We start from the raw sequence: 68,812 nt of genomic DNA on the forward strand, positions 1-68,812 counted from the left end.
CGTCACTCGGTCTGTGACTGGGGCAATCCAGTGGGTCCACTACCATGGCATGACAGCCTCAACTTCTTCTTCGCCCTCTCCGATCCTGATGAACTATCGCGTGCTGCCATGGTCGACGAGTTTTAGGCCCTAATCGACAATGACACTTGGCGCCTCGCCCCGCAACTGCCCGGTGCCAATGTTGTGTCCGGCAACTGGATCTTCCGGCATAAGTTCCATGCTAATGGGTCCCTCACCCGGCACAAGGCGCGCTGGGTGGTTCGTGGCTTCTCCAAGCGTCACGGCATCGACTATGACGAGACCTTCAGTCCGGTCGTCAAACCGGCGAGGATACGAACCGTCGTCAGCATCGCCACCTCTCGTGCCTGGCCGATCCACTAGTTGGACGTGAAGAATGTGTTTCTTCACGGACACCTCGCAGAGACTGTCTACTGCTAGCCGCCTCCCAGCTTCGTCGACCCTGCCGCCCCTGATCACGTCTGTCTCCTAGGGCGTAGTACCAGTAGTTCGCCTCTTTCCTTCGACAGCTCAGCTTCGTCACCTCCACCTTCGACACCTCCCTCTTTGTATACAAAGAGGGGTTGAGTATCGCCTACCTGCTACTCTACGTCGATGACATCGTCCTTACCGCCTCGTCCTCGACTCTTCTTCAGCACATCATGAGGCGTCTTCACTCTGAGTTTGCCATGACGGATCTTGGTGACCTACACCACTTCATCAGCATCTCCATCACACGTTGCTCCCAGGGTCTGTTCCTATCTCAGTGACAATACGCCCTGGATCTTCTTCAGCGTGCTGGCATGGCTGTGTATCACTCTACAGTGACTCCTGTTGACACTCATGCCAAGCTTTTGGCACACGATGGCGCCAACCTCCAGGATGGCTCTGAGTATCGGAGTCTTGGGCCCTTCAGTACCTCACTCTGACTTGACCTAACCTGGCGTATGTAGTTCAATAGGTGTGCCTCTTCATGCATGACCCACGCGAGCCCCACATGGCCCTGATCAAGCCCATCCTACGCTATGTGAAGGGCACGCTCTCCTCTGGGCTTTACATCAGCACTGGCCCTGTTTAGTATCTGACTGCCTACTCCGACGCCGACTGGGCTGGCTGTCCAGACTCTAGATGCTCCACCTCCAGCTTCTGCATCTACCTCAGTGACAATCTGGTGTCTTGGTCCTCCAAGCGCCAGACCACGGTGTCTCGTTCCAGTGCTGAGGCGGAGTACCGGGCTGTGGCTCAAGCTGTGGCACAGTGTTGCTAGTTGCACCAACTTCTTCAGGAGCTTCATGTCCCACTTGCTTCGGGCATTGTTGTCTTACTGCAACAACGTGAGTGCTTTCTACATGACAGCCAACCCGGTACATCATCGGCGCACGAAGCACATCGAGATTGATATTTACTTCATCCGTGAGAAGGTGGCCTTGAGTGAGGTCCGGATCCTCCATGTGCCGTCCTCTCATCAGTTCGCGGACATCATGACGAAAGGTCTGCCAACTCTTTTGTTTACTAAGTTTAGGTCCAATCTGTGCGTCCGTGATCCTCCCACTTCGACTGCAAACAGGTATTAGGAAGTATATGTGTATTTTAGGATGTATTTATCCTTTCCTTGTCACTTGATATATTTCTTGTACTCCAACCCTTATTGGTCATATATATAAAGGTCACCCCCTCATTAGGGTGCGTGGTGTTTTCCCATCTACTTCTCTACAACATGTCACCTTTTCTAATAAATATTTTCTGAAATTGATAAATAATTAAATAAATCCTTTAATATTTAAAAATTCATAACTAATTCATTTTAACTTCGAAAAATATGAAAACAGTTGCATTAAAATCATAAAATCGAGCCCGTGCTATTTGTAACTAGTTTGGTGTTATTTGGATCTTCTAAATTTGGCTTTATTGAAGTTTTTACCTAGATGTATTACCCGTTATTTATTCTCGCATCGCATCTCATATATATTTGTATACCTGAGCTGCAATGATCAAGAAGACCCTTCGACCTCGACTTCAACAGCAAGTACTTTGACAAATAAATATAAGGTGTCATGTCACTCCCAATCATATATAGATCCTATGCATGCTTAGTTGCTAGCGCTTTATTTATGATGCTTGATGATGTTGGATTGTATAGCCAATGTTTTTAGCCATGCCTCGATAATTGTTTATCCTGTTATCCTTGTTTACCTATTTTTGTGGACTAGCTGCAGACCCCTAGCTAGTCCACCGCACTTACATCCATATATACATGCTTTTGAGTTATGGATGGGCATAGGTCATGATTTTGATGATGGGATTCCTTGAACACTCTCGCGTGTGTTTTGGGTGAGTGTGATTCCTTGATGTGTTCTGGCGGGAGCGAGCCATAGTTGGTACTGAGGAGTACCTTGCTAGGAGAGAGCATTCTGGACTCTCTCTGTACCCTGTACCTATGGCGGTACCTATGGCGGGTACCTTGTTTGTTACTGAGGAGCAGGTGGCGTACTCGTACGTTGTCGGCACATACTTATGGAGTAGAGTGCTCGCTCTCAGCCGCTTAAGGACCGAGTCAGTTTACCACCAGTCACATCATCTATTTTCATACATACCGCTCGCTCACATTATGGGCGGGGTTCAGTTCGAGACTAGTGGTGGATAGTGCTCAGCTTGTAGGTGGATTGGAGGATCGTGTAGTCACGTGATCGAGCGAGGAACACACGTTTACGTGTTGCAAGATTTCCCCATAAATAAAACATTTAAAAATACAAGTACCTATTCGACCGACAGCCGCGGTTTGCCTTTAACCAAATTCTTGCAGTGTTTCATGAACGCAGCTTTTATATATTCTGCGGGTTGGTGGAGTTGGTCAGCACGAAAAAAAAAAACATCCAAGAGAGAGACTGCTCGAAACAATGAAGGGTAGGGATTCTGGTAGACTCTGACTTGGATAAGTCTCGTTGCGTACAGGTCTCAAACTGCGAACGTGAGTGAGGCGGCTACCAACACACGTGTCAGGTCGACTGTTAAACGTGTGTAGCATGCATGCGCTGATTGCCGATTGGGCTCAGACGTCGGGGCGCCTCGAAGTTGTACCCCTCATGCGAACACAACAAATTGAGCACGCCTGCATGCATCATAGTACGTCTTTCGCCATATTTTATCATGCCAAACCTTGACACTTAAGCCTTAGCAAAAGTAGCAACCGTGTTATGTTGTCACTGCTGACCCTCCAGGCTCTTTTTAAAAAATTTCGAGAGAGTCTGCAGCTAATTGCATTTAAAGTTAACATTGTTTTGCCAATGTCATCGTCTGTCAGACTGTCACGCACTTGGCAAGTGAATTGCAGAGCTACTGGCGCTTTTCGAAGAGGGGAAACACATGGCACAAGCATGCATGTCACCTGGGATTACGTCTTGTAAGCTTAGATTTCGCCGACGACGCAACTTCCATCTACCAAAACATCAAGCATGTACCATTAGTAAACATTATTCTACAGTCTCGTAGAGGTGCTCATAGAATGTGCTTGCGTCCCTATGTTTACAGGATTGAACATTAGGGAGTGTGCCTGTTTTTTTAAAAAAATATTATATGTTTGAAAAATACAAGAGGATAGTGGTACAGCGAAAAATATCATGGTTAGCAAAAATGACTAGCAACTTTTTACATCTAGCTGTTTCTGTTGATACAATGCAAATGGCGCTACATCAGGAGTTTTGCGTGTTTGTTAGTCGGTACTGAAAAATAAGTTTGCTGAAAAACAAAGAAGAGCCTTGTTCTCGCGCACACCGATAAGTCGATAACCCAGGTAGTCACCATCCTACCTTGTTCGATTCCTGACAGAATCAAAGATTTTCACCTTGAATGTAACTTTACTCGGCCGGCTATAAGTGTGTGCCTACGAGCCAAATTATCTAGTAATACAGGAGACATGAATTTATTAAATATCTCGGACATAAAGTTACCCACGTATTATATGTCAACTGTACCGCGAGTTTATGGCTGATCTAGCATGTATTTCCCTCTGCTGTGTGTTTTACGTCTGAGTGAACGCAGAAAGATTATTAATAAATAATAAGTTATATAAATACTTGGTTAAAAACATGTGGATTTCACAAATGTTTCACTTGAAATTTAGGACCGTTTGGCTAGAATGGTAGCTACAAATTGCTTCTGGTTTTTTAAAGAAAAAGTTTTGAGTCAATTTCATCGCGATCTGCAGACCTTTTTTGAAACGGACGTGTTTTTTTTTTTTGAATGGCCAATCACGATCAGACTTTTGTGCTCATGATGCAATTCTTTGAATAGATGTCAATTTATGTGAGTTTGGGTCGGAATGGTCCAAACTGCTGCATGTAGAATGCCAAATGGCTGTATTGGTGGATGAATGGTGCGTAGCACCTTCGTATTCATAAATTATGTTCTTTATTTGGAGGACTAGGCAAATTATATGTTGCGATGACGATGAGTCAGTGAGAGAGGCCTTCACGGCTATATAATAACTACCAGATCTTGCCAGCTGCTGCCACAAGCCCACAAGAGCCAAAGCCACGACAACTAGCTAGCCTTGCCGGCCATGGGAGCACAAGACGACCACTACTACTCGACGGTGCCGTTGGCCGCCGCCGCGGCCGGCCTCGCGCTGCTGGCGTTCTGCTCCTACTACCTGCTCGTCGCCGGCCGCCGCGGGCAGCAGCGCGGCGGCGGCAGCAAACCGACGAAGCGGTACCCGCCGGTTGTGGGCACGGTGTTCCACCAGCTCTACCACGTCCGGCGGCTGCATGACTACCACACGGACCTGTTCCGGAAGCGCAAGACCTTCCAGCTGCTGGCGCCGGCCGGCCGGCGGCAGATCTACACGTGCGACCCGGCCGTGGTGGAGCACATCCTCCGGACCAACTTCGCCAACTACGGCAAGGTGAGAACGGCAAAGCTCGTGTGATTAAGCTTTTGTGATGCTTCCTTGTTGCATGTTTAGTTCGCTGCAAGGCTGCAGCATCCCGTGCCGGTTTCGTTCAGAAAAGATGCTTCGCCTGACCACGTAGTAGAGTGGTTAGGTCTCGATTATTTGGCTCGGTAACTTTTGCATGAGAAAGGGAAAAACTGCACATCACATAGTATTGCATATTTGTATATGGTTCCATAGACTAGAGAGCATCAGCGTATTTGGACCATAAGTTTAGATTGTGTATACCCTCCCCTCCACATCATCCCTGCTTTGTAATCCCCACCGATATGGAACTCTCCCAAGCCAGGCCGTACGAGGAGCTGACCTGCTTCACAGTTCACACGATGAGGACTTGGGGAGCAGGGTGCCACAGCCACTGGGCAACCTGCACGCTCTTGATTTTTTGGATACTAGTACTTGTTGGCTCACGGCCCAAGCGGTGCGCTAGTCGTGACGAGCTTGGAGCTGGCTGACTTCTGAATTTTGTGCATTGAATATTGATACTTGGCCGAACCGGCACGGCCGTAGGACGGTAGGTCCATATATCGTACTTGGACCCGGCTCTGAGACACCGCCTTTGCTGGGATACCCTGCCTTGTCTGACTTCTCGCCTGATATCTGGACATCTGGTGATCAGGACGCGTATGTTTCAAAAGCCGCCACACGGGGTTAGTGGCCTTGAGACGTCTTTTTTAAGAAAAGTGGCTTCGTGGAGGCCGAAGCGTGTCAACTTGCTCAATGAAACCTACAGAACTTTTTTCCGCGAGGAAGCATCCTACCAATCTTGTATGGTTGTTGCTTACAGGTTAGATGGTCTGCAGAAAGCAGAATCGTGCTTACTCTTAAGACAAACGCACATGGTGACAAAACCAAACGAGCACGAGGACGACAGCAACAATATCACTCTTCTTATTAGAGGGGTTGCAGGAGAAATCAACGACGGTGCTTTACGTCCTCTCGGTGAAAACATGCCTATAACGTCAGCCCAATATTGCTGAAGGGCCGACTTGTGTGCTGTTGTGCAAGCAACAAACATCTGCACCGAGCCCACCTCTTGAAGGCCCCCACTGTGTTGTTTGAAGCGTGGACACAACGATGATGATGATGACTGCTTGGAGTGACCTGAGGATGGGCCTCGACGAGGCCGCCATGAAACTGCTGCAATGCTTACGGAACGGCTTCCTGCCCATTTTGTGTGAACCATTAACAGGCCCCGCTTTCCCAGTCCACCCAACAAAGAGGCCGAAAACATCTCTTCTACTTATAGACTCCAGCAAACGGCCCACCCAAACAAAAGACTAAGAGACTCCTTTTGTGCGGATCTGTAATGGGCCTCCAATCGTAGAGAAAGCTAGTTTCCGAATTTCCTTTGCGTGTTTGCGCCTGACGTGTATCTCATCTCTGAACCATGATGCTGCAGGGCGCGTTCAACTACGAGAATATGACCGACCTGCTCGGCGACGGCATCTTCGCCGTGGACGGCGACAAGTGGAAGCAGCAGCGCAAGATCGCCAGCTACGACTTCTCCACGCGGGCGCTCCGCGACTTCAGCGGCTCCGTCTTCAAGAGGAACGCCGCCAAGCTCGCCGGCATCGTCGCCGGCAGCGCGGCGTCCGGGCAGTCCATGGACTTCCAGGGCCTAGCGCTCAGGGCGACCATGGACTCCATCTTCACCATCGCCTTCGGCCTGGACCTCGACACCCTGGGCGGCTCGGGGGACGGCACCCGCTTCGCGGCGGCGTTCGACGACGCCAGCGAGTTCACGTTGCTCCGCTACGTCAACGCGTTCTGGAAAGCGCTGAGGTTCCTCAACGTCGGCTCCGAGGCGGCGCTCAAGGACAGGGTCAAGGTCGTCGACGAGTTCGTGTACAAGCGCATCCGCGACAGGGCTCGGGAGCTCGCGGACAGCAAAGGACAGGACCCTGTAACTGTAAGCAACCACCTGCTCTGCGATCCCCTGTTTCTTTCTAACACACTGAACTCTGCGCTGAGCTGCTGACTCATCATCCCTCGATTGCGCAACAGGATTCGAGGCAAGAAGACATGCTGTCCAGATTCATCCAAACGGCCACGAGCGAGTCCGGGACGGTGGACTACAAGTACCTGAGAGACATCATACTGAACATAGTCATCGCCGGCAAGGACACGACGGCGGGGGCGCTCGCGTGGTTCCTCTACATGGCGTGCAAGCACCCGGAAGTCCAGGAGAAGGTCTGCGAAGAAGCCAGAAAGGCTACCAACGCCAGCGAGACGGCAACGGTCGACGAGTTCGCGCAGAGCCTGACCGACGAGGCCCTGAACAACATGCACTACCTGCACGCCGCCCTGACGGAGACGCTCAGGCTGTACCCATCGGTTCCTCTGGTGAGTTAGTTCTACATTATGGCCATGAAAAGGCTAAATGCCACTCTTTTTGTGGACGTGTGCCAAACTGCCACTAAAACTGAACATGCGCGTTCTTTTCAGGATAACAAGCAGTGCTTCGGAGACGATGTCCTTCCCGACGGCTCTAGCGTGAGCAAGGGCGACATCGTGTTCTACGTCCCGTACGCCATGGGCCGGATGGAGTACCTGTGGGGCGAGGACGCCGGGGTCTTCCGGCCGGAGCGGTGGCTCGACGACAGCGGCGAGTTCCAGCAGCAGAGCCCGTTCAAGTTCACGGCGTTCCAGGCCGGCCCGAGGATATGCCTGGGGAAGGAGTTCGCGTACAGGCAGATGAAGATCTTCGCGGCCGTGCTCCTCCGCTCCTTCGCGTTCCGCCTGCGCGACGGCGACAGGGCCACCGTCAACTACCGGACCATGATCACGCTTCACATCGACCAGGGTCTCCATCTGACGGCGACGGCGAGGTAGATGAAGCTAGCAGCGCGCCGGCCGGCCTGGGGCACGTAGCGGCAGCTGGCGCCCTACAGCTCCGCGAGCGACGGGACCTTGAATTCACATGCATGGGAATATGGGATGGAACGAGCAGTGGTGGTATGCAACCACTCGTGTACCGCGTGTCCGCGTCTGGTTGAGAGGAATAACATGGCCTGGAATAAGTTGCGCCGCGGCTGATTGAAATCTCAGGGTAGCTCGCAGTCAGTGTCGCCGCCGTGGTGTAGCTGTAGGCCGGCGTTCCGCGCCATGCGCCCATGTCTGAAAATATCAGACACTTGTCACCGTGGATCCCGGTTGTTCGCCGTCCTTCATCAGATCAGAGCACGTTTATTTTGGGCGTTGGTGTTCACGGGTAAACGCGACGACGCGCGCACATTGGCGGAACCTATCACGCATCAGCATGAAGCTCATCGCATCGTGTCAAAGTGAAACAAACTACAGACGGGGGTGACTGACGTGAATCGTGATCGGTCATAGACGACATAGAGTCGCCTAGGACAGCTACTCGCGTCAAAGCGGTCCTCGTCGGCTGACAAATGGCACCGATCGAGACGTGTACGCGCACCGAAACTGTTCAACGTTCTTGCGTCACAGGAGCGGCGCGTGATTGTAACCTAAACTCGTTATGTGAGATAATACGCCGCTATCATCATTGGAGCGTGGTAGTAGTTTATAAGCAGGGAGATACAGTAGAGAACCCACCGATACGCGTAGACGTAGCAAGTGGAACGACCTGACGACGGCGGCAGGATCGATATGGGTAGACCTAGAATTAGTGCCCACTGGCCTAGCGCTCAGGTAGGCCATTAGTTAAACCTGTCCTCATCAATCCATTTTATTGCTGGGTCCCGACGTCGACGTGCCCGCACCTGACATCTCCACCTCAATCTGCATGCCCCGGCTGTGACCGTCGTCGTCGTGCCAGTCACCACTGAGGCAGGGCTCACCCGAGCCGTCGCCATCCCCCACCACCACCATAGATGTGGCGGGAATAAGAAATTAAGAGCCGCGGATCTCATCATAAACCCGATGGGATAAGCTGATTCGGTGCCGCCTTGACTTGCCACCGAAATTCTCTCCATGATTATTGTACAATACTACTAGTAATACTGTTAGTGGCACACTATACTAGCGGCCTGGTAGCTAATCTAGACGTAGGACGTCGGGCTCGTGCTTAGCTTTTGTGCAGGACACGCTTTGCCAATTTGATGGATGCGGCCAAACCGCGAGCATCTACGTTCCGGCCTACCAACCGGACACGACGGCAGTAGCGGTGCAGGCAGGGTCACGTTCGCGCCTTGGATACTTGTGCCACGGGCTAAACAAGCCACCACCACCTTTTTTGTCGCGGGAAAACAAACTCCGGACGTGGTAAGTTAAAACTGACGAATCTGTCCTGCTGGGTGCTTTGGCTCTGGCCAAGCTAGCATACAAACTCCTCACGAACAGCGCTTTTGGAGGTAGTTTGATCCTCGGTGGTCGTGCTAAAAAAAAGGGAAAGATTAGTCTTCTCGAGGGGGAGAGAGCGAACAAACCTACCGGTGGTGCAGCTCGTGGGCGCGCCAGTGTCCGCATCCTAGAAGGCGGTGCGGGGCTGTGCGCCTGTGGTGCTTGCCGGTGTGCGTGCCAAACGAGCGGTTTAGTCTCTGGTGACGGGTGGTGGCCACCGGCGTAGAGAAGAGAAAAAAAAAATACTAGTCCAGGCAACGCGAGCACCGGCACACCGGCGCACCGCATTCGGTTTTGGCGGCTCGTATGGGTGTGCACTAGTGATTGGCTCGCGCCCATGCGCGCGGATCATTGAGTGGTTGTATTCTGTTTCGTTTACGGAATAGTGAAAACAGATAGAAACTGATGAGAACATAGATAAGCATAGGGTGACACATATAGTAGATATGGCGGGCACATATAGTAGATACAACATTATACTATATAATTTAGGGCTACAGTTGTGGAAGTTCTATATAGCATTCTGGTTTGCAATACAGAATTCTGCTCTCGGATGAGCACTTGACCTTGCTTTTGCTTAAAGGTGTTTAGATTCATGGATAATTTTTAGTTTAGGTCACATCGGATGTTTGGATACCAATTAGAAGGACTAAACATAAATTAATTATAAAACTAATTGTATAAACAGCAGAGAGAATCATGGGCTGCACAAATGTGGCAGAACAGGAGTTCTTCTAGAGTTTAAATCCAATGTTAGTACCTGGGTTTATGTACTGTTAAGTAGCATTGATGGAACTTGTAATATTTGCTAAGATCTATGGCACTTTGGTGTGATGTTTATCTGCAATCATGAACCTTCATTTGCTTTGGTGTTAATGTTTCTAGTGTTTCAAGTGTTTATTTATTAAGTATATTTTCTTATATTGTTTTGGACATGATTGGTATTCTAATTGTGGTTACAAAATGACTTAGATGGGTGAGGAACTAGGGATATATTGTTGGTGTTGTTAATGAGGATGGAGCTCACGGTGGGGTGGCAACTGGGGAGGAAGGCAACCCAGCAGCCCCTCCACCCAATGGAGCCCAGGCTGGGGGGGGGGGCAATGCAATGGCCAGTGTTCAGTCTGCCTACATACTTAGGAGGTTTCATGATCTAGTTGGGCAAGGGGTGAAAACTGACAAAGGATTTAAGGAGGTTCATGTTAGCCAAGTTGTAGTTGTTAGGATGGTTTCTAAATTTGCTCAGGTCAATGTTACCACCAACCAGATTTACAATCACCTGCACAAATGACGCTAGAGGTGGGTTAAGATTGTTAGGCTTAGGGATCTCAATGGTGCTTTGTGAAATGAGAAGCATCACATGATAGTCCTTGAGGAGGAGCATCTGATTGTCCATACCAAAGTTAGGCCACAACCATATATGTCTAACTGTTATGTGTAATTGTTGCCCTTTGTCTAACTATTATACCATATGTCTACCTGTTTGCACAACTAGGATCACCCTGCTGATGCCAGGTTCTTGAACACCCCTATTGAGAACTATGTTCAAATGGAGGCCATATTTGGGTCTAGCCAGGCTACAAGTAGATTTGTCATGGGTTCCAATGAACCCTTAGGTGTACCAACTAACCTTGACCACCTTGGGGAGATGTTATATCAGAGGCCATTGACTTAGGTGGGATTGAAGCTGATTTTGGCAAACCAACTGAAGTATCCAATGGGGTGGACAACTCAAAGGATAGTGATGACAAAGATAAGGAAGGAAGAGGTGGTAAAAGAAGGAAGTTGTGTGAGGAGGAATACCAACTGATGCATGGTATGACTATAGCTATTACCTCATTTGCAGATGCCCTCAAGATTCCTTAGCATAATGAGGTCCATGAGGATCTGTATGGCTGTGTCATGGCCTGCCCTGGGTACTAACAGGAGGCACTCATGTGTGCCCTTGTCTACCTGCTCAAGAACAAAGTAGAAGGTATGTACTTTGTTCAGATGACATAAGCTCATAGGATCCTGTGGCTCAGGACCTACCTGAGCCAAACCTACTTCTCCTAGATGCCATTTGATTGGCATATGTGCTTTTGCAAGTAGCCATACTAATTGTCTATGCTATAGTCTGACTTTTAGGTTAGCACTAACCACTATTGGTGATGATAGAGACACCATTTGAAGCTTGTCCAAGGCTGCATATATTTCTTGTTGCCTATTTTTATTGTGATTTATTTGGAGTTCTTGCCACTAATGCTCCAAAGCTCAAGGTTAGGGGAGGATGCAAAAAAACAAAAAGAAATTTGAGGCCAACCTTTACTCTATCATAATTTCTTTGATCATACTGTATCTTGCAATTGAATCATGTTTTCTTTTCATTATAAGGCACAATGGCTTGGTATGTTGTCTATCGAGTAGAAAACCTGTTGTGTATGCAAATTGGGTCACATGCCACCAACAGGTGTCTGGTTATCCAAACTGTTGCTACAAGAGTTTCACTTCGAAAGAAGAGTCAACTGCATCTTTTCTTCAGTTCACTGGTGATGCAGATGTCCAAGTTCCTATTTTGGGTGCACAAATAGCGGTCAGCACAACATCATGGCTCCATATCATTATTGTGGTGGAGTTTTTTATTATTCCCTACTTTTTATTATTCTAGGGATGCTTGTTCGTAAGACAGTCAGGCTAAACAGAATATTGGTGGTTGGTAACCTTACGAAAATGATCCTAAGGTGTTCTGAATATCTGTAATTCATTCTACCAAATAAGACCTCTTATGCTATCTCATACATGAAAACGATCCATCTAATTTAACCAAACAACAGCTTGGCTTGTTCAGGACGATGGGAATCTACAACCAAACTAAACCCTTGTTTACTTCACCCCCAACTCCCAACTTTGACACTATGCAAAAAGAAGATTCCCCATCACATCAAACTTGCGGTGCATGCATGGAGTACTAAATGTAGATGAAATTAAAAACTAATTGCACAGTTTTGTTGTACTTTGCGAGATGAATCTTTTGAGCCTAATTAGTCAATGTTTGGACAATAATTCACAAATACAGTGTGCTACAGTGCTGTAACAGTAATTTGGCACCTCCTAACTTTAGCAACTAAACAAGGCCTAACGTAAGTGTACCAGGCCATCCCACCTTTTGCTTACCGGTACCAACCTCCATCCTGTATGCTCACCCCTTCACAACCAATCACGCCTATAGACAGTCCCTTCTGTTTTCCTGCTCGAATCATGAGCGGCGGTCGAAAATCTCGACGCTTGCTGCCGTACCTCCCGGCCTCCGGCGCACCGCCGTTAGCTCTCGTCGCAACACCTGGCTGGCTCGACGCGCCGCGCGTTGCGCCTTCAGCTTCAAGGACCGGGGCCCCAGTGGTCAACCGTCCATTTGACTTTCGTGCAGCAAAGCAGGAAGCTAAAATTTGCCGCACCGCCGCTACGTTTCACCGGCAGGTAGGGCCCACGGAAAATATCTTCCCCAGGGAGACTTTTGTGGGGTAGTGCACGCTCAGCTGAAGGACAAGTTCCCAAACGTGGGGGCACCGGAATCCAATTCCGCCGGACCCCATCCAGTCCAGCCAGCTACCATCACGAGACCTGAACGAGGACCATGGCAGGCAGACGGGCCCCGATCGGCAGAGGCAGCCGCACGGTGAAGTCCATGGGGACGCGGACACCGCTCGCGCTCGGGTACGCCCGCCCCCACGCCGATGCGCTAGTGCCATCATTTAAAACCAGCTGACGCCTCAAGCCCTCTGCCCTCCAGCTCACTGGTCACTGCCAGTGCCACTGTGCCCGCCCATCACTCCACTCCCCCACACCTCGCAGGAGGAGAAAAAAAAATATACGTTTCAAAAAAACAAAATTGGTGCGGCTGTGCCGGGCTCCTACGGCTCGGCTCTCTCCAACCAAAAACTTGAGTCGGCTCCCCAGAGTGGCACGAGTCCGCTTCCTGCAGTTCTGGAAGCCTGCGCTGGCGGCGGGGCGGCACTGGGAGTCTGGGACTCTGGGAGTTGCTGATGGCTACCAATCGCGGGGTCCTCGCCAACTTTGTCAAATGCAAAAGCACGGAGTTAGGACGCAAGAGCGAATTGCAATTAGTGTTATCCTGAACGTAAATTTAGTGTATAGCGATTTAAACAATGTTTAGACGGAATTGAATGGTCTAAACTGTTTTGCACTTTATCGCTAAATTATACATAATTATGCTCAGGCCACCACGAGCAGACAAGCAGCACTTAACCACCACGAGCCATCAGGCCACAGAAAGCAACAAAATTAGGCAGGGATCCTATTTCTGGAGCTCCATCCAAACTTCTTGAAGATTTCCATGGCCATTATCTCCAACCTTCGACAACTCTCCCTTAGTGCAAATTGCGCTTACTCTTTAGACAGCATCGACCGTAATCTTGTCCAATACGTCCCTCTAGAGATCACCTGCATGAGAGTTAGATATGGATCTTTTAAATACACTTAGCCAAAAAGACCAACATAGAGCCGCCACCCCCACAAGAATTTTATGTCTAATTTTGACAGAGAAAAAACCAAGCCAAGAACCAGACATATTCTCAATATTGGATGGCTGTCCTATACCAAAAGTGATATAAACAACATTCCACACTGATCTAGCCACATGACAATCAAAGAATAAATGTTGAATTGTTTCATCTGCACTACTGAAGCAAGTATCTCCTTGCCAATTCCTTTTAACCAGGTTATCTTTAGTTAAAATAACCCCTCTTTTCAAGTACCAAAGAAAAACTTTAATCTTAAGAGGGATTTTTAACTTCAGGAAGCACATTTTGATGGTATATCCACATTCCTCATTAAATCAGCATACAAAGAACTCACTTTGAAGCATCCACTTTTATGCAGATTTAAACTGAATACATCACTTTTCAAATGAACCTGGATTACCCTTGCCACCAAATCCATCCATTTATTCAAATTATCTCCCCGTAATGCCTGTCTAAACGATACATTCAGAGGGGTCGTGCTTAGCATCTTCGCTACTGTGGCATTATTTTACTCTAACCAAATTGCATAGGGAGAGATAAGCAACCATCGGGGGTTCATTCCCAACCCATCTATCCTCCCAAAGCCTAATCTGTTCCCCATTTTTAACTTCAAATTTTCCTCTTGCCATGAGCTGTTCTTTAGCTTCCATAAGGCCTGTCCAGAACTAAGAATCTCCCAATTTCCTAACCACTTGCGACAATGTTTTATTGTTCAGATATTTTTTTTCTTTAAAAGATCTTGCCATAGTCCTTCATTGAGAAGTTAAAACAACCACTTGCTTAGCAAGCATTGGTTCTAAGTTTAAATTCTTATTAGTTGTTTGAAAAGTGGATGTATAGAAGGATTTGACAAGTGGTGATTTAATTCATGTACCAATTTATGTGATCTGTTTCCTTCGGATAACAGCAAGAATGCAGGCCTCATCAGAATTCAGCGTATCGGCAGGGTTAGACCCAGGTCCTCGAGCTCTGTGGAGGGTTAGCATTTTTTGACTGAGCCTCTGCTATGGCACAGTGGTCAAGCAAAGAGGCGAGCTAACCACCTTGAGATCTTATGGCCAGGAGAAACTGCATAATTCCACAAGTTCAGAATACTGTATTATAGTGTTGTTGCGTTCTCATTTGGACAGCCTGACTGTGATGTTTGGAAGATTAAAGTTTGCAATCTGGAAGTGAGCTAGATAAAAGAATGATAGGTTCATGTGAAGTAGGAAAATTAAGAACCTCCAAATCCAAATGATACGTGTATTGCTGATGATCAGACTTGTATTTCATAACTACACTTTTTGACAAATCCATACATCGAACAATTTGATAACTAGTGGTACATCGGAATAGAACAACATCAACAATCTCTTTATTTTTTTTTTGTACATTTTGGTAACTGCAATATACATAGGAATGAAACAGCATCCATGACCTTGCCGTGGTCCTTCCAGAACCACGAAATGGTTTCTGAATCATGTATGAGTGAATACCGTTCACGTTATTTGAAAATTGGCCAAACAAAAAGACTAGGACTTACAGAAAACAAGCAATTGAAACTGCATCCAAATTGAACAATAGCAATAAGAAATCGAATCCTCTCAAATCCCAGAGTGGTCCACTGGACCTGCCATGATTCAATTATTTCAGCAGCTCCAGATTTTGCTATTGGTCAAAACCTAGAGTCTGAAGATTGTTCTCTTTACTCTTGGTTCAACTGAGTTTTTCAGATGTTGCTTGCCCCTAAATAAGGATTAATTCCGTAAATCCTACCATTACTTGTACTCTTTTGACAGCCAATAAAGAGATGAAATCACAGGGTCAGGCATTCCATCGAGCATGTTATAGGTTGCGCAGCCTCAGGACAAGGCCACTACACGATGAGGCCAAAGAATTCACAAATAGAGGCTCGGATGCTCATGGTCATTCACAAATTGGAGGCGAAGAATTGACAGATAATGGGTGTATCCGATGATACCGCAGGCATGAGCATGATGGCCGTCGAGCTTCACCAGATGAGCCACGGGGAGGCGACCATGGTGAGCATCTTTTTCGCGAGGCCGGCAGCGGCATGCCGGCAACTCAACAGTCAAGCACGAGGACCGCGGTGCTCTTCTTCGTGAGGTGGGCGGTGGACGAGTCGATGCGCACGCACCTCGAGCCGACGTGAGGTCGCCGCGGCTCTGAGCTTGAGCCTGCGTGGACACCCCTATTCGTCACGAGCGTCGCTTCAGCTGAGCCTCAGCCTGTCAGCCAGCAGCTATGCGCCTGTGCCACACTGTCACCCCAGTCCCCTCTCTAGCCATAAAAACTCGCGCGGGGATCGCCTCGTCGCCGCCACCCACGCCACACCCCACCCCACCCCACTCACTCCGTCCTCCCCTTCCCAGGCTTCCACCCACATTGCCCAGCAGCTAGCTACTGGCCGGCCAGCTCCCGTGGCGCCGCGCCGCTACCAGGAGATGGAGAAGCACCGGTGGTGCCTCATCCTCGCCTCCCTGCTGCTGCTCCACTCCCTGCCGCTCCGGGCCGCGGGGTACCTCCAGGAGCGCAAGAACTACATCGTGCACCTCCGGCCGCGGGACGGCGGCGGCGGCTCCGTCGAGGAGTGGCACCGCTCGTTCCTGCCGCAGGCGGCGGCCGGGCCGGACTCCGTGGCCGACGGCGACGGCGGCCCGCGGATCATATACTCATACAGCGATGTGTTCCCCGGCTTCGCGGCACGGCTGACGGACGAGGAGGCGGATGCGCTGCGAGCCACGGACGGGTGCGTGCGCCTGTACCCGGAGGTGTTCCTGCCGCTGGCCACCACCCGCTCGCCGGGCTTCCTCGGCCTCCACCTCGGGAACGAGGGCTTCTGGAGCCGCTCCGGGTTCGGGCGCGGGGTGGTGATTGGAATCCTGGACACGGGGATCCTGCCCAGCCACCCGTCCTTCGGCGACGACGGGATGCAGCCGCCGCCCAAGGGCTGGAAGGGGACCTGCGAGTTCAAGGCCGTCGCCGGCGGCGGATGCAACAACAAGATTATCGGGGCGAGGGCGTTCGGGAGCGCCGCGGTCAACTCGACCGCGCCGCCGGTGGACGACGCGGGCCACGGCACGCACACGGCCAGCACCGCCGCGGGCAACTTCGTCGAGAACGCCAACATCAGGGGCAACGCGGACGGCACGGCGTCCGGGATGGCGCCGCACGCGCACCTCGCCATCTACAAGGTGTGCACGCGCAGCCGGTGCTCCATCATGGACATCATCGCCGGGCTCGACGCCGCCGTCAAGGACGGCGTCGACGTGCTCTCCTTCTCCATCGGCGCCTACTCCGGCACGCAGTTCAACTACGACCCCATCGCCATCGCGGCGTTCAAGGCCATGGAGCGCGGCATCTTCGTCAGCTGCGCCGCGGGGAACGCCGGCCCAGAGCCCGGCACGGTCGGCAACGGCGCGCCGTGGATGCTCACCGTCGCCGCGGGCACCATGGACCGCGCGATACGGACCAATGTCAAGCTCGGCAACGGCGAGGTGTTCCACGGCGAGTCCCTGTTCCAGCCGGGGAACAACTCCGCCGCGGACCCGCTCCCTCTCGTGTACCCGGGCGCCGACGGCTTCGACGCCAGCCGCGACTGCAGCGTGCTCCGCGGCTCCGAGGTGACCGGCAAGGTGGTGGTCTGCGAGAGCAGGGGCCTCAGCGGCCGCGTCGAGGCGGGCCAGACCGTGGCGGCGTACGGCGGCGTCGGCATGATCGTGATGAACAGAGCGGCGGAGGGGTACACCACCTTCGCCGACGCGCACGTCCTCCCGGCGTCGCACGTGAGCTACGAAGCCGGCACCAAGATCATCTCCTACCTCAACTCCACGGGCAACGCGACGGCGAGCATCGACTTCAGGGGAACGGTCATCGGGTCGTACCCGTCGCCGGCCGTCACCTTCTTCTCGTCCCGCGGGCCCAGCAAGGCCAGCCCGGGCATCCTGAAGCCGGACATCACGGGGCCCGGCATGAACATCCTCGCGGCGTGGGCGCCGAGCGAGTCGCACACGGAGTTCTCCGACGGCGGCGCCGACCTCTCCTTCTTCGTCGAGTCCGGGACGTCCATGTCGACGCCGCACCTGAGCGGTATCGCCGCGCTCCTCAAGAGCCTACACCCGGACTGGTCCCCTGCGGCGATCAAGTCGGCGATCATGACGACGTCCGACGCCGTGGATCGCACCGGCCTGCCCATCAAGGACGAGCAGTACCGCCACGCCACGTTCTACGCCATGGGCGCGGGCTACGTGAACCCGGCGCTCGCCTTCGACCCCGGCCTTGTCTACGACCTCCACGCCGACGACTACATCCCCTACCTCTGCGGGCTGGGGCTCGGGGACGACGGCGTCACGGAGATCGCCCACCGCCCCGTTGCCTGCGGCAGCGTCAAGGCCATCACGGAGGCACAGCTCAACTACCCGTCCCTCGTCGTGAACCTGCTGTCCCAGCCCATCACGGTGAACCGCACGGTGACCAACGTGGGCAAGGCGAAGTCAGTGTACACCGCCGTGGTGGACATGCCCAAGGACGTGTCGGTGATCGTGCAGCCGCCGATGCTCCGGTTCACGGAGCTGAAGGAGAAGCAGAGCTTCACCGTGACGGTGCGGTGGGCCGGCAAGCCGAACGTCGCCGGCGCCGAGGGCAACATCAAGTGGGTCTCTGACGATTACATCGTGAGGAGCCCCCTTGTGGTTACAGGGAAGGGCGAGTAGCGTTCAAAGGCAGGCGGCTGATTTTGCAACCGTGATGCAGAGTATGTATAGCGTCTGTAGGCTACGGCACCTTTGTGGTTCGTTTGTATAGACTGCGAAATTGGAGTTTCCCCGCACGACGTATGCTACCACAGCTGCAATTTTGTTGTGTAAATAGCGGAGATAAATCTGTGTCCTTGGAATATCAGCCTTGCATTTGGGGCATAGTTCTTGCAAGCGATGTAGCATGCTGGGACAGGGTCACATGGTCGATCATGTCCGACACACAGAGCTCCTAGCTGATCCAGAACGTGTTCAGCACCACCAACAAATATGAGCTTTAGATTTTTTTTTCCTTTTAATCTTCCTAAATCATAGCTACTGTACTAAGCGAAAAGCGACGATGCAGTACTACCGTTACACGGTTCATCCTTTTGCGTTGCTTACTGAAGAAGTGCTCTTGTTCGGTAAGTAGACGGATCGTGCTACTCATTGCCACCTTTTGAGATGTGATTCGGCCGCCACGTGTAAATGTTACCCAAACAGTACGCAACAGCAACAACAAAGCGATGGCCTCGGGATATCATCTTTCATTTTTCCTAGAGTCGACGTAGTTCAGTTTCTGAACTTGATGAAATTCTGCCCTTACATTTTCTTTTTTTTTAAACAAAGCAGGAGCACTGCTACTTCATTTAAGGATTTAAGGAGAGTCCTTACATTTTCTGAATTAAAAAAATGCAGTCAAGATTTCTAAACAACATATTGCGACATGACTGAACATGTCAATAATCAGAGGTGATCTACGATGTGTCCACGTGCCTATAGATGTCCATTCGGGCCGCCCCGCCCGGTCCAACCCGGGCCCAGCATGGCCCGTTCATTTTCGTGCTGGGCCTGGCTAGTCACGATAACCCCGTCGTGCCGTGCTGGCCCAGCCCACGGGCCTCACTAGCGGCCCATGCACGGGCCCGTGAGGCCTTTTTCGTGCCGGGCCGGCCCGAAGAGCCCGGCCATTTTTACGTGCCGGGCCAGCCCACAGCCCGTTAAGAGGAAAAAAACTTCACCGCATAAGGGTGAAACACTGATTCACAATCTAAGATTTTCAAGTTCATCAAACATTCAAAAATCAAAATAGAAGGTTAATCAACAATCACACATTCATCACATGGACACAATCACACAATCACACATAAAGTCAGAAATCATAATAAAGGAATTATTAGAGCTGTTAACACCTGATCTATGTGATCAAGTGTTGGCTGCCTCATTAAAAACCTTCCTAGGTAAAAACTCACCCTTGTAAGAAAACCCTAGGAAGGGAAAAAGAGTGCAGCCAGCTTAAGACTCAAGTTCAATTCAACATTACAGTTTACAGATATTGAGACACACACACAGACATAACATCTTTGAACTAGAACACCCAACTGGCCAAGCCAACACCAACAGGCAACAATCCAAGTCCAACAGGCTTCAGCTTCATCCTCCAGCCCTCCAACAGTTCATCTTGTTCCTGGGGTAGGCCTAGAGGTGCACAACAGCATAAGTGTTAGCAATTGAAAGTGTTTAACAATTGAACAAAAGATGAGTTAGTAATGAACTTACTGACTAGCTTGGCCTTCATCCATGTCTGGGTAGGGGCTTTTGTAAGTTTCCTCCAGTTCATTGACCTCCTTCTCAACATCATGTTGTGCCCTTGCATCTCCCAACTCCCAATCCTTGAGGCAGGTCAGCATCTCCACCGTCTCCGGCAACAACCGTCGGCGCCGCTCCTCAATCATCCTGCCAGTTAGACTAAAACAAGATTCCGAAGAAACAGTGGAAACTGGAACAGACATAACATCTTTAGCAAGTATGGACAAAGTAGGATAGGAAAGCTTGTGCTCATGCCACCAACTAAGTATGTTGAAGTCATCGTCATAGCAAGTAATAGTATCATTGTCCAAGTAGGATGACAGCTCAGAAGCAGGAGATATAGGAGGTGTAGATGAAAGAACAGGAGAACCACATGAACTAGGACCACCAAAGATCTTACCCCATGCTGTTCTTTTCTTACCAGTAGCAGCTGTAGGTTGAGCGGGCCTGCACCAAACTTGTTTTCATACTTGTTAAACAACTTATGTAATTCAGTTCTTACCTCAGTGAAATAAGAAAAGTAATCAACACCAACTGTTTGAGAAAGAAGTTGGAGAACATTATGAAAACCTCTCACCTTGGCTCTAGGATCCAAAATGAATGCAAAGGAATACAACAGAGGTATGTTCTGCCAATACTTGAGAAACTTAAGCTTCATGGGAACAACAATATTTCTGAGCAATGGATTAGAATCTTGGCCATGCAAATGGCAAGCAATCTCAATAATATGATGCAACATCAAAGGACTTGTTGGATAGTAAACACCAGATAAAGCAACAGTGGAATCATAAAACAATTCAAGGAAGAGCAAAATTTTCTCAGCAATTACCCAATGGCTTTCAGTCAGAAGTGGCTGGTCATTGTGCAAACCATAATGAGCAGAAATAAAGACAGAAAAGACAGTCTTATATGGTAGTAGATGTTTGAGCATGAGATATGTAGAATTCCATCTCACATCCATATCTAAACCAAACTTACGAGGGCGTACCCCCTTGATAATGTAGAAGTTATGGAAAGCTGCAATGTGTTGATTAGAAGAGTTCAAAAAAGAGATTGCAGTCCTAAAAGCCTTAAGATAAGACTTGATCCTCTTCAAACCAGACTTGACTATGAGATTGATAATATGACATGCACATCGTTGATGCAAAAGACCAACAAGTGCTTTATCAGAATAAGAATCAAGAGGTTCAGGATCTGGACCTAGATAACCAACAAATTTGGGAATAAGTGTGGACATGGCAGAAGTATTAGCAGAAGCATTGTCAAGTGTGATAGAGAAAATTTTATCCTGTAAACCAAACTCAGAAACTACTTGTTCAATACGCTCAGCAATGTTAACACCAGAATGGGAGCAATCAATCAACCTAAGAGCAATGACTCTCTTCTCTAATTCCCAATCAGCAGAAACAAAATGTGCAACAACACTAAGGTAGTCCTCCTTGGCATTCCCTGACCAAATATCAGAAGTAAGACAAACAGAAGAAACATGAGACTTCAAAGTATCAAGAAGAGAAACACGATGCTCGGCAAAGTACTTGGTAAGATCTTTAGAAATGGTATGTCTAGAAACTTTAGCAAAACAAGGGTTATGAGCACGCTGGATGTACTCCACAAATGCCTCTGTCTCACCAAAGCCTAGGGGTAGATCAAGTCTAACAATCAACCGGCACAATTCTTTGCGAGCAATATCAGGCTTGTATTCCCAATTAATAATTCAGCCATCAGAATGGAATTGCAGTTGCGACTGAACAAGAGAAGAATGGTTTTGTTTAGCCAAGCACATCTTCTGGTGCTGGAGCAAATGACCAGTACCAGCACAAGACCGGTCAGTAAGAATGTGAGAACAATGACGACACTTGGCAACGTACCTTACCTTCTTCCCGTTGGTGCCTTCCTGGAACAACTCCTCAAAGTCATTCCAGGCAGCAGATCGTCGCTTCCCCTTGCGGACACTGGTGCCCATTGATGTAGTTAGGGTAGAAGATGGGACAGTACCTCCGGCATCAGCAGCATCCACATTGATGGGAGCAGCAGAGCTACCGACGAGTGGCACGGCTCCGGCAGCCATGTCATCCTCATCGTCGCCTGGTAGAACAGAACAAGAAGAGGATCAGGAAGACAGGAACAAGAGGATGATCAGGAGAACAAGAATAAGAAGAGGATCAGAAAGAAGTTACCTGGCAGGGCACAGGCCCTTAGGTCGTCGTTGATGGTGTAGTTCTCGTCCATCACGACGACCTCTTGTGGCAGGTGGCAGTCGGGGCATCCCTCAGGTGTTAGGCCTCAACCGCTCCGTCACTCAACGGCGCGCGGCACCCGATGGGGCGACGGATACCTGCAAGAAAAATAGGAGAGCAAGATCAGGAACAACTAGAGAATCACCAGAACAATAAGGGATCAGGAGGACAACAAGAAAGAAGACAGTTACCTGCGATGCCGGAGCCCGGAGCAGGAGAAGAAGACAGTTACCTGCAAGAAGAGGATCAGGAAAATAAGAACACGATCAGGAGAATCTACATCAGGAGAACAAGAAAAGGATCAGGAGGATCTACATACCTGCGACGCCTCACCCCGGAGCTGGAGAGGACGACGAGAATAAGATCAGGAGAACAAGAAGAGGATCAGGAGGATCTAGATATAAGGATCAGGAGGATCTAGATGTAGATCCAGATCCAGGGAAGCGGGACGGGAGGAGTCAAGGAGCGGGGAGCGGAGGAGTCGAGGCGAGGAGGCGGTGCCGGTGGCAAGCCGGCAAGGCACCAGGGAGGTAGGGAGCCAGAGAGGCGATCAGGCGGAGGCGCGGACGCGGACGCGGAGGAGGTGAGCTGGGAGTGGAGGAGTCGAGACGAGGAGGCGATGCGCCGGTCGCCGTCGGCCATCGCCGGGACGTGGGACTGGGGGCTGCGGGTGCGGGACGGGACGGGACGGGAGGAGCCTGGAGCGCAGCGGAGGAGACGAGGAGTCGAAATCGGTCGAGGGAGGCGAGGAGGCGACGGGTGGAGGGGAGAATGGGGTAGGGTTTGCGAAGAGGGGCGCGGCCGGCCGCGGGGGGCTTATATATGCCCCCCTCCCGACTGTTGGTGGGCTGCTCCGGCTGCTGCTGGGCCGGCCGGCTGTTCGCTTGACGGGCCAGCAACGGGCCGGTGGTTCGTTTTCGTGCTGGGCCGTGCCGCCCGTCGGGCTGAGGCACCGGCCCACGCCCGGAACAATTATGCGGGCTGGGTCAGCCCAAGTCCGAAGAGTTACGAGTCAGGCCGGACTAGATACGGGTTAAAAGTACGGGCTTCGTGCCGGGCTCTCGGGCTGCGGGCTGCACTTACATCTTGTCGTGCGAGGCGCCAACAAGCATAAGTTTCCGATTGCCTTTTTTCCAAGGATCACGGCCACTGTACTATGCCAAAAGCAACGACGCAGTGCGACCGACCCACGGTGATGTTCGCCTGGCTTACCCAAGAAGAAGGCTCTTGTTCGGCAAGTACTACAAAGGATCATGCCACATTGCCACCTATTGTCACTTTTTTTTTGCGAGATGTGACTAGATATTCGTAGGCACCGATTCCAGCCTGTGATCTTTTTTTAGGATGGCTTGGCTCGTGTAAATGTTGGCCAAACAGTAAGCAACAAAAGCACGTAGATATATAGTACAAATGCACATGAGCCTTTTCGGCTGTCTGGCACATGACATGCCTTGTGCGACTTGTCCCCGAAATACCCCGGGCAACAGTTAGATCCAGAGCTCTTGTACAAGCAATTGCTGTTTCGTAGTTACTGACCACTGTATATACGGAAGCGGCACTACCGTAATCAAGTTACAACTACATTGCTGATGGTACCACCTCGACAGCAACTTTATTGGGACTTTTAACTCGTTGTCCCCAAAAGGACACCGACATTCAGCGGGCTGTCAAGAGATCGAACTACTGCATTGAAGATATTCACATCGGCATCGGCTTGATCTGAATTTATGGCCACAAACTTGTCAGTACAGTGTACAGAATGGAGCATGTTCCTGAATGATGCAGCGTAACAGCGATGCTCTTCATGTAGCCCGTATGTTTTTTGGATGATGATGTAGCCCATTCATACAAATGGGCTAGAGATTTGGATGGGCAGCATAATGCAGAACCTTCAGCATGAGTACTGTGACGAATGCGGGCACTCGGACAATCAGATTACTGTTTCCGAGCAACTTCTACCCGCTTGGGGCCTCAGTTCTCTCCATGTCCCACGAAATATCCGGGGCCTGTCCATCAAAAGCTGTTGAAGGCAATGTCACAACGACTCCATCAGCGTGACATGACCTTGTGGTCACAATCCGGTCCGGTCGGTACTCACAGTTACAAGAACCGAACGGCTGACGAATCTACGTGTGGGTGGATACGTACGCTACTTTAGCACCTGTCACCTTGGATATTTTGATGCTAATTAGAAGTATTAAACATAGGCTAATTATAAAACTAATTGCACAGATGTAGTCTAATTCGCGAGACGGATCTATTAAACCTAATTAATCCATGATTTGACAATGTGGTGCTACAGTAACCATTTACTAATGATGGATTAATTAGGCTTAATAGATTAGTCTCCCAAATTAGCACAGGGTTCTGTAATTAGTTTTATAATTAGCTTATATTTAATTCTCCTAATTAGCACCGAACATCCGATATGACACTACTAAAGTTTAACACCTAGTATCAAACAGCCTGAAGCATTTCCAGTATTGCAGGCGAACGTGCAGTGCAGCGACGTTCTTGGTGTAGCTGTAGGCCCTACGCATCGCAACAGAATTTGGTAAAGGTTAAGGAGAGTGGGATCATGACGCCGAGCAGAATCACCGGACAGCGACACTGCTCTGCTCGGATACGGTGCTATCAGCCTACGCGGTATACGACTGTATCTGGGTGTCGCGACGGATTCAGGCATTCATCAGCGTTGAGTGTTGACAGCGCCCTTGGACTTCTTATCTTCAGCAAATCAGCAAGCCTGGACATGAATCGGAGCATAGCGCAGAGCAGAACTTCCAGGCGTTTCACAAGTGGAAAGGCGTCCTCCTTTTGGCAACGCCACCGGTTATACCACTGCTGGTTTCGGCTCTGATTGTGAAGTCAAATTGTTCCACTACCCGCAGCCTGCAGTCAATATAGCAACGGGTAAAATTCACGCAGATACAAGGTTCAGATATCCGATCTGCGAGCAAAAACCACACCCGCGCTCGCGCCCGCTATCCGCCACGGGCACAAAACCGCGCCCGTGTCCGCTATCCGCGGATAGCGCATGCCCGCGGGCATGCCCATATACCCGCATAGGTGTTTATACAACAGTCAGTCAGTCACCAGACAGTAAAGCAATAGACAAAAACCATCAAATAATAGTTTAACAGAAATAAATAAGTCTAACCAAGCAAATAAATAGTTTTACACTGTTACACACATTAAGCCATACAAGTCATTATTCAACACCATTACATACATAAAAAGTTCAACCAAACTTAGTCGGAATCATCAGCAGTGATACAAGATTCTAAACTCATCTCTTCTTGAATGTCTTGAAGGCATGACCAGAAGCTATCCATCCTTCCATCAGCATCATCTACAATAAAATTTCATATATTTTAGTAGCAGCAGCAAATAGTTCTTATATGCAAATGAACAACCTATTATAGGAGTAGTGTAGTACCTTTTAGAGTATGACGAAGCCAACTTTGGCTACACATCAAAACTTCCAACATTTTAGGAGTAAGATGGTTGCGATGCTCACTTAAAACCCTTCCACTAGTACTAAAAGCTGATTTAGATGCTACAGTTGTGATTGGAATAGTCAAGATGTCACGAGCAATTTGCCTCAAAGTAGGATAACGAGTTCCCTCTAACTTCCACCAACCAAGGACATCAAAATAATCATTCTCATCATAAGGAAGGGTTTCTTCATCCAAATAACGATCTAGCTCATTCTTACTTCTAACAAAGCTAGTAGTCTTCTTATTTGCTGAAAGGGTTTTAAAAATAGACAACACAGCAGCTGCACCAACTGAAGAAGAAGCACCACTAGATGATGTACCCACAAAGTCTTGCTCTTTGACATGATAGTGTTTCATCAAATCAGTTAACAATTGATGGGCCTCTGTAACATAAGACCCAGCATGTTCCTCACCAAAAAGGGCAACATAGCAAGCATGTAACATCGTCATCTTAAGACGTGGATCAAGAATGACAGCAACAACCATAAGACCATGTATATCAGTCCAATACTTGTCATACTTTGCTATCATGGCAGCAGACATGTCCCTAACAGTATCATGTTCATCATGCTCCCAAGATTTGAGTTTAAGTTTAACCTCACATACTTTAGGGAAGGAAAGGTTGGCTGTCACATATTTAGTTCCAGAAAATAGCTCAGTAAGGTCATAAAATAATTCTAATTTCTCACAATCTATAGAAGCAAATATCCAATCATCCGGTGGTGGACAAGTATAGTTCCTATCAAGCTCATCCAAACGTTCAAAAACCTTCCTATAGGGTATAGCAATATTGAGCATGATATAGGTTGAGTTCCATCTAGTTTGCAATCTAGTTGCAACTTCTTGCCTAATTCAATATTTTCATCTAGAGCAGTTTTTTCAAACTTTTCATACCTCTTTGGTGTAGCAACCCAATAAGCAATCCTTTCTCGGATGTTTGAAACAACAGTTGCAATGACTTCCATGCCATCTTTGACTATGAGGTTGAGGATGTGCGCGCAGCAACGCATATGCAGCCATTTCCCTTTCAATAGCATGTTACTTGCACCAAGTCTTGTCTCCATTAAGCCAATCATGCAATTATTGGTGCTGCAGTTGTCAAGGGTAATGGTTGACACCCTCTGATCAGTATCCCAGCTTTGGAGACACTTGTGCAATGAATCACAAATTACTTCTGTAGTATGGGGACATGGCACATACATAAACCTGCACATTTGAATCACACATAAGTTGAACAGGTTCACAAATTACAGAAAATTCAAATCTGAACAGCAAGCAACAAAATGAAAAAATTGACAAAATGCAGCTTTTAAGCGTCCATGTGTGGTCAATGAAATGTCCCGTTACTACCATATAGCCTCTTCTTTGATTATCGGCTGTCCACAAATCAGTTGTAATAGCAACACGACAATTGGTCCTTTGCAAGAATATCCTAGCTTTCCTTTTCTCACCCTCATAGAAATGCAAGATGTCCCTTCTAATAGTGTTTCGAGTGCCCATTTTAAACAAAGCCTGCAGTGCACTAACAAACTTACGAAAGCCATGGTGATCAACAATAGACAGCGGGAGATGGGGGCGGCGGCGGCGCTGGATCCGTGGGGGAGATGGGGACGGCGGCGCTGGATCCGGGATCCGAGAGAATGAGAGATGCGAGTGTGCTGTGTGCGGCCGGCCGAGGGAGAGAGATTGAGAGTGAGACTGTGAGATAAATGAAACCCTAGATTCCGAGTATGGGCTTGGGGCGACATGTCAGATATTGGAGCGGGTTTGGCGGGTTTACGGGTGCGAATATCATTTTTTCACGCCCGCGAGCAAATATCCGTTGGGTTTAGGGTCATGCCCGAACCTGTGCCCGCGGGCACGTACTTAGACCCATATCCGTGCCCATCGGGTTTCATATCCGCGGATTTGCGGGTATTTTCTACCCGTTGCCATTTTGAGCCTGCAGGCGTTGTGCTACAGGGCCTTCTGAATGGTAACTTGAAAATTGAGGTCCTCTTTGGTACGACTCATTTCAACTTTGATTTCATCTATTTTACGTAAATTGAGATACTGTAACGTGAAGCTGGTTTCTAAGTCGGGACTGAAATGAATTAGAAGTCAAGTGAAGCTAATTAGCTTCACCGACTTTAGGTTCACCGGTAAAACCGTTTTAGGAGGAGCTCTAAGAAATGATCCCAAAAAAGGAAAAGACCATAGAAATTTCCAGATCTGATCTTCCGAAAAAATGGAAGTTCCCAAATCCAACAGCGAACAACGCGTCATCGCCCACTACGCCTACGCCATCACTTCAAGTTCTAGCCCCATTTCGTAGATTCCGTTCTGGCTGAGGAAAGTCCGGCAGATTTAACACTCTTGCTATTCTTGGAAAATCTTGGCAATGTAACATTACATCCGTGATGCTTAGCCTATAAGCAATGAGAGGCTATGATATTCACCTAGATCTAGCACAGGAAAGTGAACGGCCCTCTACGGGTTCTACCTTGGGATGAATGCGCTCACGCAAACAGCGTACGCAGCAATCTACGCGGCGAATGAATCGAGCCATTCGTGCCGTGTGGTTCTCCACCTCGCCGCCGGCCGGAATCCGCAGGCGGTTCCTGCAGGAACAGAGCGCTTTATACTCGTTTCAGAAAAAATATAGAATCCGGTGGCGCCTTTTTTCTTGCCGTACGGATAACTGATTCTGCCTTTTCAGAAGAAAAAAACAATAAAAGAATTAGAGTTCATCACCACTAAGCTATCTATCTAAGTATCTATCCATTACAGAAGCATCTATCCCGAGTCCCGACCACGTCATCTTGTCCATTGCGTAGCGTGCCTTTCCATCTGAGAAGGCGGATGGCCAACAGCCAACAAGTCAACAACGACGATCTCTCCCGTCTAGGGGTGGTCAAGGGGCATAAAGGGCCGGTGATCCGTTACCCCCCACCCCTCCGGCACGCGCCTTTCCACCTGACGGGGGAGGCTGACACGCGGGCCCCGTGACGCCTTCAACGATAGGATCGAGGCGGTCGGTGTTCGGACGAGAAGTGGTAAACGTCCAAACTCGCACGGCCGCGGGGGTGCGGGGATCCAATCGGCCGGCCGGACCCGGGCAACCACCGTCCTGCGGCTTCCGATCCCGTTCCGATTCCAAGTTGAACTCCAAATTTCCAAATCCCACCCGCCGCCGCCGCCGTGGTCGTGGTCGCCACCCACGACTCTTCCACCCCGAGGCACCCTCCGACCATTTCGATTTCGAACCACACCCCCACACCAACAGCGAGAGATCAATCGAAAGCGGGAGCCGTGTTGAGCGAGGCAAAGGAACCAGGTGCCCCGGGCGGCGATGGATCACGGCAACCACCGGCCGCACTACCCGCCGTACCACCACCCGTACCCGCCGCCGCCGCAGCAGCCGCAGGCGTATCCTTACGGGTACCAGTACCCTCCTCCTCCGCTGCCGTCGTCCGCCGAGCAGGGCGCGCCGTACCTCGCTCCGTCGCCCTCGTTCCCGGGGTACGCCGCCGCGCCGCCCCAAGCGCCGCAGCAGTACCACTCCGGCCCGCTCCAGGCCTACCCGCCCCCACCGCAGCACCACGCCTACCCGCCGCCGGCGCATCCCTCGCTTTACGGCCACGGGTACGGCCCTTACTCCTCCCCGTACCCATCCTCCTACCCGAGCCCCAACGCCAGCCCGGCGCTCTCACCCAGCTCCAGCTTCCATCACCAGCATGGCTCCGCGCCTGAACCCGCCTCGCACGCGCCCTCTGCGCCCGAACCCCCCTCGCCCGCGCCCTCCGCGCCGGCCTACCCCATCGAGGATGTCCTCGCCACCATGCGCCTCTCCGACCGTTACGACTACGCGCAGTCGCCCTCCGTGCCCCCGCCCTCGACCCCCTTCTCGGGCGGCGGGATGCAGGTGGTGCCCTACGGCGCGGCCGCGGGAGGCTCGCAGCACGGCGGGGGGATGCAGGTGGTGCCCTACGGCGCGGCCGGGGGAGGGTCACAGCACGGCGGCAGCGTCAGGGCGTCGCTCAAGGTGGTGCTGCTCCACGGCACCCTCGACATCTGGGTGCACGACGCCCGGCACTTGCCCAACAAGGACATGTTCTCCAAGAAGGTCGGCGAACTCCTTGGCCCGCGCATCACCGGCGCCGTTGGCAGCAAGATGTCCAGCGCATCCATGACCAGCGACCCCTATGTCACCGTCCAGGTTTCGTACGCCACCGTTGCGCGGACCTACGTCATCCCCAACTGCGAGAACCCTGTCTGGTCGCAGAACTTCATCGTGCCCGTGGGGCATGAGGCAGCCGAAGTCCAGTTTGTTGTCAAGGACAGCGATGTCTTCGGTGCCCAGATCATCGGTGCAGTGGCCATCCCGGCTGAAAAGCTTTTGTCTGGGGAAAGGATTCAGGGTGTCTACCCCGTGCTTGAGCCCAATGGCAAGCCGTGCGCTCCAGGAGCTGTACTGCATCTGTCGATACAGTTCATCCCTGTCGCTCGCCTCACAATGTACCACCATGGTGTCGTTGCTGGTCCGGACAGTCATGGCGTGCCCCATACTTACTTCCCACTAAGGCGTGGCATGAAGGTGACACTGTATCAAGATGCACATGTGCCTGATGGTTGTCTCCCAGATATATGGCTTGGCAATGGGCTGCGCTATCAGCACGGGCAGTGCTGGCGAGACATCTATGATGCCATATGCCAGGCGAGGAAGCTGATTTACATTGTGGGGTGGTCAGTTTTCCACACAATCCACCTTGTGAGAGATGGGACTCAGGCTCCATCACTTGGGGACCTGTTGAAGACGAAGTCACAGGAAGGGGTGCGGGTGCTGCTTCTTGTTTGGGATGATCCAACATCAAGGAGCATTCTTGGATTTAAGATGGTATGTACTATTTATCAAGTTGAAAATATGCTGATTTAAGGTCTTTATGCAACAAAAGAAACATAGTTTTGCCTGTACACATTTTTAATGCTCTCAGTCTTCTAATACTTAGATGCCTTTTTAAATTTATACAAGTTGCTAAGCAGATGCACAGTAGCACTAATGATGTTCCTCTGTTATTGAAATCAGTACACATATTTCTTGATTAAATTGTGCTGCAACTTTTTTTATCCTGAGCAAACCATGATGTAACTTTACTTTGTATATATTTCCATGGTGTTCGATTTAAAGGATTTGCAGAAATACTGGCGATCATCTGTATTGAGTATTATAAGTGTATAATCCTCAACATTTTTGAAAGACTCATAGTCCTTAACATAGTGTCCAGTTTCTCTATCATACATTTTGGTATCTTGTTCGCTAGACATTTGGTTGCATGTTCACATATTTCATGATGTTTAAGAATTGAATTGCACCATGCTTATAAAGGTTTACTCATAGGATGGTTTCATGGGCACACGAGATGAGGAGACACGCAGATTTTTCAAGCATTCTTCAGTTCAAGTGTTGCTTTGCCCACGATCTGCTGGAAAACGACACAGCTGGGTGAAACAGCAGGTTATCTCTAGTTCTCAATTGTGATGACGATGTTGTACAAATTTACCTTTTATTTTGAATCATATGTTTTTTTCACTAGCAAATTATATATACCTGTACCATTTATCAAAGTCTACCCACCCTCCAGTGGCGTAGCCACAAATTTGCACCTTGGTATTCATCTAAAAAATATGGTATTCACATGACGTGAGTATGCAACTACTATGTGGGTATAGTTAATTTTCTTGAAAAATCTTTGGTATTCACATGAATACAGGTGCATACCCCTGCCTATGCCACTGCCACCCTCACAATTTCTTTTATCAAGTGATCAGCATTGTGCTATTTCTTTAGTTGCCATCTATTTATGTACGAAGTTCGTGTGAACCAGGAAACGGGAACCATTTTTACCCATCATCAGAAAACAGTTATTGTGGATGCTGATGCCGGCAACTATAGAAGAAAGATAATTGCTTTTGTCGGAGGCCTTGATTTATGTGGCGGGCGATATGATACACCTTGGCATCCTCTGTTTCGAACTCTTCAGACTGTGCACAAGGAGGATTATTACAATCCCAACTTTGCTGTAAGTCTAGTTTCTGTGTAGTTTCTTATGTACTGATTCCTAGCCTTTTCATAAGACTGAAAAGGTAGGAACCTCGTATGATATTTGGTTCTTAGTTTAAAAGGAAAATATTTTAGCGTTGGAAAAAAATTAGCATCTGACCTATTATCTGTCTTTATTCTGTGGCGATTCTGAAAATAATTCCTCTTTCCATTATTTTTTTTATCATAGAAAACAATTAGTTGCCCTATTCTCTATCTTTTTCTGTGGCGATTCTGAAACTAGTTATTCTTTGCCATTGTTTTGCAGACAGTTGATGCTCGTGGCCCAAGGGAACCGTGGCATGACTTGCATTCTAAGATCGATGGTCCAGCTGCTTATGATGTTCTACAAAACTTCCAGGAGCGTTGGTTAAAGGCGGCCAAACGCCATGGGATTAAAAAGTTGGCTAAATCGTATGATGATGCTCTGCTCAGTATTGAAAGAATACCAGAGATTATAAACTTAAGTGATGCAGCATATTTTAGCGACAATGATCCAGAGACATGGCATGTTCAGGTATTTATAGCATTGCTATAGTTGAATCTTTTTGTCCCTTGTGTTGTTTCTCCTTTCAAGCACTAAACTTTCTTTTATTTTAAAATTCAGGTGTTCCGGTCTATTGATTCAAACTCCGCCAAGGGATTTCCGAAGGATCCACGAGCAGCAACCATGAAGGTAACTGTTAGTTACCATCTAGCAATGCTATATTCTGTAGGTTTTGCCATTTTGCTGTTGACTAACGCTTTCTGTTTTGGCTAACAGAATCTTGTTTGTGGAAAGAATGTACTTATTGACATGAGCATACATACGGCTTATGTGCATGCTATCCGGGCAGCCCAACACTATATATATATTGAGAATCAGTACTTCATCGGTTCTTCATTTAATTGGGATTCAAACAAGGATCTAGGTAAGAATGCAATATAAAATTTTGTTTTGCTTTATTCTTTATAGTATGATGCACAGCGACTTCAAGAAAAAACATTCTACCGTCCTTCTTTTTCACTTTCCTCTTTTAACTACACATCTTATTTGCAAACTTTCCTATATTTCAGGGGCTAATAATTTAATACCTATTGAAATTGCTCTTAAAATTGCAAACAAGATCAAGGCAAATGAAAGGTTCTCTGCATATATAGTGGTTCCTATGTGGCCTGAGGGCAATCCGACTGGTGCAGCTACACAAAGAATTCTTTACTGGCAGGTTTGATTTAACAGTTCTGTCATTGCCTGTGTCATGTTTCTTGTGTTCCTATATATGATATGTTTCCATATGGCTTAGTCACATCTTTGTTTTATTTATAATGCAGAACAAAACCATGCAAATGATGTATGAGACAATATATAGGGCCTTGAAAGAAGCAGGCCTGGATGATATGTATGAGCCTCAGGATTATTTAAACTTCTTCTGTCTTGGCAACCGTGAAGTTGCTGACAGCACTAGCACTTCAAATGCATCAAATACAGCAAATAATCCACAGGTGACTACTTTCTTGTTTTTGTTCAACAAATTATGCTGAGTGAGGACTTAGCAAGCATTTTTAATTTGTTCCTGCAAAAACTTTTGAGTTTTATTAAACAGAGTAGTTAACAATACATTGAGTTATGTGACCTTTACATGGACCCAGCTCAACAGTTCTCTCTTTTTCTTGGCAAAGTATATATGATTCCTTTAGACTGTATTGTGAAGTGTGAAAACATTAAGATTCTGATTTTATCAATCTCTGCGGTTGAATTGTACTGTTAATGTCATATCATAATGATTCTTAGAGGATATTGGTATAAGGTCTTGTTTTGACCATATATGTAGGCCGAATTAAGATCATGCACTTGACTTTGTCACTGAGACGCTATTTGGAAAATTAAGATCCCTACTTGTGATTTTTGTTTGAAAGGAACCTCTGGGTCAATGACTGAAGTGATTTGACCTACTCATGAATTGTAATCTTTACCTAAATGTTAATGACCAGTTGGTATTCTGTTTACTTTCCCTCATGTAATCAATTTTGTAATTTGACATTGATTTTTTTCTATATGATTTATTCTTCTTCTGAATATGCCCTGCCTGCAAGCTTTAGTCATCTATTTTGCACTTACTGTTCAGGAACAAGCTAGGAAAAATAGGAGATTCATGGTCTATGTACATTCAAAAGGCATGATTGTGGATGATGAGTATGTGATCATTGGATCTGCTAACATCAACCAGAGGTCCATGGAAGGAATAAGAGATACTGAGATTGCGATGGGAGCATACCAGCCACAGTATACTTGGGCTAATAAGGTTTCTGCCCCGCGTGGACAGGTATAAAGCCTCATACTCAAGCTGACAAATATCTGTTATACCATATTTCTCGAGACATACGAAACTGAGCTGTCTCTCCAAGTTCCTTATTTTGTGATTGTGCTTGGAGTTATTTATACTTCAATGTCTTCACTGCTACTGCTTCATTGATAACTTGATATATCTGTTTCAGCTGTTTATCGTGTCAGGTTGCATTTTTTTTATAATCGTCAGGGGCGCAATTGATTTCATGATGCAACTGATGCATATGGTGTTGTGCACTAAATCAATTTTCTTTATTTTACTTGTAGATTTATGGCTACAGAATGTCCTTGTGGGCTGAGCATATTGGAGGCATTGAGGAAGACTTCAACCATCCAGAGAGCCTGGAATGCATGAGGCGGGTACGATATCTCGGGGAAGAGAACTGGAAGCAGTTTGCTTCTGATGAGGTGACAGAGATGAGAGGCCACCTCATGAAGTATCCAGTAAGCGTTGACCGCAAAGGCAAGGTGAAACCCCTGCCAGGATGCACAACGTTCCCTGATTTGGGTGGGAACATCTGTGGCTCATTTATGGCCATCCAGGAAAACCTCACAATATAAGTTTTAGTTGTGCAATAATACAAGCGCTGATGGTTTCTGAGGTACCCTGGAGAACAGTAATAGATCACTAACTAATGCTATTTCTTGAGAGCGTAGATAGGATGCAAATTTTGCAAGAGGTATAGGTTGCAGACAAATAGGGGAAATGTTATCAGTGCTTTCTTCCCCGTCAAGTTCTTTTTTGCCCCTTTTCTTGATTCATTTATTACATATATACCTAGCCAATCAATTTGTTACCCCTTTTTTGGTCCTGTACAGAAAAATATTTTGTGGGGGGGGGGGGGGGGGGGGGGGGGGGGGTTGTTCAGGAATATGACATTTACAGTAACTACCAAGATGTACCATGTAAATCTGAAAATTGTCCAAGTGTAAATTGATCCTGCAGAATAATTTGGAGTGGTGGCTATTGAATTGCCTTTTCCCTTTTCGGTATTTGATGAAATCACAAATTCTTTTATTTCCATCATGCCAATGCAGCATAATTTTTCACTGTTCTTGCGAAATGCTGAGCTATGCATCTCAAGGGTGTGAAGGATTTGGAATCAACAACCGGAAACTAGAACTATCTCTAGAGAAGAGTAAAGAGAAAAATAAAATAAAACTACTCTAAAGCAGATAGTCAGGTACCCCGATACAGAAATCATTTGCTCTTCTTGATCATTTCCTCCATCTCTCTGCCTGGATTTTCACACCCATATACCTTCCGAGCATCATGACGGTGGCCTGCGGGTTGGTGCCTGGGGAGTACTTGAAGGTGGAGCTGTCGATGACCCTGAGCCGCTGCACGCCGAACACCCGGTAGTCATCGTCGACGACGGCGCCGACCTGGCAGCCGCCGTGGTAGTGCCAGATGGTCATGACGGTGTCCCTGCAGTACTGCTCCGGCGTCCGGGAGTCGTTGGCGTGGCGCGGCAGCAGGTTGACGGGGAAGTTGGCGGAGTCGGTGAAGATGGACTCGACGGAGGCGTTGGCGTAGGTGAAATTGGCGAAGGCCCGGGACTGGATGACCCGCTCGATCGTCTCGATGCCATGCACGCACCGGTCCAGGTCCTCCTTCTCCTGGAAGTAGTTGAACGTCACCGCCGGGTTCGCGCGCGGGTCGGTGGAGCGCAGCTCGATGTGGCCCGACGACACGGGCCCCAGGATCTTCTCCAGGATGAAGCCGCCCCGGAACGCCCGCCTGTCCAGCCGCCGCATCGCCTCCGCCGCGCGCTGCAGCGCCTCCGGCGTCCTCTGCTTCGGCGGCAGCGTGCCGAGCTGCCCGGTCTGCAACTACATTGTCAGTATGGAAGCACCCATAAAATGCAGAGGATCGGAGGCGAATTGGAACTTGGAAGCACCTGAGGAGAGAAGAGGCCGAAGTTGCGAGCGAGGCGGCGGACGCCCTCGGAGACTGGGATGCCGAACTCGGAGCCGCTGACGCCCTCGATGAAGCTGCCGGTGCGGGTGATCCCCACGACCTGCACGAGCGAGAGCGCGACGGGCACGGGAGACGGGATGAACACCGAGTTCATGGGATTGTCGGCCACGCCCTGCCCGACCATGGGCTGGTCCACTAGCACCTGGACGCCGTGCACCTCCAGGTGCGCCTGCGGCCCGACGCCGCTCAGCATCAGCAGCTGCGGGCTCCCCAGCGTCCCCGCCGATAGGATCACCTCGTTCTTGCCGCCGTCCTGGAGGTACACCCGGTGCTGCACCCCCAGCGGGTCGCTGAACACCACGCCGTACGCCACCGGGTACGGCGCCCCCTCTGTCATTTACACAGGAGCAAACAGCCGTGCGAATTCTTCAGTCCAGAACCGTCGATCATGTGTGCTGCCCTGCACGAGTCACGAGTGCAGGGGTGTGGAGGACGTACCCTGCTGCCTGAAGAGGATCCTCGAGACGGTGGCGTAGAGGAGCACGGTGAGGCCCCCGGGGCGCGCGTGGCGGAGGAAGTCGGCGGCGGTGTGCCGCTGCCCGCTGCTGTCGAAGATGGTGCCCCCGATCTTGGTCCCCGTGACGTGGTCGAAGGTGAACCCGTTGTCGGGCGTGACGCCGGCCTCGAGCAGCGCGTCGCGGAGCGCCGCCTGCCACGGCGGAACGTCGGGGCGGAACACCAGCGCGCGCTCCACCCAGCGGTAGGACGAGTTGACGAGGCGCGCGTCCCACCCGGCGGCGTGCACGTAGTCGTTGCTGGCGCGCGTGTAGAACCCGGCGTTGAGGCAGCTGCCACCGCCCAGTACCCGCGCCCGGGCGTTCACCACGCCGTCCTCGGAGATGAACCGCTGCGCCGGCGACGCCGGGGACGTGTCCGCCAGCGCGTCCGTGAAGTGCTGCTGGTTGGACATGTTGCGGTAGGGGAGGCCACCGCGCTCCAGGAGCAGCACGCGGGAGTGCTCCGACAGCGTCGCCGCCAGTGGGCAACCCGCCGTGCCGCCGCCGATGATGATGTAGTTGTAGTGCGACACCAGGGGCGCGTCCTGTGCGCGCCGCACGAACCGCAGGTTCTCGAGTTGCTCTGCACGCATGAGCACGGCAATCCAGACGTCACGAGACTGCAAAATGCGAAGAACATGCGACACATATACCCGGAAGTTATCGGGCACAAACCATCCTCTGAGAGTGCGACGAGGCACAAGGAGCCCAGGATGGTGGCTAGAACCAGCGCCGCCGAGCTCGCAAGCCCCAGCGCCATTTTCGCCGGCAAATTCAGCAGCCCTAGTGGTCAGATAGGAGAAAAGTTCGGATCGTTTATATATTTGGAGTTAGCTCATGGGTAGATTGAGAGTAGATGTTTAAATATACTGCGTGGTTGTTCTACGGTGTAAAGATGAGTTGCGAGGAATCGAGGATGTGATAATTTTGCAAAGAATGCTTTGCGTGCTGGAGGGATGATGAGATGAGTGAGACGAATTTATTGCGGGCAGCAAGCACGAGAGTTTACCTGCCAATCTTTGGGACTGTTTTTCATTCCATGCATAAACAAGTCCTGCAACCTATGTATGTTTGATCCGTCCTTCTCACCCTCTCATCGTTTTAGTTTCCTGTTACGAGGACGACGGAATTGGAACGGACTGAATGCCAAAGTATCTGATTTTTTTTTACTCCCTCCGTCTTAAATTCTAGAGTTGTCTTGAATATGATTTTATCCTAGCTTGCACATTGTCTTACTTACTCATTGAAATTTGTTTCTGAAACCTCCATGTTAATTCTCACTAATGCTCCATATTGATTCCCTAGATGTACTAGAAAACTAAATAAATATTAGAAATTCACACAAAATCAGAAACATCTGACCATCAATCATGTAGACTCGAGTCATCATAGCGATCGGATCTATTATATTTGCTAAAAGAATTATCTACCTCTACCATTATAAAAACAGGACCTCTTAAATATATATCTAAACTAAGTAAACTAAAGTAACTTCCTAATTTCATCTAAATTATCCACCTATGCCATTATGCACGCCATTATGCAAAAAAGAATCTAAAGTAATCTCTAAATTTTACATCTAAATTACTTGTATCTTTAATAACAAATTACTTACATATGACATTATTAAAAATATCCTACAATAACCTCTAAATCAGATCGAAATTAAATACATGTATTATTATAAAAAAATTCCCAAATTACACATCACATAATTCTAGATAATTTCTAGCGTTGTTAACATTAAAAATACTAACATAAGATATACATGCATAATGCGTGTGTCATCATATAGATCATGCATACATTTATGGAAGAAATGGTGATATTTTTATGCTAATATAGTTCAAACTAAGGGTTCAATTAAATGCATGTCAAACAAATATGGAGGTGCCTTGCAAAGTGAAAAGAATCTATAAATATGAATGAAAACTATTAACTAATAAAGTTTATCACAACCATATAAAAATAGTGCATACCTATGTGAGTATTTTTGACAACTTTTTATGAGTTTCTAAAATTTTTGTCTCTTAAAATTACTAGCTCATGCGAGAGAAAGTGTTGATGGACTAGTTTACCACTTTATCTTGATATACGTATGTGTATCTCCAAATATACAACCATAAACATAAGCAGAAATGACACTATAGCATAGATATGAAGTAAAAATATATCCACAGTAAAGGTTCACTTAAGTAAAACTAATACTAGCTACCATGACATATTATCGTGTCTTTATTTTGATAATCTCAAAGTCCATGAGTACAAAGTTGCGTGCTTGCTTCCTTAGCTGAAGCTGCCTATGGTCGACGGACATTAGCATTCACATAATCAAAAGATCGTGGTTGGAAATGCACATTAGAAGCAATGTAACTGTAAGTAAGAAGAAATTGATGGATATTTGTGTGTAATAACTTCTGAGTTGGTTGGATAATACATCAGATGCCAATCCAATCAACAATTCAATTGATAGAATATAGCAAGTTGAGTGATGCACTGAATGAAGCGGACATAACAAATGATTAGATTTCGTGCTATGTGTTAGTCTGGCACTTCGTGTTAGCATCGATTGTATTGTACAATAAAGACGAATACTCATAATATACTATTGGCATAATTAAACTTTGTTATGAGTGCTGAATTTTTCAAGCCACTATGATGTACTTCTATGAACATACAACAAAATAGAAGGACATAGGGTAGGGTGGTCGAAAGAAATAATGTGGCACCAAGGGGATACACTTATGGAGGCATAATGAACTATTTTGGAAACCCTTTACTACTACCCTTTGAACCTGCATTTCCCAATGGACAATTACTTTGTCAGCTACAACTTCAAAGGCTGGAATTGAACTTATATAAGATAAAGGATAAAATATAATTAAGTTCCAACATCCGGGTTCACCAAATAGAAGGAAAGCACGAAAACAGAATTTAGAGGGCGGCAAATGTTGACTTCCACTCAAAGAACAATAGATAGAAATGGTCCTCCGTATTTTGCACTAAACAATGTCTCCACGATGAGTTGTTCAATCTTCAGAGAAGACGTTTTGATTGAAAAATCTAAAAGCGTAAATGTTGCTTACAAATATATAAGTTACATACCCATGAGACAAATTGTTAGCATACACCATTATTGCTGTGAGAAACCAATGTGAAGTGTTCCTGTTTCATGTAGCTGAGGTGAATGTGTAATTTAGAAAGTGTTACAAAAGAAAAAGTAGATAAAAGTATCATTGCACCTATCCAGCAAAGATCTTGATGACCGCCTATCACATTAACCATTTGCAGCCGTTCAATGAACCTCCTTTTCTTGGATTAGCGCTCTTGCATCTTTTCTTAATTTCTTTTATAAATTCTTAGTTCAACCTAAACGGTTAGCAGATGCAAAGCAAAAATAAAATAAAATAAAATATTATAGGTGAAGAGAAGCGCACACGTTGAATTCTCAGACTTTCTACACCACCACTGGGATACCCTTCAGTATTACCCTCTGACTCGATTGAGGAATAAGGTACCCACAGGTTCCCACCGATTAGGATACTGATCAGCCTGCAGGTGGGTCCACCCGACCATGCCATGTGGGCCAAAGCGTGAAGTTCTGTGAAGCACAAGCTTGTAGGCTGGACAAACGGATTCTGCTCGGATATCACGGGATACTTGTTGTAGACCGACTCAAATTGATTTGCTTGTAACAACCGACTAGGATTAGATCCTATTTGACTTGTAACCCTAGTATAAGACGCCCCCCTCGGGCACATGAACTCTTGGCGCCTAAGATCAGCAATGCAATCCACCAGAACAAATGGCATAGGGTATTACTCAAAAAAGCCCAAACCTGTCTAAACCTTACGTCCTTGTGTTACCATTCAAGTTCTTGGTCTTATGATCTCCCCCGCCTACAAATCTACTACTTGGATAACGCCCTAATGGACTACCGGTCACTAAATCCGACAAATAGCGTGCTAGGGAGGGGTGATCGCCACATGCTCTTAGCAAGCTTGATGACAGATTTATCACCACTTACATCTACGTCGTTGCATCGTCAGGCTGATTTGGCAACTCAACGAGATTTATTCCGCTCAGTTGCTGGTCTCATCCATCTGGTATGATGGCGCGGGTCCCTGTACCGTCGCTTCTCCACTGCATGCCGACCTCCAGGCACAGTGCTCTAGATGCAGCTTGGCATCGTCTCAAGTATCGGCCCCGGCCTCGATTCGTGGGTGATTCGGCAATATCGACTTCGGCGCATAGCGTGCGTATTGGATGGATCAGGATAGGTGCGTATGTTAGGAAAAATTTTCTTGCTTTTATATTATTGTTCTATATTCAATCTGAGAGCTCTTTTATTTCTGTGGTCGTCGGAGATTATCATAATCTCCTTTTTCCTCTAACGCAGGTTACATACTACGCATGCATGGAACAACAACATGGTAAGAAACTCTACATCCATCAAGCTTGGCGACTCAGCGACAACGTCCTGAACCGCAACCACGCTTCATCGACTCTCCGCCGACCATGACAAACTAAGACAATGCCCGAGGGCTCCTTGATCCTAAACACGAAGATGACACATGGATTCTCCGATTCGACCATGAATCAAGCTAAGTCATATATTCAATTAAATATTTATGACTTTTGTATACCTTCATACGCCCCGACTTCTCTATGTCTCCACGATTTCCGCTGACCACATCAGTCACACCCTGACTGCTTACACAGCTTGATCCGTCCACTACACGGGCAGTCGGGGCTGCGCCCTATGAGTGCCCAGTGCATGCTCTCACTTTTCCACACAGTTCCAACCGCTTTGCAGCTTGTCCGTCTTTTTTAACGGTTGCTAGAGTACTCGGGTAGCACATGCCTTAATCCGTGAAGTCTGGCCCTCATGTGTCATTCCTGCTAAGCCCACTCGAGCTCACTCTCAGCAACAACTTGGTAGGGTCAGGTGCTTAAACATAACAGGCTAACTACTCGGGGAAATTACCTAGCCTACAAGAGCAGGATGCGCAAGAATTTATTTTTACACCGATTAAACTTTTGAATTATTCAATTATTAAATATTCTACATTATGCTACATAATATTTGTATTGTCCTTTTACATCTCAGAAACTACTTGGCGTGCCTCCTGCTGCTCAGCCGACCTCCCAGGCTCGGGGGCTCGGGGCGGGAGGCGATGCGGCGTGCTTCCGTGGCTCAACCGGCTCCCAAGCTTGGGGTATGGGCGCCACAGATGACTCAACGTGTCTCCTGCCGCTCAACCGACCTCCCAGCTCGGGGGCTCGGGGCGGGAGGTGACTCAGCGTGCTTCCGCGGCTCGACCGGCTCCAAGCTTGGGGGTGGGCACCACAGACGACTCGGCGTGCCTCCTGCCACGCAGCCGACTCCCAGCTCGGGGACTCAGGGTGGGAGGTGACTCGGTGTGCTTCCGCAGCTCAGCTGGCTCCCAGGCTCGGGAGTTGGGTGCCATAGACGACTTGGCGAGCCTTCTGCCTCTCAGCCGACCTCCCAAGCCTGGGGCGAGAGGCAACTCAACATGCTTCCTACAACTTGGCCGACCTCCAAAGCTCGGTGGCTGAGCGCAGAATATCACTTGACGTGTGTCCATGACGTTTCATAAGACGAAGACTACAAGATCAAGGATTTTCCTTTGAGAACTACACAGCCTCCCGGCAACCGGACGATGAAAGCACTCGGGCAAAGCTTATCCAACTCAGCATTCGCGTCGGGCTGCAGCTCGACTCCACACCGCTCGAGGGCTTGACGATTTTAGATACCTTGGTACCCTCATGGAGGGCCAAGCCGACCAATAGTGGGCCGGCCCAACTTGATGAAGAAGGTAGAAGACAAAGTCCGGCTAGGGCTCCCCACATGTTGTAATCTGAATAGATCTCATCTATAGTAACCGACTAGGGGTCTTGTCATGTAACCCTACCCCTCGGAGTGTATAAGGGGAGGTAGGGGTACCCTAGGAGGACAACCAATCCATCCCGACACATCCCACCATCCAATCCCACCCAAGCGCAGGGCGCAATACAATCCACCAAACAGGACGTAGGGTATTACGCTACACTGGCGGTCCGAACCTGTATAAAGTTATGTGTGTTGTGCCGTGTGTTACCATCAAGTTTATGATCTTGCGATCCTCTCAACCATCTGGGGACCCCTAAGTGGACTGCTGGTCAATAAATTCGACACCCACTAAACCTGCATTTTCCACAAATAGCAAAACAAAGTGATAGGATAGCCAATTAGTTTCAAAACAGTAACCCGTGCTTTGAGGGGTATTAAGAAATTTATTCTCTCGTCATAGCATTCAATCTTATACTACCTCTGTTCTTGATTATTGACGTTTCAGACAGCTAAAATGACTTTTAATTAGCTATGTTGAGCTGTCGAACGGAGGGAGCAAATAGTTATTCAGCTCCCCATGAAAGAAGCTATCTTTCAAAAGTGATAACAATATATACACACATGAAGAAGACAGAAGAATATCGATATGCCTATGGAGAAGAAAAGAAACCACTTACCCACATGAGCAAGGAGTCTATGAGGCCAGGAACAGTCTGTCCCAGTTCTCTCCTTTTTCCCTATCGTCAATGGAAAAAGAAAAAAAAACATCGACGATCCTAACTGAACAAATATATAACACCATACATTCATTTTGGAGATGGTGGTATACTAGTATGGATATAAAACAATGCTGGAAAGTGGAACGTTGCATTTAAACCACATCATTTTTGCAGTTCCCCGCATAGTTTGGAGGAAAGAAAGTCCTGAAAATCTTAACCCTTCAGGTAGTATCATATAAGATTTATTTGAAAAATATACCCATGAAACAAATCTACCAACACTGAGCTGCAATCGTATGATTTTGAGCGCAATCCAAGCATATTATCTAAACTGATGCAAAAGAAAAAAATTGGTTAGCTATTCCGATGCTGTATCAAATATCAAACACATGTACCAATAGTCTTAACATTGCTGAGCAACTGAAACGGTTAAGCGCAAAGGTAACATCATAATAGGCATGTTTTTTTTCTAGATTTGGAATGCCATGACTACCTATCTGTCTCCTTGACATGTAGGGCATGATTGGTAGCCGGGAGGGCACTGTCCGCTGCACCGTCCCGAACCTTCTCGTGCACTCTCGCATGTTCGGTTGGCCTTCCCGAACCGAAACGCTGCACCCCCCGTTCCTTTCTCCATTCCATCCCGCATCGGCCCGTCCGCCCAGAGGGCTCCTTCGCTCGCGAGCCGGGATGGAGCGATGCTGGCGGGAATTTTTCGGTGAAGCGTGGGAGATGGCGCCGTCCCAGAGCTAGAGGCGCGGGAGGCTTATGGTGACCTCCCATCCTCCCTCCACTGTCTTCGCTCCGCTCCTCCCTCGTGCGCCTTCTCCTCTCCCTCCTCCTATTTGACCTCGGTTCGCCAGTGGATCGAGGTACTCCGGCGGCGCCCTGTGCTTCTGCCGGTGCTGCGACGGTACATCCCCCCTCCTCTTACGCTGCTTCATCCCTTCTCCCACGCTGATCTGTTGATTCGTCTTATTTTGCTTGGTGTCGATGAACCCTAGGTTCTTCTTCTCTCAGATCCGTGCGCTCCTTTTGTTGTTCTGTATCTGGATTTATGGTTGTGATGAACCCTAGGTAGTTTGTGATGTCAATCTATGGTTGTCACATATAGAGATTGATCTGATTTTTTTTGTTCTTGTACCATCCTCCCGGTGGGTCGAGGTCCTCCGGCGGCACCCTGTGCCTCCGCCAGTACTGCAACGGTACATCTTTCTTGGTGTCGATGAACCCTAGGTTGTTTCTGATGCGGATCTATGGTTGTTCTGCATCTGCATTTATGGTTTTGATGAACCCTATGTTGTTTCTTATGCGGACCTATGGTTGTCACGTATACTTGTCGATCTGACTTTTTGTGTCCTTGAACCATGGCTTACTCCTTTGCAACCAATCATGCCCGTAGTACTGGGTTGAGCAAAGTGCCTAGGTCGATGATGAATCCTTGCCATCGGAGGAGCACCTTCGGGTGTGGCAGCCACGTCTAGGATAACATGTACTTCTGAATGTTTGCTTGCTTAACAACATGACCCCAAATTCTTCTACTGAGCTCTAATGAACACTGCATTGTATTCTTAGACATGGACTTGCAAGGTAGGTGCCGGGCTGCGGCTGCTCTTGTTGCTGCTGTTGCTGCATGGTTTTTGATGTGGTTTAGAAGAGAGCTGAGGATGCTCAATCTATTACTTATGGACCCATGGCAGAGAGGGACAAAGAGAGAAATAGCAACCTCAGATTCATTTATGAATCCAATGATGTCCATTGTGTCAACCTACTAAGGATGAGGAGGGCACCTTTCTTCCAACTCTATGACTTGTTTCGGTCTAAAGAGTTGGTTTTGGATAGCATCCATGCCATTGTTGAAGAACAAGTTGCAATGTTTTTGCATGTAGTTGGACACAACCAAAGGTTCAGGATCATTAACATGACATTTAGGAGGTCACCTGAAACTATCAGTAGGTTCTTTCATCAAGTCTTGTATGGTGAGTTGAGAAATGAGTTGATTGTTTCACCATCCACTAGTTTCCATCATAGGATCCTTGGCAGCAAGAGATGGAACCCATATTTCAAGGTTGATGGCCTTTCCTAATTGTAAACCAATTGACCTTACCCATATGGTAGTAACCTGTTAATATAGCTATTTATTTTTAGGATTGCATAGGAGCAATTGATGGGACACATGTTTTAGCTAGAGTTCCTTTGAAGATACAAGCTGCCTTTAGAGGCAGGAAGCACACCATCACTCAGAATGTACTGGCAGCAGTGGACTTTGATCTTAGGTTCACATATGTGCTTACTGGTTGGGAGGGATCTACACATGATTCCCTAATTTTGTCAGATGCTCTTGAAAGGGATGATGGCCTTACAGTCCCACAAGGTACCATACCTCACATATACACATGCCAACAAATTGCACCCACTAAACTGATAAACCATCTTCATTTGTTACATTGTCTAGGGAAATTCTATCTTGTGGATCCTGGATATGCAGCTAGGCCTAAGTTCCTGCCGCCATATCATGGTACAAGGTACCACTTGAGGGAGTTTGGTTCTAATAGGCCACAAAACCAAAGAGAGTTGTTTAACCTGAGGCATTCTTCTCTTAGAGTGATAGTAGAGAGGGCCTTTGGTGCTCTAAATAATAGATTTAGAATCCTTGACAACAAGCCTTTCCATCATAACAAAATCCAAGTGAAGTTGGTTCTTGCTTATTGTACTTTGCACAATTGGATACTTAGGCATGGACAAGATGAACATGTCCCCACTGAAGCTGCTTGGACTCCTAACTCCACTGATACTCCCCCTGAGCCAGAACATAGTCCTGACAATGAAATCTGGGCACAATAGAGGATGCATGGGCTGCACAAATGTGGCAGAATAGGGGATCTTCTAGAGTTTAATTCCACTGAAGTACTTGGGGTTCATGTACTGTTTAGTAGCATTGATGAATTTGTAATATGTTCTGAGACCTATGGTACTTTGCTATGATGTGTACCTGCAATCATGAACAATATCTTGATATGATGTTTGCATGCAATATTTTCTTTGCTGTTTGATTCCTAAGTACTTTGATGTTTCTTTTTCTGATGCTATTGTGGTTAGGACATGGCTGTGATGGGTGAGGAAGTTGTTGGTGTTGCCAATAAGGCAGGGGCTCAGGGTGGGGTGGCTGTTGTGGAGGAAGGGAACCCAGCAGCCCCTCCACCCAATGGAGCCCAACCTGGGGGCCGATGCAATGGACCAGTGTTTAGTCAGCCTTCATGCTTAGGAGGTTTCATGATCTAGTTGGGCAAGGGGTCAAAACTGACAAAGGCTTCAAGGAAGTTCATGTTAGGCAAGTTGCTAGGATGATTTCTGATTTTGCTGAAGTCAATGTCACCACCAACCAAATTTACAACCACCTGCGCAAATGGTGGCAGAGGTGGGTTAAGATTGCTAGGCTCAAGGATCTCAGTGGTGCTCTTTGGAATGAGGAGCATCACATGATAGTCCTTGAGGAGGAGCATCTGATAGGTTACACTAAGGTTAGGTCACAACCATATATCAAACTATTATGGTTAATAATTACCCTTTTCTCTAATTATTGCACCATCTCTTTGCCCAACTAGGATCATCCTGCTGATGCCAAGTTCTTGAACACCCCAATTGAGAACTATGTCCAAATGGAGGCCAGTTTTGGATCTAGCTAGGCTACTGGTAGGTTTGCCATGGGTTCCAATGAACCTTTAGGTGTACCAACTGACCTTGGCCACCTTGATGGTGGAGATGTTAGATCAGAGATAATTAATTTAGATGGGAATGAGGGTGATTCTGGTAAGCAAAATGCAGCCTCCAATGGGCTGGACACCTCAAAGGGTTCTGATGATAAGGAAGGAAGAGGTGGTAAAAGGAGGAAGTTGTGTGAGGAAGAATAACAGTTGATGCATGGTATGACTGTTGCTGTTGGCTCTGTTGCAGATGCCCTCAAGGCTCCTCAACACAATGAGGTCCATGAGTATCTTTATGGTTATGTCATGTCCTGTCCTGGGTACTCACAGGAGGACCTGATGTTTGCACTTGTGTACTTGCTGAAGAACAAAGCAGAAGGCCTATGCTTTGTTTAGATGAGTGAAGCCCATAGGATCCTTTGGCTTAGGACCTATCTGAGCCAAGCCAACTTTCTCTAGGTGCTTAAGGACTGCCATCTGATATTTTGCTTGCCTATGCTATAGTCTGACATTTTGGGTTAGCACTAACCACTAATGGTGAGGGTAGAGACACCAATTGAAGCCTATCTAAGGCTGCATATATTTTTATATAGCATAGGACACATGGTTCCACTTTGAGAGGTGATTGGGAGGGATCTGTTGGGTGTGTAAACTTGAACACCTGCACCTTGTGGTTGTGATGGATGCCATGTCTTTGTTCTAGTTATTTGAACTTTCCTGTTGGTTTAGTACCTGGTGATTCCATCTTTCTTTGATCTTGCATATATGTTGGTTATTTTGAACTATCTACTACCTGATGATTCCATCTGTCTTTGATCTTTCATATATGTTGGCTGCTTTATTCTGACTTGATGGTAACATATGTTATTCAAAGTAAGAAACTATGCCCATGATGATTGGATATTTGCCCAATTAAATGTAGATAGGTACCATAAGAGGACCTTGAGCTTGTGAGGGACTATGACATTGTTGTTGTTGTTGTCAACTGGTACTGCATGTTACTTATTTTGTCGATGTGCTGTTACTGCCTTTTCTGTTGACACTGTCCTGCTGTTTCTATTGCCAATGTGCTACTATTTCTGGTCTTGTTGAGGGGAAATACTAACGATCTCCTCTAGCCCATGGAATCAACGAAACGTAAAGGCCCAGGCCCACCTGAGATGGCAAGATTGCCGTCGGCCCAATATGGGAAGGAGAGATCACGTTCCGCCTCGCCCGACCCGGAGTCCCGGGGTCGGACGTTCCCGACCCCTTGGAGACTAAACTCCGCCTCGCCCGACCCAGGGGACTAAGGTCGGGAGCGCCCGACCCCCGCCACAAAACTCCGCCTTGCCCGACCCTAGGTGCGGGAGTCGGATTCATTTGGGTCCACAAGACGAATATCCGCCGCAGGCGCAGATCGGAGGATCAGGGTGCTGATCTCGTGGGTCCCCCTATCGGCCTCACCATAAATGCGCCGTGGCCCTGGCATGCAGAAAGGGGGTGGCGCCCCCAATGTAACCTATCACGAATATCCATGCGCGACTGTGCAGCGCGAGCTGCAGTGGCCGCGGCTCCCTCTGATTTGTCACAGGATACTCATGGCCTGCGCCGAACGGCACAGGAGGGCGTATCGCTCGTTCTCGCGCCCCGCGCTCCCGATGATAGGGATGCGACGTCCGTGTCTCACAGGTGATCAGCGGGGTAACGGAATCGGCCATCCTCTCTAGCGGACACAGATGCCAAGGCTGAACATCATCATCGTGCTCGGCAGCAACGGCGACCGGGGAGATCGACGACATGATCTGGAAGAAATCGCCTTCCCTCGACGGCCGCGCTGACAGGGGCCGGAGGCCGGAGCGAGGAGCGGCGGCCCTGGGTCCCTCTCCTTATGTCATATTTTACTTAGCTTATCTCTTTTTACTTCTCCTCATGCCTGCCTCATCTGTAACCCCGAGTTCCTCCTTGCGCTATAAAAGGAGGACCGGGGGTTGTGAGACGGGGGACTCTCTCTCTCAAGCAAACAGAAGACACTCGCACCCACTTAGAACATCAATGCACTCTCAAGAGACTTGGGATCAGCTCCCTTTCTCGCACTCCTGTAACCCCTATTACAGAACCCCGCGTGGGTAACACGAGCAACCTCGATACTGGACGTAGGGCGTTCCTCTGCCCGAACCAGTCTAACCCCATGTCTCCCACGCTACCATCCGAAGCCTTACGCGCATAAAAGAAAATTTACTAGTCTAAGTCTCGATCCGCGAATCTTGACAATGACAGGTCTTCTATTGCTCTTGTGTCACTGATGCTCCAAGCTCAAGGTCAAGGGAAGATGAAAATAAAATCTGAGGCCAACACTTACTATATCACATTTGCTTTTATCATACATCTACCTTTGCAATTGAATCAAGTTTTATTTTCTTTATAAGGCACAATGGCTTGGTATGTTGTGTACCGAGGTAGGAAGCCTGGAGTGTATGCAAATTGGGTAACCTGTCATCAGCAGGTCACCGGTTATCCTAATTGTTGCTACAAGAGTTTTAGTTGCAAAGAAGAGGCAATTGCATCTTTCCTAGAGTCCCTTGGTGATGAAGATGTCAAAGAAGCTACTATCGGTTCAAAAAAGATGGCAAATAAACTTAGTTGGCTCCATATCATAGTTATGCTAGAATTTATTATTATTACTGTACTGCAGTAATTAGTTGATTTTGGTAGTAGTTCATCAGGATCAACCTTTATAACATTAAAACAGCTCATTTTCATGAACATTGGTGGTAACCTCACCAAAATGGTACTAGGGTGCTCCGATCTCCTCCCATTCAACCTACCAAACATGATCTGGTGTTTCTTGTCATACACAATAACGATCCATCCAGTGCAACCAAACAACCCTTGCGTGATTTAGGACGACAGTAAAGTGCAACCAAACAAACCTCCCAGTATCGCTCTATGCCGCCTCCCACCATCCGGTACAGCCCATCCATTCTGGATGGCCTCCTCCTTTGCAACCAATCACGCTTGTAGTCCACTTTTTGCACTCGACGATGGTGACTGCGGGGGTGTTTGGATACCATGTGCTAAACTTTAGCAATATCACATCGGGTGTTCAGATGCTAATTAGGAGGACTAAACATGAGTTAATTATAAAACTAATTGCAGAACCGTGTGCTAATTCGCGAGACAAATCTACTAAGCCTAATTAATCCATCATTAGCAAATGGTTACTGTAGCACCACATTATCAAATCATGGACTAATTAGACTTAATAGATTCATCTCGTGAATTAGACTCCATCTGTGCAATTAGTTTTGTAATTAGCCTATGTTTAATAATCCTAATTAGCATCAAACATCCAATGTAACAGGAGCACATGTATCAAACACCCCTTGCGAAGAAAAAATTATCAAACTGAAAACTTCTATTCATAACATTGCTGCAAAAAAACAAAGCTGATAACATGAACACACGATTAGCAACAGTTTGGAAGATGGTATGGATAAATATGGCCATGGAACTATTTCCTTCCCAGACCATCAATATAGTCATAATTTTGTGCTTTTGCTAAGACTATGTATTTCAAATCAAAGAAAAGCTTTTACTATGCAGATCATATGACAGCAGGAATAAATGGAAAGTGAACGAAGGCAGGAATCATTACTTAGGCCTGGTTTGGTTTCTTTGCTTATTTTTAGCACCCGTGTTTAGATACTAATTAGAAGTATTAAACGTAGACTATTTATAAAACCCATTACATAAGTGGAGGCTAAACGGTGAGATGAATCTATTAGGTCTAATTAGTCCATGATTTGACAATGTGTTGCTACAGTAAATATTTGCTAATGATGGATTAATTAGGCTTAATTAGGCTTAATAGATTCGTCTCGTCGTTTAGCCTCCACTTATGTAATGAGTTTTATAAATAGTCTACGTTTAATACTCCTAATTAGTATCTAAACATTCGATGTGACACGTGCTAAAAATAAGCAAAAGTAACCAAACGGACCTTTAGTCGTACTATAATTATGTGAATCGAGGCATCCAGGATGTGGGAAACAGGCAGCTCCGATAGGACCGAAGCAGACGTAGATGGAGGCGAGGATGAAGGGCCTGGCAAGCGAGGCTACAGTTGTTGCGGAGACAACGATTCCCGATCAGGGCCATGATGGGAGGGAGATGTGGTGATGGGCTGATGACACAGGAGTGGGTGAGGAGAAGGACGACGGTCGGTGCTCCAGCAGCGTGGGTACGCGGCACGGCGGCAGTGAAGGCAGAGATTGGCCTTGGCCGCAGCTGAGCTAGTACCACTCCCTGGTTCGCCTACAACGGCATCACATCCCTTGCTCAGCCAACTCCGTGCACCTCCGACTATCGCGGAGCCCCATCTGCACGTCCTTGAATCTCACCGGCGGTGAGTGAATCGAGCCGCACCCCACGGGCTTCTCAGCTTAACGCGAGGGAGGCGGAGGTGCCGAGGAGAAAGGTGGGGAGAGAGACAAGATAGAAGAAGCTTTAACCTAGCGATCTCTAGTGTTGGTTACAGCGGAGATGGTGATGGGCGTGGTCAAGGAGGCAGAGGAGAACGCCACGGGTCGGATCCGGCGACGAAGCCCTCTCCGGAGTCGTTGGCCTGGGTGGGGAACCAGAGGATCACAATGATTGTAGTGGCTCAAATGCGGTCAGCCTCCATCGCTGTCGTTTTACCCTGCCCCGCTGATTGATTGCCGTCTCCACTGCAGGCGCGCAGCTTCGGCGTGCAGCTGACTCAGAGGGTGTATGTAACCTGTCACCTCGGATGTTTGATACTAATTAGAAGTATTAAATATAGTCTAATTATAAAACTAATTGTACAGATGGAATCTAATTCGCGAGACGAATCTATTAAGCCTAATTAGTCCATGATTTGACAATGTGGTGGTACAGTAACCATTTGCTAATGATGGATTAATTAGGCTTAATAGATTCGTCTTGCGAATTAGTATAGGGGTTCTGCGGTTAGTTTTATAATTAGCTCATGTTTAGTCCTTCTAATTAGCATCCAAACATCCGATGTGATCCTCCTAAAGTTGTACCTCATATCCAAACACCCCCTCACTATGTGAGCTGCTGTTGCCTTCTTTGTTACCGGTGGAGAAGGACGGCCACGACGCTGAGCCGGAGCACCTGGTTAGAGGAGCCCGGTGACGGCGCCGGAGCGGAAAGTGAGGCCAAGATGGCAGCTAGGATGCCGTCGTCGCGGCACCGCTGGCGGCGAGCAGAGCACCCGATATGAAGAGGTAAACGATGGCGATATATTCTGCGCACACGGCCGCCGCACCTGATCGGGCCCACGTGCCGGCCGCCGCATTGGGTGGAGCACGCTCGATGGGTCGCTCAGCACCTCTTTTACAGTTTGCACAGCGTGAAGTAGATGCAAGCACGTAGCGGTGACACGCAAGGCTTAACAGTAACAAACAGTAACTCGATGTCTTCTCTTCAGCCATATGCAGTTATAAGTTATGTGCATACTTAGTCAACTACACTTGCTCGTGACAACATTTCTTTTTGAAACGAACTGTGCATAAGCGTTGTTAATTATATTAAAAGAAGAATAGGTCCAATAATTATTAGAACTAGACCGGACATCGAACCGGTAAGGTTCTCGGTTCAAAGGTTCATTGGTTCGATAAAGAACCGTTGAACCGCCAGTTCAATAGGTTCACGTTCAATTGAACCGGCCACAAAATATCTAGACCAGCATATAATATCGTCGATAATTAATAATAAATAGTTGATCAAAAATAAAAATAAGCTCATAACTAACTTAATGGTACATTTTGAAAAGTTGCACAGCAAATTTACTTGGTGTTCCCATTCAATGCTCTCTTACTGGAATGAGATTAACATTCTATAAATCAGTAAATCACCTTCATATGCAAACTGGAACTTAAAAATGGAAAATATTCAGAATACTAAAGATCTTACAAATGAAAAAACCAAGCCGATGTGTATTACCAATTCTCGTGTACGCAATCTCAATGATCAGGAAGAAAGTGTGATATAATTTCTACAAATTGTTGAAAGCACAAAGTGGTGGCAACCGGCAAATAGATTATTTGTAACTTTCCATCTCTCATGAACATTCTATCAAACACCTGGTGGGCACGTAAGAATTCATCCATCTTGGCAGAGCATTTTCACGAACAGTGATGTGGCGTTTAGATTATTATTTACTGATCTAAGGCTGACCGTACCGTAGGACGCCAACCGCGCCTGCATGCGCATCGCCTGGGACGCGCGCACCGCGCGCCTGTAGAGCGCGCGGGCCGCTACCGGTCGCGCGGGGAAACGCCAGGAGTAGCGGTTGAGGGTAAAGGAGAGAGAGAGTTGGGGGAGGGAGAGAAAGAGGGAGGGAGGGAAATAAAATATGGAATAGTAAGTATAAAGTATGGAATAGAGATAATATGAGTGCGGAAGAAATGAGTATAGAGTAGAGAATCTCGATGACTAGGATAGAATATTTCTTTTAAGAGATGGAAATAGAGGTCGATAAGTGCAGATAGCCTAAGTATCTAACAAAGCAAGCAGCGAGAGGAGGTAGGATAGTGTTTTGTATCCCTAGCAGACTGCGACATTCGCGGAGAACTGGACGCGGTACCTCACGATGCTCGCGCTTGAAGGGGAGATGCAAGCCTTGGGCAGGCTGCTGGGCATCGCACGCCTGGGCAGGTTGCAGGGCATCGCAGCCCCACAGGCCGGAGCTAAGGACTTGCCCGTCGCCATGCATCCTGCAGCTGCAGGCCGTCGCCTCTGCCGGTGAGAAGACACGGATTGGAGAGGCGAGGGTCGCTGCTCTGCTAGTGCTGGATGAGGCTGAGCTGTAGCTGAGTTGGGGTTGCCGGGTGCTAGCCATTTGCACGGACAAGCGAATGACGCCATCGCGGAGCCACCGACGGCGTGGCGAGGACCAACCGAGACGAGGAGCCGCCGCCGAATGTAGATGCAGATGGACCCGCACGGATACGGTGTTTCCTGTTCTGCCCTTTACCTTGGATGCGCTTTGCTGATTACTGACTGCTGAGGAACGAGGGGCAAACGCAAAAGCCGTCAGGTTCCTTAAAAAACCGGCCGGTCCACCGGTTTCGCAAAAAACCGGTCGGTTCATCTGGTTTTTACCGGTCCGATTGCATGGACGGTCTTTTAAGTGAACCGGACCGGTGGACCGGTTTCGCAAAAAACCGGTCGGTTCATCTGGTTTTTACCGATCCGATTGCATGGACGGTCTTTTAAGTGAACCGGACCGGTGGAGGCGCTGGTTCAGTCTTTTACCGGTCGAACCGCCAGTCCGGTCCATTCCTATTACGGACGGGACAGAATAACAAAAAAAACACTGGCTGGTTGGATTGGGAAACATGAGACGACCTAGAGTAAATGATTCTTAGCTCGTGCAACAATTTTACCGTGCGCCACCCACGTGAGACTTTCTAATCTTCTTGAGGTTAATCTCTCCTATAACCGACTCCATTTGAATGCCGTGAGAAACAAATCCCAGTACGATGGAAGCCCTTCTTACTTTTTTATTCTGTTGCTCCCATGTAATTGTACTCGAGGACGTCTGTCAGACTGTCACCCCAAACAACTTTGATTTGATTAATCACTTCACCCTTATCCATGTCCATTTAGATCCGGCAGCGGCAGCCACCATTTAAATATGTCTTGATTCGGTCTTCATCACTCCGGTCATCACATTCCTTGAACCTCGGTTTGTGTTGTCATTTTCTTCATCCCCTTGCACACACATCTATTCATATCATGTTGTCATCTTCATCCCCGTTGGATGTGTATAAGGTTTCACACACAACTATTCATATGATGTGTTCCACCAAAACCATTGTCGTTCATCACCTTTGACATTTTTTCACTGATTAAATTGAGCTTAGTTTCTGAATGTCCACGCTCGCGAAAGAAACGAAGTAAAATTGGAGCCCTCTCAAGCTTCGAAATGGCACACAAGCCAGCGCATAGAAAATGCATGATTTCCTACCATATTCTAACCTGGCTGCGATGTTAATGGGAATGGACACTCGCGTAGTAACTCCAAGAGTATCCTAAAAAATTCTTCCCCAAAACTATGTATTGGGGTTCTTCCAAAAAAAATTTCCCCTAAAAACATATCAGTCCACAGCAGATCGCTAATAAATAGTCCCCAATATTTCAAACGCAGGCCACGTCATCGTATTGGGCCCATCGGAAGGGACGCGCGGGCGTGCGGGAATCAGGATTGGGGGAGGAACGCCAACGCTAAAATATACGCGGTGGCAGGCTGTTTTTTAGCGTTGCTAAAAAATTGGGGAAGGTTTAGGTGGATTGTTGGAGTTCATTTTTTCTCTCTTTTTTCCTTAAAAGGATATTGGAGGTAAGATTAGCAGCCTCTTGGAGTTGCTTAGCCAAGAATTCAACCCGGCTTACTGCTCTGCACTTGTATACGAAGTTGCGTCGCTCCACAAACCATAACGCCGCAGCCTACTCTGTTTCACTTCCTCTGCCTTTGGCTCTCTGCCCTCTTCCTCGCCCAACAAAACAGAGGAAACGAGACGAAACAAAACGAAGAGGCCCAGCCTGGTGTCCCGGACACGTACGTCAAGGAACTCCAGCCGCATCTTATTTCTGTTCATAGTCATAGATCAAAGGCCGTTTTCACATGCAATATGTACAAGACAGGCCTGGAAACATGGAGATGGAGGGTGAGCGTTCCATCCTTCCCTGCCTGCGTCGTGTTCGATCGCCACGACCACGAGGAGGATCCGAGCGATGTACAGGGGCGTCTGTGGAAACGAACTGTGCCATCCCTTCCCTTCCCTTCACTTGTGGCCGCCGGGACCATTGCCGTCGGCGCGCGGCGTGATCCTGATGACGAGGCCGGGGAAGACGTCGTCGGGGTCGTGGACGTGCGGGTTCCGCTCCAGGATGTAGGGGTCGCCGCACCGGGCGCTGATGCTGTGCAGCGTCTCCCCCTCCGCCACCACGTAGAGCTCCTCGCACGGCCGCGCTGCCAGCCGCGCCCCGCGCACGACCGCCGGCCCGACTCCGCGCTCCTCCTCCCCCACAAGCGACCCCACCAGCAGCACGAGCGCCAGCACGCAGCACCACGACGCCACCTCCGAGGACGCCCCCGACCGAGGCTGCTCTCCGGCCATCGCTGGCGATCGATCGACACAACCACTTGCGAGACAGAGTTTGCTGTGAATTTGGTGCCTGTGTGTCTGTGTTTGGACTTGGGAGTAGCTAGGGGTCGGAGGTTTATATAGAGGACGGGGCCTCATGGAAGTTGGGGCGTCGTTGTAGGAGGGGACGCTGAGATGAAAATGGAGATGGTTCCGCTGGAGACGTCGGCATGGTCAGAGCTAAGCAGCCAAGCAAGGTAGCTGAAGTGGAGGGTTGGATACTTGGATTGGATGGTGCTTCATTGCAAGTTTGTCACTGTTCCCAGACTCCCAGAGTCCAGTCCATCAGAAAAAGGGACGCACTACTAGATTGGAGGGTATGGGACTACGGTTGAGCACTTGAGCTTTATCATTCTGTCTAGCCAATAATTTTTTTCGGTTCAGGACTGTTCAGTACAGTATTATAAATGAATTACTTTGTTGCAGAGAAAAGGCATCATCACATCTGCCAACAGAGGTACGTTCTTTCCTGATGAGGTGTTAACAAGCCGGGGTCTGTTTAGTTCCCCCAAACTCCTAAATTTGACACTATGCAAAAAGAAGATTCCCCGTCACATCAAACTTGCGGTATATGCATGGAGTACTAAATGTAGACGAAATCAAAAACTAATTGCACAATTTTGTTGTACTTTGCGAGACGAATCTTTTGAGCCTAATTAGTCAATATTTGGATAATAATTCACAAATACAAACGAAATGCTACAGTGTGCTACAGTGCTATAACGGTGATTTTGCATCTCCAAAGTTGGGCAACTAAACAAGGCCCTTGGTAGGTCGATTTCTTTTGCAGAACATCGACTACGCAGGTAGGACAGGGCCACAAAACATGGCTTTAGGTGCTAAACTATCTGGATCACAAGCAATAACTAGCACAACTTTTTTTCCCTTGGATGATCTTATTAGAAAGTGTGACAGCAAAAGATGAAAAGAGCGGTACAGGGACAAGTCACAAGACAACCAATTCATTTTTCAACCGAGCACACACGCATGGACGTCTACGAGTTGCCAGGGCGTCGGAAAGCTACAAAAGGCCCCATGTGGGGGCACCCAATTACGGGACGTGATCCCCATGCCATCCAAACGTTCGTGAACCTAAAACTTGTCGCTGTGCAGGAAAAAGACTAGCGGTTCATCCCAAACAGGCAGCAGATCTGACAAGATCTTCCAAACAAAAGTCCAAGAAAGCAGCTTCTTCTGGCTCCAGTGACTCTACTGCGGTGTCCTTTGCGGCCATCGAAGCAAAGGTTACCATTTTGTTATTGCTCACGGAATAACGACCACTAGCTGCCGTCTCCAAATTTTCGGCTTAAGGAACCTGTGAATTCGTCCCTGTGAAGGATATACTAATTTAGTGGATTATACAATCTACGTGCGGCCAAATCATTCAGGTCATGAGGCCTTCCTTCGAGCGATGCATATGCATGAGAGACTATAGCCTCATCAGAGATTAGAGCGATGCAGTTTGCCCTTTGCCGTGCTTCCAAATGGTGGTGTTCGTTCTACGGAAACATGCACGGCGGCAAACCAGCTGCGCTGGGGATCCTCTGACCACGCCTTGACTCTGCCAAGCGCTGCGACCACTCCGCCTGCTGCCGCGACCATGCATGCGAGACAGCCAATCTCGATCGCGTCCGCGTCACAGAGCTCGTGCAGGGCACGTACTCCAACCCAGCCGACATGAGCGTCGGCCGCGGCAAACGCCAAAACGGCCGAGGCCGGCAGGTGGCGCGCGGGAGCCGCCCCTCGCCCGCCGCACCTCCCCCGGCCCGACGCGTCGAGCGAACGCAATTACTCAACGGAGGATGGGCCGCCGCCGTGGGACGAAACTCCCATGCATGCCTGTGATGATGTTTCTCCATTCTCCAAGCTTCACCGGCGCGGCGGCGCATGGGGCAACGACGATGGATGGCTCTTGTGGGACCCCGGACCCGGCGTGGAAGTGGAATCTCTTTGCGCTTTTTTTTTCTGACGCATGCTGAGCCTTTTGGAAATTTTGGGCCAATGGAGTCCGTTGCGGGCTTGCGGCGGCTGATCGCGCATGCTCTCGTTCTTCCGGCCCCTGGGCTAGTCATCTTCCATGCAGAAATGCAAAGGAAAAAGGGTCGGGTCAATTAATCGAATACTCCTGCAGAAATGAGCATTAGTTTCAGTTGGGAAACCTCATAAATCTTGAATTTCCCAAGACTAAAGGTAGTCCCGGGTGTTTCACGCGAAATTAAAGCCATAGTACCAATCGGGATTAAAAGGTTTTGCGCAAAAAATATTAGAAATTCCTAGAAGGCCTCCCGACATGCGCACATATGACCTGAAGCCTCGCGCACAGCTTCCAATTACCATCTCGCATACACATCACATCTAACTGAGTAGGGGATGTAATCCTTTTGTAGTAACTCGTGAGGACCCTTTAGTCATTACCAACCGGGACTAAAGCTCTTGGAGGCTTTAGTCCAGATTTGTAACACCAACCAGGACTGAAGGTATCTCCACGAACGGATCATCTTTAGTTCCGGTAACAATTGAGATTTTTGTCGAGGATGGAACATCACTTTTCTACCGGTGCTCTCTGCGCGTGCGTAGCGTAAGGTATACGTGGAGGCACCGGAGGTTGCTAGTGCTGAGTGGGAGGGAAAAGGGCAGGAGAGCTCTGACGGGCAAGCTAGTGGTTTAGGCCGAACGACGGGACGAGGCACACTGCAGTGCTTTATCGTAACATATCACATGCGCCGTTTCTCTCCCTTTTTATCACATGAATCATGTTGCCGATTGGATTGTTCCTTCTCTTATTTCTTTTTCTCGAGAAACCGTCTAGAGGCAAATGTATATATGTGTAAAATCATTTCAATGAACACTCACACAGTATACTCTACATAGTTGCACTTCCATGCTACTATACTAACGATCTTCAAATTTATTTGGGATGTAGAATACATCTTACCGTGGATCTCAGCTTCATCTAAGAGCGGGTGGCCACAGAGAAAAACACAAACTATATGGACACGATCCAATGCCACTGCTCGACGATGCCGTCCCTTCTTTGCGCGTAGTTGAATAAAGCTGTTGGTGCTGAAGCCTCTACCACTAGATGTCTAGATCCATGCTCTCGTAAGGACGCGGCTGTCCAATTCTTGCTCCGGTGGAAATGATGCCCTCTACATTTGCCTTCGTAAGGCGGTGGAGCTCTTTTGCTGTTGGATCTTCATGTGCAAATCCTTGACACGAAACAAAGTAGGATGAAATTTAAGAAACACGTCATTATAAGTAGTGAACTTATGAACATTGATAAAATTTTTCTTAGCAGAGGCAACATGAAGAACATCATCGAAAGAAAAATCATACTTGGGGAATGAATATATTAGATTTACCAATATGACTTATACCTTTACCACTAGCAAGTAGCAACATGGATCTGATCTCCACCATTCACTAGAACAATCTTTCCATATATGAGAAGCAAGCTCCAATGAGGCGACCTAAAACAAGATTTCATTAATCATGGAGGAGAGAACGAAGATATGACAACACTTGTTGATCTTGCGAAATCCACTGAAATGCGGGCAGGATTCCCAACCTCCTCTTTTGTGTTGTCAGCTTTCTACTTGAATTTTTAGCGCACGTGCGTCTAGAAGACCAACATGAAAAGAGCATCACTGGCGATAGGTAGTAACTGGGCTCGCCACACTAGAAAATTCTCCCAAGTAAGCTTCTATGTGACAAAAGAATCGAAGCCAAAACTCTAATTAGCATACTACATGATCTCTAGGAGTAGCAGTGGTGGAGGTAGGAACCATTGGCCCCCCAGGATTTGGATGATTTATTGACTAAAACGTAAAAACCATGCTCTTGCAAATTACTTGTGATATGATTAGTTGTTTATGGGAATAATAAAATTCTATTAAAACCATGGACACAGCAATATCCAGGTGAAGCATCCCATTCAAGGATGGTTCCTTGAGGACATTTACATCCAACAAGCATTGCCATAGCATGTACAGCTCTATTACATTCTGTAAAACAATGAAAAACTGTATAAAAGCTAAAGTTTGAAGTCTCAAGAAACTTGATCTCACAAACAATTCTACCGATCTCCGCGAGTTTGTACTAGTCTGTCTCCAGAGTCTATTTAAAATTCATTACGTCGGTTTTCAAAATAATTCTAGTCATAACACACTGAATTGCTTTTTTCGTTGCTTTCAGGCAGTTTGTTATAGCCTCAGCACGGAGAGCGATCAGAGCATGTTTTCATTCTTCTTGCATTGGACTTATTAATAAACTCACATCGCAAATTCTTATCACAAAACCCTATCCACCATCATGACTCTTCAGGCTAAATGTCCCACATCCACATTAATCTTTAATTTATCTCCATGAGAGTGATTCCAGTTCCTCTCTTCCCTATGCTTGAAAGCTCTCTAATTTTCTACAATATTTGAGAATTCGTTAGTGTGTATGTATAATATAATCCACATCATTTACATTTATTCTATGATCCCCTTCTCTAACTCAATTTTTTTCTCATGGCCATTGCCAAAGTACATTACATGCTCTTATTCTTATCTTTTCCTATAATCCCAATAACGTTAATCATTGCCTCTAAAGAAATTGTTAGACTTAATCTTGTTGTTTACATATTTTACGAGTTAGTCGTGTCCAGAATTGATTTGTGTTAGTAGTGTAGCTTTGAGTATATGTTTAGTTGTGTACGTGACCACGGGAGTGCTTTGCTGGGTTGTGCAGCCAGATGTGGCTCAACCTATGCGTGCGTGTGTGTTTATTTAAGCCATGTAATCAGAGGTGTGTCAAGTCTCTGGTAGTGAAGAGAAAACAAGTGCAAGTGCTGGTGCCGGTGTGCAGCACCTAATAGCCTTTGAGTGTGCTAGTGCTCCTCACAGAATTTGTGTTCCTGCGTGTGTGTTCTTCAGATGTATGTGTGTGTTTCCATTCATTGAGAGAAGCTAGCAAGGAGTGCTTGCTTGGGTTTGTGTAAACATCAGAGATCTTCGTGAGGAGAGGCAGGCCGATTGGCTTGATCAGTTCCAACAGATATCATATCCACAAATATTACTCCTTGCTACTCCAGTCTCAATTCCCTTTGCAATTCTTTTACACGCTTTCACTTAAAAAACAAATGGGTACCATCTTCGTCCAATATTTAGTTAAAGGCCGGATAACTAGTAATTTGGATGGAATGAATGAGCTCTAAATACTAATTTACAATACACACGTTAATATTTCTTTTTCACAAGTTTAGTATAGTCTAATATTTCAAGTTTGAACTAAACATAATTTTACTACAATGCACATTTTTTGTACATTTATATTACATCACAACTTTTTTCCAATTATCTAATTTTAATCTAAAGCTTTCCTGTAAACACGATCCTTTATGATTGTTTAAGCACAAGTTTATGACTCTTCCTTAATATTAAAATCCATTTAAGAATGGTCATTGACTACTTTTTAAGCTCATGGCTCGTTCCCAATATAAAATGTTACTCTGCCCGAAGGAGTAGACTGTAATACATGTGAAAGTTGTTGAAATGGCCTGAGCCTTACGGCTGCCGCTGCAATTCATTATATAGGATATGAGTACATGACAGTTTTTTACATGGGCTGCCCTACTAGGATACAATGGTAAACAATAGAAAACCGACATGTTGCATCCATAAAGATCTTCAACATGCACATGTAGCAAGTCTAACACTTAGCCGACGCTCCAAATGTTAGAACTGAAGCTGGTTGGCTTTTCTCGGAACGAGACTATTGTGATACCCGGTCCAATTTGAATATGGTGTAGTGACCTATAAGCGTAAGTTCCTAGTGAGTAAGGGTGGAGCCAACTTATAAGCTTTTGACCACTAGCCATAGCATCACACGAAGCCAGGACGAAAGTGTAAGTAGGGTACTATGTGTGTACATGCCCGCCCCTCGGAAGGGTTGTACCATGCAGCTTTGGAGGACGGGGTGTTACAAGTGGTTCAGAGCCGACCCTCGTGATTGCGCATATGGATCAGTGTGCGGACATATAGCGCATGGTGCATGTGGACCCAGAGGGGACACACGACATGGAATATGGCGCTGGCACTGGACATACGGTCATGCGCTAAAAAGGGACATTCTTGAACATTTGCCCAGCTGTAGGTGAGTTTGACCGATGAGGACGTTGGGTCCTTTGGGGGGTTATGTGACACTCGATCCAATTTGGATATGACCCGGTAGTGTCCCATGAGCGCATGTTTAGTACCACCTTACTAGTTGAGTAAGGGTGGAGCCAATTTATAAGTCTTTATCCACCAGCCATAGCACCTTCGAGTTAACCCTTTTACATGAAGCGAGGATGAAATGTAAATAGGGTGCTATGTGCATGCGTGCCCATCCCTTGGAAGGATTGGGCTGTGCGGCTTTGGAGGATGGAGTGTTACAATTATGTTCACTCACGCAAAGAAAGAAGATCAATGGGATAACAATTAACAGGTGTGCAGACTGGCAAACTGAGTATAGCTCAGCCAGTAAGGTTAGGCCCTGTTCGGATTCTCTTAAACTAATTTTTAGTTGGACTAAAGTTTAGTTAGTTAAACGTGAACCAACACTTTTAGGTCTCCTTTGGAACATAGGAATGGAAAAACATGGGAATAGAAAAAATATAGGAATTGGATAGGAATGCATATGCAAAAATACAAGAATTAAAACTAGAGGAATTGTGGAAGGTTAGGTGTTTGGATGGTGTAGGAAGAACATAGGGAATGTTAAAGGAACCTTAAGAGCAAATTTCAATTAATTAATGTGGCATGCTTTGATTAGGCACAAGTGACCAGTGTCTTATGTGGCAGAACCACCCAAATTAACCCGGCTAAAGTGTTCTCAACATCGCCTCAAATGCGAATAAACACTTTAATCGAATTAAAATTGATTAAATTAAAATGGTAGTCTGTCGGGTTTCACCCGATACAACCACGTGTTTCTGATCGAAACAAGCATACAAAGCTCGCACGAAGACGAGTCCAAAAATTACAATAATCCAGATAATATATTACGGGTCCTACGTTAAGTTATTACAACCGAGTGTTCAAAAGCATAAAGAGTGTTCAGAGTTCAAGTAGCGGAAAAAGAATGATAAGTCTAATGTCAATACAGGATACCATGGTGAAGCCTTCCATGATATCACTCACCATGATCCTCGCCGACCGAGGATGGGTTCCACTCAACCGTCCATCCCGGAGGGAGCTGAGATGGTCAAGTCACACTAGCAACCATATCCTCAAAATTAACATTACCTGAAAACATAGTCACAACCAAGGCTAAGTATACTAATACTCCGCAAGACTTACCCGTCAGGTGGTATCTAATCCATCGAATCCTAGACATGTAAGGCTTTTAGGCTGAGGGTTTTGTTTTGGCAAAAGCTTCTAAAGTGAGTCCTTACTTTCAAGTTTTAGCATCAAGTTCTACTTCATTATCCATTCTAGGTAAGCACCTATTCTAAGAAAGCATGGTGAAACAAGCAAATTAATCAAGCATCAATATTAAACATCATCCTTGTTCCTCTTCTTACTCAATGCAGAAAGGTGGTCAAGCAGTCCCAAACTGTGAGAAGCAGACGATTCGAATCGAATTTCTTAACCTTGCAAGGTGGACCTAAACACACGATATATGCGTACCACGCCGGGTTCACATACACAAACCGTTTCCATTGATCCTCAGCACATGTCCAGATCCCACTTCGCTTGGATACAAGGCCCCACCGGTCCCGAAAAGATGTCGTACCGAGGCTGCACTTGTACCCACACGATGCATCAGGGGAACCCGGTTCCAGAGAGAGCAGGGAGTATGTCCACGCTCCGGTTCAATTAGGTACTAGGCTTCCCGATCCCATACTCGGTATGTGTCTAGTACGTTCAAACACTTGACCATAAATCTAACATATTTTGACCTTAGCAGTTTTTCTCTAAACATACGGGGCATCCACCAATTCCAAAACATATTACCAAGCCCTGCCCGTCAACCTTATGATTCCAACATAAGTAAATATGCAAATCCTATAGCTCGCAAGTGACAGGAAATCACTCGACTTTTACCGTGTCCCTATTTAGCATAGCAACTACGTGACTTATCATGCTAGTATTCAACACATGGGTATTAGGAGCATGCAACTAAGGTTTCAAGCTACTTTTATGAACTTAATGCACAAACATAAGTAACAAAAGTATTGCATAATTTTAGAAACCAAGGTTATGCTCGGGGGTTTTCCTTCTTGTCCTACGCTAGCCTGTGGCTCTTCCGAAGCTTGGCTTGGGTCTTGAGCGGTCTCGATCAGGTTCAAGGCAGCAGCTGAGTGTTCCTCCTCAGCGTCCGGAACCAACTTGTACGTGCTGTCAACGAGGTTAGCTTCTACACGAGATGCATATGGATAAGATTTCATTTGTAACCATTCATGGTGTAGGTTGTATTTCATTTAATCATTACAAAAGCATCAGTGTATTTTCGACCTCATTCACCTAGACAAGATTTTAAACCTTTCTTTCTTTTGGCTACATTCACCTAGACAAGACTTTAACAAAACTTTTCTTCGCAAAACAAGGTGGGTTGTGAAGAAAATATGGGTTTTACCTTGATGGTGATTGTGTACACATATAAGATTCTAACAACTTAGAATTCATAAAGAAAAAGGTGATGTCATGTTGGTACTGTTTAGCAACCATTTTTCAGAGTGATCATGTTCTGATGAAAAGCATAAGTAATCATTTGCTAGTCTACCATTCCTAGTAGAAATTGTTATTAATAATTAAACTAACACTTAAACATGAATAAATATTTCTGGAAGCATCTGTTAAGATATGAACATGAAATGTTTACAAAAGTCTTTCCTCTACACAAGTGATCTACTGTAAAAATTTGAGATGCATTTGACACTCACAGGATTTACTAAAAATCGAATAGTATTAAATTGCAGAATATGAAGAATGATTTTTAACTAGAGTTCTATCATCAGTTTGGTTGCACAAAGTTTATAGAAAGATTAGAAACATTAACATATGCTACTGTGAATTTATCAAGTTTTTATGAGCATGAGAGCCATTTATCCCATAACAAGGAAATTAAACAACATGTATTTCCCTAAGCAATAGAAAATATATATTTCATAGGAGCAAGTGTTTTTACTAGTCAGGCATGAGCATCAAGAATCTAGCAAAATTTATTTTGCATTTTTATCTATTTTCCACTAATTATCATGCAAATAACAATATAAAGACAACAATTAAGCATTTGAATTTAAAACAGTAGGAACATCATGTATTCCAGTAGCACAACTTATAGATCCAGAACATGCATGTCAAAAGGAAGCTAACCAAAGTGGTTTCACATTTTTCAGAGCATCCTATGATTTATCAAGCATTTAATGGCTTTTGTACAAAATAAATCATAGTGCTAGATACAGGACATTAACATGCACATAAGCAGTTTTAGATTAAACTAGACATCACCAGGAACCTAGCAAAACAAGTTTCATATATTTATCATTTTTCTACATTTTCCTAGACATTTTCAAAATTTCAGCCATTTAAAAGGATTTTAAATCAAATCTGAGTTTCATGTTTACAGGACAACCCTTGAAGTTTTTAAACATTCACAACAAGGTCCCTACATTCTTGCGCTAAGGATCTTGGAAATAAAATAGGCCTCGCAATGTAGTACTTGGGGTTCGGCCGGCGACGCGGCGGTGAAATTCTGGCGGACTCCGGCGAGGTGGGTGCGAGCTAAGGGCACGGGCGCGACGAAGGGCGCACCAGTGGTCGGTGGGCTATGGGGGTCAAGGGCGGAGGAGGTCCGATGGCGGTGCTCCGCGAGGCAGTGGCAGCGCGACTGTGGGAGCTTCGTCTCCGGCGAAGGTGACGGAGGAGGAGGCCAAGGAAGGGCTCGGGAAGGTGCGGTGAGGGCCGGGTGGTGCACTGGAGAGCTCAGGCGGCGCTGGTGGGGCTCGGGAGGTGATGCTCGGCGGAGGTGTGTCAAAGGCGTGCGCGATGGAGCTCGAGTGCGAGTGAAGGATGGTGCCGGCGAGGCTAGGATGGCCCGTTTTATAGCGACAAAGCGGTGGGAGGATAAGGCGACGCCCATGATGAGCTCGTGGCGCATTGGGCAAGACGGCGGTGGCTCAGTGCTGGTGGCAGGAGGGGGTGCGTCGGGACTGGTCGGGAGTGCGTGAGGTTCGCCAGTGTGTCGTGGCCTGCGAACTAGGGTTGGCCGGGCGAGATAAGGCGTGTGGATGGAAGGATTGCGCAGCACGCTGAGTGGGCAGCGTGGCACGCGTGCTGTCTCTTCGCTGCCGCCGGTTGGGCGACGGGGCGGAGCCAGGTGGGTGGCGCAACGTGGTGACGGCGCGTTCGCTGCGCGTGGTGATCTCGTCTAGCGTCATGGTGTGCATGTGCATGGCGCGCGAAGATAGGATCTTTGTGCCGGATTTTCTTCAACGTTTTGAATTAAATGATGAAAACTTCAAATACAAAAGTTTGAGTTTGAACTATGGACTCAAACTTCTACATAGGCTGATAGGTGAAAAACACAACAGATTTGGAGATAAACTCGTTGAAACTTTGATGGAAGGCCGGGCAAGGTTGAATTTGAATCAAACTTGACCAAACTTTGATCGAATTTGGGAATACCTTCCACTCAAAATCAGAGAAAGTGCAAATTATAAAAGTTATTTAATTTCAAAAGTTCTACAACTTTTATATTGGCAAAAAGTTAAGTTCTTATATAAAATTCTATTTTTAATCTTTACGTAAATAAGTACCTTTTAGGGGTGTTTTCAACACTTAGAAGGATTTGAAAGGTTTTTGAAATTTGACACTTGGGAACTTTGATTTGTTTCTAATTTCCTTTTTAATTTCTCTTTTTTTCTTTTAATCACTAGGTATGTCACACCTTCTTTGATTAGGCACCACTTGTAGTCATTTAACTCTTACTGGTCCTCGTTCCTTGTGCATAGGTTAAAGAGGTTTGAGTGGATTCTATTTTTCCTATGGTTTTCCTATTGAATCAAAGGGAAAGGAATTTTTCCTTTTGTTTTCATGTGATCCGTTCCTATGAACCAAAAGTTGCTATAGAAACCAAATCCACAGGAAGTAGAATCCTATGTTTTTCCTTCGTTCCAAAGGAGGTCTTAGATGACTAAAGTTTAGCTACATTGTTTGGATCGTAGGACTAAAAGGCGACTAGGAGATGCATAAAATCCATTCCTTACTTTTGGGAGATGAGAGAGGAGAGAGAAGGGGGGATAGGTTGGTGGGTTGTGCAAAAGTGATTTTTGCTATATGTTAGCTACTTTTAGCTTGAATTAGATGGTTTTGGTGGACTAATGAACTAAATTTTAGTTGTGGTGCAACTAAAAATTAGTTCACCTTTTAGTCCACTCATTTGGAGCTAATTTTTAGCCAACTAAAATTTAGTGGGGTCTCCAAATAGGACCTTACTTGTGGTGAAAGCTGCCCACCAGGGTTCGAGCTCTCGACTCGGCTCTCGTGATCGCATTTTCTGGATTTATTCCAGACTTTAACTAGCATTATTTGTTTGTAGTAGGCGACGTGCTCGTCGATGGCGAGCCATCAATGAACAATGATGACTTTTTCGATCTTAAGGGTAATAATGCTATGGCGCAGGACTTTATTCAAAATCATTTGAGAAATATTTTTTCCCTTTTCAGAAGAACATTCACATGGTAGGGCTCCACGAATTAAATGACGCATCACTGGCCCACATGGTGACCCAACGGCATAAATGGGCTCGACTGATGGATCTCCTCGGTCCATCCAAAACCAGCCAAATAACGAAAGGCAGCATAGCAGCTCCCAATAATACTCACTTTCTTTCCCCCGGAGGATGATAGTTCAGTAGGGAGCCCATTAGGCCATTATCATCCCAACTCGTAGATGGACATGCAATCTGCAAAGCAAGTTCACGTTTGCAACATGCTCGATTTCATTTGGCATTACTTACACCAAGTTCACAATTCACATCCAATGATACAAAACCTACACAAACAAATCCCACACCAACTCATCCACCAGCTGATCGGCCAGCATACCGGCCACCACCGCGCTGATCTCCTGCTCCTCCTCGCGGACTTGCATCCACCGCCGGCCGCGCTCCATCTCCGCCACGATGGCCTCCCCGCCGTGCAGGACATCGTTCAAGCCCCACCGTTCACTTCCCGCGCCGTCCATCCATCCCCTGGCCGCCGCCAGAACCTCACCGTCGTCTCCCAACCGTTCAGCCATTCGCGGTAGCAGCCGCACAGCCGGCGCAGAGAGCTTCTCCGGGTGTTCCGTGGAGCCTCGTCGTCGTTTCATCTCGACGAAGAAGTCGAACAGAAGCCGCTCCGAGACGTGATCCACGCCGGCGGAAGCCGCGTCCATGAGCAGATGAAGAAGGTCGTGTTCGTCTGGCTCGTGGCAGACGACGCTGGCGCCGCGGTGGCTCCTGGTCGGGCGCGGCGCCGCCGCTGCCACGTCTTCTGTGCGGCACTGGATAACCTGCTGCGCCAAGACATCATCGGCGAGATCGTCGGTGTCCGACGTGGCGGCCAGGAGTGCCTCGAGATCCATGGGGCCTAGTTCTTGGGTGCTCCCGAGCCGTCGGATCT

At 47.5% G+C, this 68,812-nt stretch overlaps 6 protein-coding genes across 6 annotated transcripts in view; 3 read left to right on the forward strand and 3 right to left on the reverse strand.

Annotated features, from left to right (window-relative positions):
* The first annotated feature begins 4,500 nt into the window (after positions 1-4,500).
* LOC117839565 (cytochrome P450 704C1) lies at positions 4,501-8,118 on the forward strand. The gene is made up of 4 exons (XM_034719926.2): positions 4,501-4,897; positions 6,348-6,857; positions 6,953-7,291; positions 7,394-8,118. Exons 1-4 carry the CDS (start codon positions 4,556-4,558, stop codon positions 7,778-7,780), a joined length of 1,578 nt encoding a protein of 525 aa, XP_034575817.1. The 5' UTR covers positions 4,501-4,555; the 3' UTR covers positions 7,781-8,118.
* Positions 8,119-16,084: 7,966 nt separating this feature from the next.
* LOC117839563 (subtilisin-like protease) lies at positions 16,085-18,707 on the forward strand. The gene has a single exon (XM_034719925.2). The coding sequence runs from the start codon at positions 16,224-16,226 to the stop codon at positions 18,489-18,491; it is 2,268 nt and encodes a 755-aa protein (XP_034575816.1). The 5' UTR covers positions 16,085-16,223; the 3' UTR covers positions 18,492-18,707.
* A 10,167-nt stretch (positions 18,708-28,874) lies between these two features.
* Positions 28,875-35,056, forward strand: LOC117838732 (phospholipase D gamma 1). The gene is made up of 10 exons (XM_034718870.2): positions 28,875-30,715; positions 31,217-31,333; positions 31,704-31,898; positions 32,187-32,435; positions 32,526-32,594; positions 32,682-32,829; positions 32,975-33,123; positions 33,230-33,400; positions 34,024-34,221; positions 34,512-35,056. The coding sequence occupies exons 1-10, from the start codon at positions 29,171-29,173 to the stop codon at positions 34,803-34,805; spliced, it is 3,135 nt and encodes a 1,044-aa protein (XP_034574761.1). The 5' UTR covers positions 28,875-29,170; the 3' UTR covers positions 34,806-35,056.
* A 181-nt stretch (positions 35,057-35,237) lies between these two features.
* On the reverse strand, positions 35,238-37,497 carry LOC117838733 (protein HOTHEAD). The gene is made up of 4 exons (XM_034718871.2): positions 37,398-37,497; positions 36,664-37,305; positions 36,146-36,555; positions 35,238-36,071 (listed from the first exon to the last, which is right to left on the reverse strand). Exons 1-4 carry the CDS (start codon positions 37,480-37,482, stop codon positions 35,463-35,465), a joined length of 1,746 nt encoding a protein of 581 aa, XP_034574762.1. The 5' UTR covers positions 37,483-37,497; the 3' UTR covers positions 35,238-35,462.
* An 18,318-nt stretch (positions 37,498-55,815) lies between these two features.
* Positions 55,816-56,151, reverse strand: LOC117840002 (uncharacterized). The gene has a single exon (XM_034720456.2). The coding sequence runs from the start codon at positions 56,149-56,151 to the stop codon at positions 55,816-55,818; it is 336 nt and encodes a 111-aa protein (XP_034576347.2).
* An 11,973-nt stretch (positions 56,152-68,124) lies between these two features.
* The window catches only part of LOC117836655 (uncharacterized), a 4,804-nt gene continuing 4,116 nt past the window's right edge, over positions 68,125-68,812 (reverse strand). The window contains exon 3 of the mRNA XM_034716122.2: positions 68,125-68,812. This exon is cut by the window's right edge and continues 27 nt beyond it. Within this exon, the coding sequence (XP_034572013.1) occupies positions 68,202-68,812 (611 nt within the window). The 3' untranslated portion in view covers positions 68,125-68,201.

This window comes from Setaria viridis, chromosome 9, assembly GCF_005286985.2.
Source record: "Setaria viridis chromosome 9, Setaria_viridis_v4.0, whole genome shotgun sequence".
Classification (NCBI taxonomy): domain Eukaryota; kingdom Viridiplantae; phylum Streptophyta; class Magnoliopsida; order Poales; family Poaceae; genus Setaria; species Setaria viridis.

What these genes read in the sequence shown, in the direction of transcription:
- LOC117839565 (XM_034719926.2), top strand. Translation starts at nt 4,556, where the DNA reads ATGGGAGCACAAGACGACCACTACTACTCGACGGTGCCGTTGGCCGCC. An exon ending in ACTTCGCCAACTACGGCAAG is followed by an intron (nt 4,898 to 6,347) that starts GTGAGAACGGCA and finishes ATGATGCTGCAG; the next exon opens with GGCGCGTTCAACTACGAGAA. An exon ending in TGTACCCATCGGTTCCTCTG is followed by an intron (nt 7,292 to 7,393) that starts GTGAGTTAGTTC and finishes CGTTCTTTTCAG; the next exon opens with GATAACAAGCAGTGCTTCGG.
- LOC117839563 (XM_034719925.2), top strand. Translation starts at nt 16,224, where the DNA reads ATGGAGAAGCACCGGTGGTGCCTCATCCTCGCCTCCCTGCTGCTGCTC.
- LOC117838732 (XM_034718870.2), top strand. Translation starts at nt 29,171, where the DNA reads ATGGATCACGGCAACCACCGGCCGCACTACCCGCCGTACCACCACCCG. An exon ending in ATTACAATCCCAACTTTGCT is followed by an intron (nt 31,899 to 32,186) that starts GTAAGTCTAGTT and finishes ATTGTTTTGCAG; the next exon opens with ACAGTTGATGCTCGTGGCCC. An exon ending in CAGAGACATGGCATGTTCAG is followed by an intron (nt 32,436 to 32,525) that starts GTATTTATAGCA and finishes TTTAAAATTCAG; the next exon opens with GTGTTCCGGTCTATTGATTC.
- LOC117838733 (XM_034718871.2), bottom strand. Translation starts at nt 37,482, where the DNA reads ATGGCGCTGGGGCTTGCGAGCTCGGCGGCGCTGGTTCTAGCCACCATC. An exon ending in CGTCGCACTCTCAGAGGATG is followed by an intron (nt 37,306 to 37,397) that starts GTTTGTGCCCGA and finishes TCATGCGTGCAG; the next exon opens with AGCAACTCGAGAACCTGCGG. An exon ending in GATCCTCTTCAGGCAGCAGG is followed by an intron (nt 36,556 to 36,663) that starts GTACGTCCTCCA and finishes TGTAAATGACAG; the next exon opens with AGGGGGCGCCGTACCCGGTG.
- LOC117840002 (XM_034720456.2), bottom strand. Translation starts at nt 56,151, where the DNA reads ATGGCCGGAGAGCAGCCTCGGTCGGGGGCGTCCTCGGAGGTGGCGTCG.